The sequence below is a fragment of the Ambystoma mexicanum genome, unplaced genomic scaffold, assembly GCF_040938575.1.
Source record: "Ambystoma mexicanum isolate Mex_15411 unplaced genomic scaffold, UKY_AmexF1_1 Mex_scaf4, whole genome shotgun sequence".
Taxonomy (NCBI): Eukaryota; Metazoa; Chordata; class Amphibia; order Caudata; family Ambystomatidae; genus Ambystoma; species Ambystoma mexicanum.
The window spans coordinates 8,341,601-8,413,689 of NW_027182455.1; positions in this window are offsets into that span (position 1 = coordinate 8,341,601).

Consider the following 72,089-nt stretch of genomic DNA (forward strand, 5'->3'; position numbering starts at 1 on the left):
GGTGCAAGTCATTCAGGGACTGGAATGGTGGCAGCGATCGTTTTGTTTATTTTGAGCTCCTTTTGGCGTTCTGAGCACGTTTTTCGCACTGAACCCAAAATGGTGGCCTGGCTCCCAAAATGGCCAGACCACGAGGCTCCTTTGTCCTGTCCACTGACCGTCTTGCTCCCTTCACCTTCCCCAGGTCGGGCGACCCGGGGCCTTCCTTATTTGGGCATGTACTTTCCCGCGAAACGTGGTTGCTTTCGCGGGCTTCTACATGTCGTTTGTGTGCCTCCAGGGTGTGGGCTGGGATGTCTGGTCCCAATACACATCCTGGGTGCCAGAGAGTCTGGGGTGGTGTGAATGCCTGGGACCACCGTGGTCCGTGATTGGTCCACGTATGGTATGTGTGTTGATGAGCGGATCTCCCATTGGCTCCCCTCCGTTTTGGCGCGAAGGGAACCGTGGATAAGAGGGAGCTGGAAACACCACTACCATGTCGATCTCCTGAGTTCTCACGAACGAAGGAATACAGGAGCCAAGTATCCTGCAACCACGAGGCTGGACCGAGGAATCGCTGGTGACCCGCTGAAGGAATCCTCCTTTGCACTGCTGTCGTCCTGTGAAACCCTTTCCTCCTTTGATCGAACCAGAAGGCCTGTACTGGTGCTTCGACCTTTGGAATAGCAGGAACAGCTATTCCCGGCGACTTCATCATCTCCTGCCAAGTAAGCCTTCGGAAGCGTCTCTGGGCATCCAGTTGACTGACCAGCTTACAAGGGAGTCCTGCTCTGTAACTGCCGCCAGGTTGTGTTGTATGTCGAGTCCTTGTCACTCTCCCACGCTTCGTACACTTGGCGTTCCCAAGTCTGAAGGGAGGAGTGTACATTTGGCTTGAATACACACGCCCGCTCCGTTGTCCTGCTGCGGCAACAAACTGTGCTGGTTTCGTCGATTGGGACGTCTTTTTGCTCTACACGACTACGAGGCGTTCCCTGCTCTTCTGAACCTGCCAGCTGCTGAAACTAACGTGGAGAAGCCTGGGTCTGCTTGCTTCGGGGACCGGTGAGTAGTTTAGCTAGGATCTGGTCGCCCTCCTGCAGTATCCCATTGCTTTTCCCTGCTGTGTAAAAACAGCACCCTTTTGGCCGTACTCGCGCTCTGCTTCTGCCCGCTGTGGAGGCTGCGCTTGAGTTGCGGAACCTGTTCTCCTTCTGCTGTGCACTAACCCGAACTGCCTGACTTCCTACGAAGAGCTTCCCCTTTTGCCCGTTGGCACCGGCGTGGCAGGTACTTTGAGCACAAGGCTCCACTCTTCGCAGGGCTCGGACTTCCATCTAGTTAGGTGCCTCTGAAGGCGAACTGAGTCTAAAGTGTTTTCGCACTGCCTGTTTTCCTTTCCTTTCAGGTGGACTACATATTTCGTGCTTTAAACGCTTGCGACTGTGTATTTGTATATATATTGTGTTGATATGGTATGTGTTGGTTTAATATTGTGATATTGTGATTTTCTCGCTACGGTCATTGTTTTAAAGGCCTTAAAATAAATGTGTATCTATTTTTGATATAACAACTGTTTGGAGTAGTTTGTAAGCGCTCTTGCTTTGTGTGCTCACTGCGGGCTTTCAGTCACCCTGACCCCTCTTGAGACCTAGTCTTGACCGCCGCGATCGCTACCTTGATTGGTCTGGCTTGTCCAGAGGTTACCCTGTTCCAAGTAATTAGGTTGGCCTTCTGAACTTCTGCGCCACCAGGACAGAGTTCAGAAATCCGTCTTAACAGAAGGGTCTCAGGTTTGGTATAAGCATTGAGATATCACATCACATGCTATAGGAATGGTCTCAGGATTGGAATGGGAAGGACTTGGATATCACATCTCATGCTATAGGCAGGGTCTCAGGTTTGGAAAGGGAAGGAGATGGATATCACATTTCATGTTAGAGGTAGGATCTCAGGTTTGGTATTAGAGGCATTGAGATATCACATCTCATGCTATCAGAAGGGTCTCAGGATTGGAATGGGAAGGAGTTGGATATCACATTTCATGCTAAAGGGAGGGTCTCAGGTTTGGAAGGGGAAGGATTTGGAAATCACATCTCATATTATAGGAAGGATCTCAGGTTTGGTATTAGAAGCATTGAGATATCACATCTCATGCTATCGGAAGGATCTCAGGTTTGGTGTAAGAGGCATTGAGATATCACATCTCATGCTATCATAAGGGTCTCAGGATTGGAATGGGAAGGAGTTGGATATCACATCTCATGTTATAGGAAGGATCTCAGGTTTGGTATTAGAAGCATTGAGACATCACATCTCATGCTATAGGAAGGGTCTCAGGATTGGAATGGGAAGGAGTTGGATATCACATCTCATGCTATAGGAAGGGTCTCAGGTTTGGTATAAGCATTGAGATATCACATCTCATGCTATAGGAAGGGTCTCAGGATTGGAATGGGAAGGATTTGGATATCACATCTTATGCTATAGGAAGGGTCTCAGGTTTGGTATAAGCATTGAGATATCATATCTCATGCTATAGGAAGGGTCTCAGGATTGGAATGGGAAGAAGTTGGATATCACATCTCATGCTATAGGAAGGGTCTCAGGTTTGGTATAAGCATTGAGATATCACATCTCATGCTATAGGAAGGGTCTCAGGGTTGGAATGGGAAGGAGTTGCGTATGACATCTCATGCCATAGGAAGGGTCTCAGGTTTGGTATAAGCATTGAGATATCACATCACATGCTATAGGAAGGGTCTCAGGATTGGAATGGGAAGGACTTGGATATCACATCTCATGCTATAGGCAGGGTCTCAGGTTTGGAAAGGGAAGGAGATGGATATCACATTTCATGTTAGAGGTAGGATCTCAGGTTTGGTATTAGAGGCATTGAGATATCACATCTCATGCTATCAGAAGGGTCTCAGGATTGGAATGGGAAGGAGTTGGATATCACATTTCATGCTAAAGGGAGGGTCTCAGGTTTGGAAGGGGAAGGATTTGGAAATCACATCTCATATTATAGGAAGGATCTCAGGTTTGGTATTAGAAGCATTGAGATATCACATCTCATGCTATCGGAAGGATCTCAGGTTTGGTATAAGAGGCATTGAGATATCACATCTCATGCTATCATAAGGGTCTCAGGATTGGAATGGGAAGGAGTTGGATATCACATCTCATGTTATAGGAAGGATCTCAGGTTTGGTATTAGAAGCATTGAGACATCACATCTCATGCTATAGGAAGGGTCTCAGGATTGGAATGGGAAGGAGTTGGATATCACATCTCATGCTATAGGAAGGGTCTCAGGTTTGGTATAAGCATTGAGATATCACATCTCATGCTATAGGAAGGGTCTCAGGATTGGAATAGGAAGGATTTGGATATCACATCTTATGCTATAGGAAGGGTCTCAGGTTTGGTATAAGCATGGAGATATCACTTCTCATGCTATAGGAAGTGTCTCAGGATTGGAATGGGAAGGAGTTGGATATCACATCTCATGCTATAGGAAGGGTCTCAGATTTGGTATAAGCATTGAGATATCACATCTCATGCTATAGGAAGGGTCTCAGGATTGGAATGGGAAGGAGTTGTATATGACATCTCAGGCCATAGGAAGGGTCTCAGATTTGGTATAAGCATTGAGATATCACATCTCATGATATCGGAAGGGTCTCAGGATTGGAATGGGAAGGAGTTGGATATCACATCTCATGATAATGGAAGGGTCTAAGGTTTGGAAGGGGAAGGATTTGGATATCACATCTCATGTTATAGGACGGGTCTCAGGTTTGGTATTAGAAGCATTGAGATATCAAGTCTCATGGTATAAGAAGGGTCTCAGGATTGGAATGGGAAGGAGTTTGATATCACATCTCATGCCATAGTATGGGTCTCAGGTTTGGTAGAAGCATTGGGATATCACATCTCGTGCTATCGGAAGGGTATCAGTATTGGATTTGGAAGGAGTTGGATATCCCATCTCATGCTATAGGAAGGGTCTCAGGTTGGAATGGGAAGGAGTTGGATATCACATTTCATGTTATAGGAAGGGTCTCAGGATTGGAATGGGAAGGACTTGGATATCATATCTCATGCTATAGGAAGGCTCTCAGGTTTGGAAGGGGAAGGAGTTGGATATCACATTTCATGTTAGAGGAAGGATCTCAGGTTTGGTATTAGAGGCCTTGAGATATCACATCTCATGCTATAGGAAGGGTCTCAGGATTGGAATGGGAAGGAGTTGGATATCACATCTCAAGCTATAGGAAGGGTCTCAGGTTTGGTATAAGCATTGAGATACCACATCTCATGCTATAGGAAGGGTCTCAGGATTGGAATGGGAAGAAGTTGGATATCACATCTCATGCTATAGGAAGGGTCTCAGGATTGGAATGGGAAGGAGTTGTATATGCCATCCCATGCCATAGGAAGGGTCTCAGGTTTGGTATAAGCATTGAGATATCACATCACATGCTATAGGAAGGGTCTCAGGATTGGAATGGGAAGGACTTGGATATCACATATCATGCTATAGGCAGGGTCTCAGGTTTGGAAAGGGAAGGAGATGGATATCACATTTCATGTTAGAGGTAGGATCTCAGGTTTGGTATTAGAGGCATTGAGATATCACATCTCATGCTATCAGAAGGGTCTCAGGATTGGAATGGGAAGGAGTTGGATATCACATTTCATGCTATAGGAAGGGTCTCAGGTTTGGTATAAGCATTGAGATATCACATCTCATGCTATAGGAAGGGTCTCAGGGTTGGAATGGGAAGGAGTTGTATATGACATCTCATGCCATAGGAAGGGTCTCAGGTTTGGTATAAGCATTGATATATCACATCACATGCTATAGGAAGGGTCTCAGGATTGGAATGGGAAGGACTTGGATATCACATCTCATGCTATAGGCAGGGTCTCAGGTTTGGAAAGGGAAGGAGATGGATATCACATTTCATGTTAGAGGTAGGATCTCAGGTTTGGTATTAGAAGCATTGAGATATCACATCTCATGCTATCGGAAGGATCTCAGGTTTGGTGTAAGAGGCATTGAGATATCACATCTCATGCTATCATAAGGGTCTCAGGATTGGAATGGGAAGGAGTTGGATATCACATCTCATGTTATAGGAAGGATCTCAGGTTTGGTATTAGAAGCATTGAGACATCACATCTCATGCTATAGGAAGGGTCTCAGGATTGGAATGGGAAGGAGTTGGATATCACATCTCATGCTATAGGAAGGGTCTCAGGTTTGGTATAAGCATTGAGATATCACATCTCATGCTATAGGAAGGGTCTCAGGATTGGAATGGGAAGGATTTGGATATCACATATTATGCTATAGGAAGGGTCTCAGGTTTGGTATAAGCATTGAGATATCATATCTCATGCTATAGGAAGGGTCTCAGGATTGGAATGGGAAGAAGTTGGATATCACATCTCATGCTATAGGAAGGGTCTCAGGTTTGGTATAAGCATTGAGATATCACATCTCATGCTATAGGAAGGGTCTCAGGGTTGGAATGGGAAGGAGTTGTGTATGACATCTCATGCCATTGGAAGAGTCTCAGGTTTGGTATAAGCAGTGAGATATCACATCACATGCTATAGGAAGGGTCTCAGGATTGGAATGGGAAGGACTTGGATATCACATCTCATGCTATAGGCAGGGTCTCAGGTTTGGAAAGGGAAGGAGATGGATATCACATTTCATGTTAGAGGTAGGATCTCAGGTTTGGTATTAGAGGCATTGAGATATCACATCTCATGCTATCAGAAGGGTCTCAGGATTGGAATGGGAAGGAGTTGGATATCACATTTCATGCTAAAGGGAGGGTCTCAGGTTTGGAAGGGGAAGGATTTGGAAATCACATCTCATATTATAGGAAGGATCTCAGGTTTGGTATTAGAAGCATTGAGATATCACATCTCATGCTATCGGAAGGATCTCAGGTTTGGTATAAGAGGCATTGAGATATCACATCTCATGCTATCATAAGGGTCTCAGGATTGGAATGGGAAGGAGTTGGATATCACATCTCATGTTATAGGAAGGATCTCAGGTTTGGTATTAGAAGCATTGAGACATCACATCTCATGCTATAGGAAGGGTCTCAGGATTGGAATGGGAAGGAGTTGGATATCACATCTCATGCTATAGGAAGGGTCTCAGGTTTGGTATAAGCATTGAGATATCACATCTCATGCTATAGGAAGGGTCTCCGGATTGGAATAGGAAGGATTTGGATATCACATCTTATGCTATAGGAAGGGTCTCAGGATTGGAATGGGAAGGTGTTGGATATCACATCTCATGCTATAGGAAGGGTCTCAGGATTGGAATGGGAAGAAGTTGGATATCACATCTCATGCTATAGGAAGGGTCTCAGGTTTGGTATAAGCATTGAGATATCACATCTCATGCTATAGGAAGGGTCTCAGGATTGGAATAGGAAGGATTTGGATATCACATCTTATGCTATAGGAAGGGTCTCAGGATTGGAATGGGAAGGTGTTGGATATCACATCTCATGCTATAGGAAGGGTTTCAGGATTGGAATGGGAAGGAGTTGGATATCACATCTCATGCTATAGGAAGGGTCTCAGATTTGGTATAAGCATTGAGATATCACATCTCATGCTATAGGAAGGGTCTCAGGATTGGAATGGGAAGGAGTTGTATATGACATCTCAGGCCATAGGAAGGGTCTCAGATTTGGTATAAGCATTGAGATATCACATCTCATGATATCGGAAGGGTCTCAGGATTGGAATGGGAAGGAGTTGGATATCACATCTCATGATAATGGAAGGGTCTAAGGTTTGGAAGGGGAAGGATTTGGATATCACATCTCATGTTATAGGACGGGTCTCAGGTTTGGTATTAGAAGCATTGAGATATCAAGTCTCATGGTATAAGAAGGGTCTCAGGATTGGAATGGGAAGGAGTTTGATATCACATCTCATGCCATAGTATGGGTCTCAGGTTTGGTAGAAGCAGTGGGATATCACATCTCATGCTATCGGAAGGGTATCAGTATTGGATTTGGAAGGAGTTGGATATCCCATCTCATGCTATAGGAAGGGTCTCAGGTTGGAATGGGAAGGAGTTGGATATCACATTTCATGTTATAGGAAGGGTCTCAGGATTGGAATGGGAAGGACTTGGATATCATATCTCATGCTATAGGAAGGCTCTCAGGTTTGGAAGGGGAAGGAGTTGGATATCACATTTCATGTTAGAGGAAGGATCTCAGGTTTGGTATTAGAGGCCTTGAGATATCACATCTCATGCTATAGGAAGGGTCTCAGGATTGGAATGGGAAGGAGTTGGATATCACATCTCAAGCTATAGGAAGGGTCTCAGGATTGGAATGGGAAGAAGTTGGATATCACATCTCATGCTATAGGAAGGGTCTCAGGATTGGAATGGGAAGGAGTTGTATATGCCATCCCATGCCATAGGAAGGGTCTCAGGTTTGGTATAAGCATTGAGATATCACATCACATGCTATAGGAAGGGTCTCAGGATTGGAATGGGAAGGACTTGGATATCACATATCATGCTATAGGCAGGGTCTCAGGTTTGGAAAGGGAAGGAGATGGATATCACATTTCATGTTAGAGGTAGGATCTCAGGTTTGGTATTAGAGGCCTTGAGATATCACATCTCATGCTATAGGAAGGGTCTCAGGATTGGAATGGGAAGAAGTTGGATATCACATCTCATGCTATAGGAAGGGTCTCAGGATTGGAATGGGAAGGAGTTGTATATGCCATCCCATGCCATAGGAAGGGTCTCAGGTTTGGTATAAGCATTGAGATATCACATCACATGCTATAGGAAGGGTCTCAGGATTGGAATGGGAAGGACTTGGATATCACATATCATGCTATAGGCAGGGTCTCAGGTTTGGAAAGGGAAGGAGATGGATATCACATTTCATGTTAGAGGTAGGATCTCAGGTTTGGTATTAGAGGCATTGAGATATCACATCTCATGCTATCAGAAGGGTCTCAGGATTGGAATGGGAAGGAGTTGGATATCACATTCCATGCTATAGGAAGGGTCTCAGGTTTGGTATAAGCATTGAGATATCACATCTCATGCTATAGGAAGGGTCTCAGGGTTGGAATGGGAAGGAGTTGTATATGACATCTCATGCCATAGGAAGGGTCTCAGGTTTGGTATAAGCATTGAGATATCACATCACATGCTATAGGAAGGGTCTCAGGATTGGAATGGGAAGGACTTGGATATCACATATCATGCTATAGGCAGGGTCTCAGGTTTGGAAAGGGAAGGAGATGGATATCACATTTCATGTTAGAGGTAGGATCTCAGGTTTGGTATTAGAGGCCTTGAGATATCACATCTCATGCTATAGGAAGGGTCTCAGGATTGGAATGGGAAGAAGTTGGATATCACATCTCATGCTATAGGAAGGGTCTCAGGATTGGAATGGGAAGGAGTTGTATATGCCATCCCATGCCATAGGAAGGGTCTCAGGTTTGGTATAAGCATTGAGATATCACATCACATGCTATAGGAAGGGTCTCAGGATTGGAATGGGAAGGACTTGGATATCACATATCATGCTATAGGCAGGGTCTCAGGTTTGGAAAGGGAAGGAGATGGATATCACATTTCATGTTAGAGGTAGGATCTCAGGTTTGGTATTAGAGGCATTGAGATATCACATCTCATGCTATCAGAAGGGTCTCAGGATTGGAATGGGAAGGAGTTGGATATCACATTCCATGCTATAGGAAGGGTCTCAGGTTTGGTATAAGCATTGAGATATCACATCTCATGCTATAGGAAGGGTCTCAGGGTTGGAATGGGAAGGAGTTGTATATGACATCTCATGCCATAGGAAGGGTCTCAGGTTTGGTATAAGCATTGAGATATCACATCACATGCTATAGGAAGGGTCTCAGGATTGGAATGGGAAGGACTTGGATATCACATCTCATGCTATAGGCAGGGTCTCAGGTTTGGAAAGGGAAGGAGATGGATATCACATTTCAAGTTAGAGGTAGGATCTCAGGTTTGGTATTAGAGGCATTGAGATATCACATCTCATGCTATCAGAAGGGTCTCAGGATTGGAATGGGAAGGAGTTGGATATCACATTTCATGCTAAAGGGAGGGTCTCAGGTTTGGAAGGGGAAGGATTTGGAAATCACATCTCATATTATAGGAAGGATCTCAGGTTTGGTATTAGAAGCATTGAGATATCACATCTCATGCTATCGGAAGGATCTCAGGTTTGGTGTAAGAGGCATTGAGATATCACATCTCATGCTATCATAAGGGTCTCAGGATTGGAATGGGAAGGAGTTGGATATCACATCTCATGTTATAGGAAGGATCTCAGGTTTGGTATTAGAAGCATTGAGACATCACATCTCATGCTATAGGAAGGGTCTCAGGATTGGAATGGGAAGGAGTTGGATATCACATCTCATGCTATAGGAAGGGTCTCAGGTTTGGTATAAGCATTGAGATATCACATCTCATGCTATAGGAAGGGTCTCAGGATTGGAATGGGAAGGATTTGGATATCACATCTTATGCTATAGGAAGGGTCTCAGGTTTGATATACGCATTGAGATATCATATCTCATGCTATAGGAAGGGTCTCAGGATTGGAATGGGAAGGAGTTGGATATCACATCTCATGCTATAGGAAGGGTCTCAGGTTTGGTATAAGCATTGAGATATCACATCTCATGCTATCGGAAGGGTCTCAGGATTGGAATAGGAAGGATTTGGATATCACATCTTATGCTATAGGAAGGGTCTCAGGATTGGAATGGGAAGGTGTTGGATATCACATCTCATGCTATAGGAAGGGTCTCAGATTTGGTATAAGCATTGAGATATCACATCTCATGCTATAGGAAGGGTCTCAGGTTTGGAATGGGAAGGAGTTGTATATGACATCTCAGGCCTTAGGAAGGGTCTCAGGTTTGGTATAAGCATTGAGATATCACATCTCTGCTATCGGAAGGGTCTCAGGATTGGAATGGGAAGGAGTTGGATATCCCATCTCATGTTATAGGAAGGGTCTCAGGTTTGGTATTAGAAGCATTGAGATATCACATCTCATGCTATAGGAAGGGTCTCAGGATTGGAATGGGAAGGACTTGGATGTCACATCTCATGCTATAGGGAGGGTCTCAAGTTTGATATTAGAAGCATTGAGATAACAAATCTCATGATATCGGAAGGGTCTCAGGATTGGAATGGGAAGGAGTTGGATATCACATCTCATGATAAAGGAAGGGTCTAAGGTTTGGAAAGGGAAGGATTTGGATATCACATCTCATGTTATAGGACGGGTCTCAGGTTTGGTATTAGAAGCATTGAGATATCAAGTCTCATGGTATAAGAAGGGTCTCAGAATTGGAATGGGAAGGAGTTGGATATCACATCTCAAGCTATAGGAAGCGTCTCAGGATTGGAATGGGAAGGAGTTTGATATCACATCTCATGCCATAGTATGGGTCTCAGGTTTGGTAGAAGCATTGGGATATCACATCTCATGCTATAGGAAGGGTATCAGTATTGGATTTGGAAGGAGTTGGATATCCCATCTCATGCTATAGGAAGGGTCTCAGGTTAGAATGGGAAGGAGTTGGATATCACATTTCATGTTATAGGAAGGGTCTCAGGATTGGAATGGGAAGGACTTGGATATCATATCTCATGCTATAGGAAGGCTCTCAGGTTTGGAAGGGGAAGGAGTTGGATATCACATTTCATGTTAGAGGAAGGATCTCAGGTTTGGTATTAGAGGCCTTGAGATATCACATCTCATGCTATAGGAAGGGTCTCAGGATTGGAATGGGAAGGAGTTGGATATCACATCTCAAGCTATAGGAAGGGTCTCAGGTTTGGTATAAGCATTGAGATATCACATCTCATGCTATAGGAAGGGTCTCAGGATTGGAATGGGAAGAAGTTGGATATCACATCTCATGCTATAGGAAGGGTCTCAGGTTTGGTATAAGCATTGAGATATCACATCTCATGCTATAGGAAGGGTCTCAGGGTTGGAATGGGAAGGAGTTGTATATGACATCTCATGCCATAGGAAGGGTCTCAGGTTTGGTATAAGCATTGAGATATCACATCACATGCTATAGGAAGGGTCTCAGGATTGGAATGGGAAGGACTTGGATATCACATCTCATGCTATAGGCAGGGTCTCAGGTTTGGAAAGGGAAGGAGATGGATATCACATTTCATGTTAGAGGTAGGATCTCAGGTTTGGTATTAGAGGCATTGAGATATCACATCTCATGCTATCAGAAGGGTCTCAGGATTGGAATGGGAAGGAGTTGGATATCACATTTCATGCTAAAGGGAGGGTCTCAGGTTTGGAAGGGGAAGGATTTGGAAATCACATCTCATATTATAGGAAGGATCTCAGGTTTGGTATTAGAAGCATTGAGATATCACATCTCATGCTATCGGAAGGATCTCAGGTTTGGTGTAAGAGGCATTGAGATATCACATCTCATGCTATCATAAGGGTCTCAGGATTGGAATGGGAAGGAGTTTGATATCACATTTCATGTTAGAGGTAGGATCTCAGGTTTGGTATTAGAGGCATTGAGATATCACATCTCATGCTATCAGAAGGGTCTCAGGATTGGAATGGGAAGGAGTTGGATATCACATTTCATGCTAAAGGGAGGGTCTCAGGTTTGGAAGGGGAAGGATTTGGAAATCACATCTCATATTATAGGAAGGATCTCAGGTTTGGTATTAGAAGCATTGAGATATCACATCTCATGCTATCGGGAGGATCTCAGGTTTGGTATAAGAGGCATTGAGATATCACATCTCATGCTATCATAAGGGTCTCAGGATTGGAATGGGAAGGAGTTGGATATCACATCTCATGTTATAGGAAGGATCTCAGGTTTGGTATTAGAAGCATTGAGACATCACATCTCATGCTATAGGAAGGGTCTCAGGATTGGAATGGGAAGGATTTGGATATCACATCTCATGCTATAGGAAGGGTCTCAGGTTTGGTATAAGCATTGAGATATCACATCTCATGCTATAGGAAGGGTCTCAGGATTGGAATAGGAAGGATTTGGATATCACATCTTATGCTATAGGAAGGGTCTCAGGTTTGGTATAAGCATGGAGATATCACTTCTCATGCTATAGGAAGTGTCTCAGGATTGGAATGGGAAGGAGTTGGATATCACATCTCATGCTATAGGAAGGGTCTCAGATTTGGTATAAGCATCGAGATATCACATCTCATGCTATAGGAAGGGTCTCAGGATTGGAATGGGAAGGAGTTGTATATGACATCTCAGGCCATAGGAACGGTCTCAGATTTGGTATAAGCATTGAGATATCACATCTCATGATATCGGAAGGGTCTCAGGATTGGAATGGGAAGGAGTTGGATATCACATCTCATGATAATAGAAGGGTCTAAGGTTTGGAAGGGGAAGGATTTGGATATCACATCTCATGTTATAGGACGGGTCTCAGGTTTGGTATTAGAAGCATTGAGATATCAAGTCTCATGGTATAAGAAGGGTCTCAGGATTGGAATGGGAAGGAGTTTGATATCACATCTCATGCCATAGTATGGGTCTCAGGTTTGGTAGAAGCATTGGGATATCACATCTCATGCTATCGGAAGGGTATCAGTATTGGATTTGGAAGGAGTTGGATATCCCATCTCATGCTATAGGAAGGGTCTCAGGTTGGAATGGGAAGGAGTTGGATATCACATTTCATGTTATAGGAAGGGTCTCAGGATTGGAATGGGAAGGACTTGGATATCATATCTCATGCTATAGGAAGGCTCTCATGTTTGGAAGGGGAAGGAGTTGGATATCACATTTCATGTTAGAGGAAGGATCTCAGGTTTGGTATTAGAGGCATTGAGATATCACATCTCATGCTATCAGAAGGGTCTCAGGATTGGAATGGGAAGGAGTTGGATATCACATCTCAAGCTATAGGAAGGGTCTCAGGTTTGGTATAAGCATTGAGATATCACATCTCATGCTATAGGAAGGGTCTCAGGATTGGAATGGGAAGGAGTTGGATATCACATCTCATGCTATAGGAAGGGTCTCAGGTTTGGAACGGGAAGGAGTTGGATATCATATCTCATGTTATAGGAAGAGTCTCAGGTTTGGTATAAGCATTGAGATATCACATCTCTGCTATCGGAGGTGTCTCAGGATTGGGATGGGAAGGAGTTGGATATCACATCTCATGCTATAGGAAGGGTATCAGGTTTGGAACGGGAAGGAGTTGGATATCACATATGCTATAGGAAGGGTCTCAGGTTTGGAACGGGAAGGAGTTGGATATCACATCGCATGCTATAGGTAGGCTCTCAGGTTTGGTATAAGCATTGAGATATCACATCTCATGCTATAGGAAGGGTCTCAGGATTGGAATGGGAAGGATTTGGATATCACATCTCATGCTATAGGAAGGGTCTCAGGTTTGGTATAAGCATGGAGATATCACTTCTCATGCTATAGGAAGTGTCTCAGGATTGGAATGGGAAGGAGTTGGATATCACATCTCATGTTATAGGAAGGATCTCAGGTTTGGTATTAGAAGCATTGAGACATCACATCTCATGATATAGGAAGGGTCTCAGGATTGGAATGGGAAGTAGTTGGATATCACATCTCATGCTAAAGGGAGGGTCTCAGGTTTGGAAGGGGAAGGATTTGGATATTACATCTCGTGTTATAGGAATGATCTCAGGTTTGGTATTAGAAGCATTCAGATATCACATCTCATGCTATCGGAAGGATCTCAGGTTTGGTATTAGAAGCATTGAGATATCAAATCTCATGCTATAGGAAGGGTCGCAGGATTGGAATGGGAAGGAGTTCGATATCACATCTCATGCTATGGGAAGGGTCTCAGGATTGGAATGGGAAGGAGTTTTATATGACATCTCATGCCATAGGAAGGATCTCAGGTTTGGTATTAGAAGCATTGAGACATAACATCTCATGTTATAGGAAGGGTCTCAGGATTGGAATGGGAAGGAGTTGGATATCACATCTCATGCTATAGGAAGGGTCTCAGGTTTGGTATAAGTATTGAGATATCACATCTCATGCTATAGGAAGGGTCTCAGGATTGGAATGGGAAGGAGTTGTATATGACATCTCATGCCACAGGAAGGGTCTCAGGTTTGGTATAAGCATTGAGATATCACATCTCTGCTATCGGAAGGGTCTCAGGATTGGAATGGGAAGGAGTTGGATATCCCATCTTACGTTATAGGAAGGGTCTCAGGTTTGGTATTAGAAGCATTGAGATATCACATCTCATGCTATAGGAAGGGTCTCAGGATTGGAATGGGAAGGACTTGGATATCACATCTCATTCTATAGGGAGGGTCTCACGTTTGGAAAGGGAAGGAGTTGGATATCACATTTCATGTTAGATGTAGGATCTCAGGTTTGGTATTAGAGGCATTGAGATATCACATCTCATGCTATCAGAAGGGTCTCAGGATTGGAATGGGAAGGAGTTGGATATCACATCTCATGCTAAAGGGAGGGTCTCAGGAATGGAAGGGGAAGGATTTGGATATCACATCTCATGTTATAGGAAGGATCTCAGGTTTGGTATTAGAAGCATTGAGATATCACATCTCATGCTATCGGAAGGATCTCAGGTTTGGTATTAGAGGCATTGAGATATCACATCTCATGCTAAAGGGAGGGTCTCAGATTTGGAAGGGGAAGGATTTGGATATCACATCTCTTGTTATAGGAAGGATCACAGGTTTGGTATTAGAAGCATTGAGATATCACATCTCATGCTATGGGAAGGGTCTCAGGATTGGAATGGGAAGGAGTTGGATATCGCATCTCATGCTATAGGAAGGGTCTCAGGTTTGGAACGGGAAGGAGTTAGATATCACATCTCATGTTATAGTAAGAGTCTCAGGTTTGGTATAAGCATTGAGATTTCACATCTCTGCTATCGGAGGTGTCTCAGGATTGGGATGGGAAGGAATTGGATATCACATCTCATGCTATAGGACGGGTCTCAGTTTTGATATTAGAAGCATTGAGATATCACATCACATGCTGTAGGAAGGGTCTCAGGTTTGGAATGAGAAGGATTTAGATATCACATCTCATGTCATAGGAAGGATCTCACGTTTGGTATAAGCATTGAGATATCACATCTCTGCTATTGGAAAGGTCTCAAGATTGGAATGGGAAGGACTTGGATATCACAATTCATGTTATAGGAAGGGTCTCAGGTTTGGTATTAGAAGCATTGAGATATGACATCTCATGCTATAGGAAGGGTCTCAGGATTGGAATGGGAAGGACTTGGATATCACATCTCATGTTATAGGAAGGGTCTCAGGTTTGGTATTAGAAGCATTGAGATATCACATCTCATGCTATAGGAAGGGTCTCAGGAGTGGAATTGGAAGGAGTTGGATATCACATCTCATGATAAAGGAACGGTCTAAGGTTTGGAAGGGGAAGGATTTGGATATCACATCTCATGTTATTGGACTGGTCTCAGGTTTGGTATTAGAAGCATTGAGATATCAAGTCTCATGGTATAGGACGGGAGTTTGATATCACATCTCATGCCATGGTATGGGTCTCAGGTTTTGTAGAAGCATTGGGATATCACATCTCATGCTATCGGAAGGATATCAGGATTAGATTTGGAAGGAGTTGGATATCCCATCTCATGCTATAGGAAGGGTCTCAGGTTGGAATGGGAAGGAGTTGGATATCACATCTCATGTTATAGGAAGGGTCTCAGGATTTGAATGGGAAGGACTTGGATATCACATCTCATGCTGTAGGAAGGCTCTCAGGTTTGGAAAGGGAAGGAGTTGGATATCACATTTCATGTTAGAGGTAGGATCTCAGGTTTGGTATTAGAGGCATTGAGATATCACATCTCATCCTATCAGAAGGGTATCAGGATTGGAATGGGAAGGAATTGGATATCACATCTCATGCTAAAGGGAGGGTCTCAGGTTTGGTATTAGAAGCATTGAGATATCACATCTCATGCTATCGGAAGGATCTCAGGTTTGGTATTAGAAGCATTGAGATATCACATCTCATGCTATAGGAAGGGTCTCAGGATTGGAATGGGAAGGAGTTGGATATCACATCTCATGTTATAGGAAGGATCTCAGGTTTGGTATTAGAAGCATTGAGATATCACATTTCATGCTATAGGAAGGGTCTCAGGATTGGAATGGGAAGGAGTTGGATATCACATCTCATGCTAAAGGAAGGGTCTCAGTTTTGGTAGAAGCATTGAGATATCACATCTCATGCTATAGGAAGGGTCTCAGGATTGGAATGGGAAGGAGTTGGATATCACATCTCGTGCTATAGGAAGGGTCTCAGGTTTGGTATAAGCATTGAGATATCACATCTCTGCTATCGGAAGGGTCTCAGGATTGGAATGGGAAGGACTTAGATATCACATCTCATGCTATAGGGAGGGTCTCTGTATTGATATTAGAAGCATTGAGATATCACATCTCATGCTATCGGAAGGGTCTCAGGATTGGAATGGAAGGAGCTGGATATCACATCTCATGCTAAGACCTGATATACCCTTCCTATAAAATGAGATGGGAATATCCAACTCCTTCATATTCCAATCCTGAGACCCTTCCGATAGCAGAGATGTGATATCTCAATGCTTATACCAAACCTGAGATCCTTCCTATAACATGAGGTGTGATATCCAACTCCTTCCCATTCCAATCCTGAGACACTTCCTATAGCATGAGATGTGATATCGCACTGCTTATACCAAACCTGATACCCTTCCTATAGCATGAGATGTGATATCCAACTCCTTCCCATTCCAATCCTGAGTCCCTTCCTATAGCATGAGATGTGATATCTCAATGCTTCTAATATCAAACTTGAGACCCTCCCTATAGCATGAGATGTGATATCCAAGTCCTTCACATTCCAATCCTGAGACACTTCCTATAGCATGAGATGTGATATCTCAATGCTTCTAATACCAAACCTGAGACTCTTCCTATAACATGAGATGGGATATCCAACTCCTTCCCATTCCAATCCTGAGACCCTTCCAAAAGCAGAGATGTGATATCTCAATGCTTATACCAAACCTGAGACCCTTCCTATGGCATGAGATGTCATATACATATCCTTCCCATTCCAATCCTGAGACCCTTCCTATAGCATGAGATGTGATATCTCAATGCTTATACCAAACCTGAGACCCTTCCTATAGCATGAGATGTGATATCCAACTCCTTCCCATTCCAATCCTGAGACCCTTCCTATAGCATGAGATGTGATATCTCAATGCCTCTAATACCAAACCTGAGATCCTTCCTCTAACATGAAATGTGATATCCAACTCCTTCCCTTTCCAAACCTGAGAGCCTACCTATAGCTTGAGATGTGATATCCAAGTCCTTCCCATTCCAATCCTTAGACCCTTCCTACAGCATGCAATATGATATCTCAATGATTCTAATAACAAACCTGAGACCCGTCCTATAACATGAGATGGGATATCCAACTCCTTCCCATTCCAATCCTGAGACACTTCCGATAGCAGAGATGTGATATCTCAATGCTTATACCAAACCTGAGACCCTTACTATAACATGAGATGTGATATCCAACTCCTTCCAAATCCAATCCTGATACCGTTCCGATAGCATGAGATGTGATATCCCAATGCTTCTACCAAACCTGAGACCCATACTATGGCATGAGATGTGATATCAAACTCCTTCCCATTCCAATCCTGAGACCCTTCCTATAGCTTAAGATGTGATATCCAACTCCTTCCCATTCCAATTCTGAGACCCTTCCTATACCATGAGACTTGATATCTCAATGCTTCTAATACCAAACCTGAGACCCGTCCTATAACATGAGATGTGATATCCAAATCCTTCCCCTTCCAAACCTTAGACCCTTCCTTTATCATGAGATGTGATATCCAACTCCTTCCCATTCCAATCCTGAGACCCTTCCTATAGCATGAGATGTGATATCTCAATGCCTCTAATACCAAACCTGAGATCCTTCCTCTAACATGAAATGTGATATCCAACTCCTTCCCTTTCCAAACCTGAGAGCCTACCTATAGCATGAGATGTGATATCCAAGTCCTTCCCATTCCAATCCTTAGACCCTTCCTATAGCATGCAATATGATATCTCAATGATTCTAATAACAAACCTGAGACCCGTCCTATAACATGAGATGGGATATCCAACTCCTTCCCATTCCAATCCTGAGACACTTCCGATAGCAGAGATGTGATATCTCAATGCTTATACCAAACCTGAGACCCTTCTTATAACATGAGATGTAATATCCAACTCCTTCCCATTCCAAACCTGAGACCCTTCCTATAGCATATGTGATATCCAACTCCTTCCAATTCCAAACAGGAGACCCTTCCCATAGCAAGAATGTAATATCCAACTCCTTCCCATTCCAATCCTGAGACCATTCCTATAGCATGAGATGTGATATCTCAATGCTTCTAATACCAAACCTGAGATCCTTCCTATGACATGAGATGTGATATCCAATTCCTTCCCATTCCAAACCTGAGACCCTTCCTACAGCATGCGATGTGATATCTCAATGCTTCTAATACCAAACCTGAGACCAGTCCTATAACATGAGATGGGATATCCAACTCCTTCCCGTTCCAATCCTGAGACACTTCCGATTGCAGAGATGTGATATCTCAATGCTTATACCAAACCTGAGACTCTTCCTATAACATGAGATGTGATATCCAACTCCTTCCCGTTCCAAACCTGAGACCCTTCCTATAGCATGAGATGTGATATCCAACTCCTTCCCATTCCAATCCTGAGACCCTTCCGATAGCATGAGATGTGATATCTCAATGCCTCTAATACCAAACCTGAGATCCTTCCTATAACATGTGATGTGATATTCAATTCCTTCCCCTTCCAAACCTGAGACCCTCCCTTTAGCATGAGATGTGATATCCAACTCCTTCCCATTCCAATCCTGAGACCCTTATGATAGCATGAGATGTGATATCTCAATGCCTCTAATACCAAACCTGAGATACTTCCGATAGCATGAGATGTGATATCTCAATGCTTCTAATACCAAACCTGAGATCCTTCCTATAACATGAGATGTGATATCCAACTCCTTCCCATTCCAATCCTGAGACCCTTCTGATAGCATGAGATGTGATATCTCAATGCCTCTAATACCAAACCTGAGATCCTACCTCTAGCATGAGATGTGATATCCAAGTCCTTCCCATTCCAATCCTTAGACCCTTCCTATAGCATGCAATATGATATCTCAATGATTCTAATAACAAACCTGAGACCCGTCCTATAACATGAGATGGGATATCCAACTCCTTCCCATTCCAATCCTGAGACACTTCCGATAGCAGAGATGTGATATCTCAATGCTTATACCAAACCTGAGACCCTTCCTATAACATGAGATGTGATATCCAACTCCTTCCAATTCCAAACATGAGACCCTTCCCATAGCAAGAATGTAATATCCAACTCCTTCCCATTCCAATCCTGAGACCATTCCTATAGCATGAGATGTGATATCTCAATGCTTCTAATACCAAACCTGAGATCCTTCCTATGACATGAGATGTGATATCCAATTCCTTCCCATTCCAAACCTGAGACCCTTCCTACAGCATGCGATGTGATATCTCAATGCTTCTAATACCAAACCTGAGACCAGTCCTATAACATGAGATGGGATATCCAACTCCTTCCCGTTCCAATCCTGAGACACTTCCGATTGCAGAGATGTGATATCTCAATGCTTATACCAAACCTGAGACTCTTCCTATAACATGAGATGTGATATACAACTCCTTCCCGTTCCAAACCTGAGACCCTTCCTATAGCATGAGATGTGATATCCAACTCCTTCCCATTCCAATCCTGAGACCCTTCCGATAGCATGAGATGTGATATCTCAATGCCTCTAATACCAAACCTGAGATCCTTCCTATAACATGTGATGTGATATTCAATTCCTTCCCCTTCCAAACCTGAGACCCTCCCTTTAGCATGAGATGTGATATCCAACTCCTTCCCATTTCAATCCTGAGACCCTTCCGATATCATGAGATTTGTTATCTCAATGCTTCTAATATCAAACTTGAGACCTTCCCTATAGCATGAGATGTGATATCTCAATGCTTCTAATACCAAACCTGAGAACCTTCCTATAACATGAGATGGGATATCCAACTCCTTCTCATTCCAATCCTGAGACACTTCCGATAGCAGAGATGTGATATCTCAATGCTTCTAATACCAAACCTGAGAACCTTCCTATAACATGAGATGGGATATCCAAATCCTTCCCCTTCCAAACCTGAGACCCTCCCTTTAGCATGAGATGTGATATCCAACTCCTTCCTATTCCAATCCTGAGACTCTTCTGATAGCATGAGATGTGATATCTAAATGCTTCTAATACCAAACCTGAGATCCTTCCGATAGCATGAGATGTGATATCTCAATGCTTCTAATACCAAACCTGAGATCCTTCCTATAACATGAGATGTGATATCCAAATCCTTCCCCTTCCAAACCTGGGACCCTCCCTTTAGCATGAGATGTGATATCCAACTCCTTCCCATTCCATTCCTGAGACCCTTCTGATAGCATGAGATGTGATATCTCAATGCCTCTAATACCAAACCTGAGATCCTACCTCTAACATGAAATGTGATATCCAACTCTTTCCCCTTCCAAACCTGAGAGCCTTCCTATAGCATGAGATGTGATATCCAAGTCCTTCCCATTCCAATCCTGAGACCCTTCCTATAGCTTGAGATGTGATATCCAACTCCTTCCCATTCCAATTCTGAGACCCTTCCTATACTATGAGACTTGATATCTCAATGCTTCTAATACCAAACGTGAGACCCGTAATATAACATGAGATGTGATATCCAAATCCTTCCCCTTCCAAACCTTAGACCCTTCCTTTATCATGAGATGTGATATCCAACTCCTTCCCATTCCAATCCTGAGACCCTTCCGATATCATGAGATGTGATATCTCAAAGCTTCTAATATCAAACTTGAGACCCTCCCTATAGCATGAGATGTGATATCCAAGTCCTTCCCATTCCAATCCTGAGACCCTTCCTATAGCATGAGATGTGATATCTCAATGCTTCTAATACCAAACCTGAGACCCTTCCTATAACATGAGATGGGAATATCCAACTCCTTCCCATTCCAATCCTGAGACCCTTCCGATATCATGAGATGTGATATCTCAAAGCTTCTAATATCAAACTTGAGACCCTCCCTATAGCATGAGATGTGATATCCAAGTCCTTCCCATTCCAATCCTGAGACACTTCCTATAGCATGAGATGTGATATCCAAGTCCTTCCCATTCCAATCCTGAGACCCTTCCGATAGCAGAGATGTGATATCTCAATGCTTATACCAAACCTGAGATCCTTCCTATAACATGAGATGTGATATCCAACTCCTTCCCATTCCAATCCTGAGACACTTCCTATAGCATGAGATGTGATATCTCACTGCTTATACCAAACCTGAGACCCTTCCCATAGCATGAGATGTGATATCCAACTCCTTCCCATTCCAATCCTCAGACCCTTCCTATAGCATGAGATGTGATATCTCAATGCTTATACCAAACTTAAGACCCTACCTATAGCATGAGATGTGATATCCAAGTCCTTCCCATTCCAATCCTGAGACACTTCCTATAGCATGAGATGTGATATCCAACTCCTTCCCATTCCAATCCTGAGACCCTTCCTATAGCATGAGATATGATATCTCAATACTTCTAATACCAAACGTGAGATCCTTCCTATAACATGAGATGTGATATCCAAATCCTTATCTTCCAAACCTGAGACCCTCCCTTTAGCATGAGATGTGATATCCAACTCCTTCCCATTCCAATCCTGAGACACTTCTGATAGCATAAGATATGATATCTCAATGCTTCTATACCAAACCTGAGATCCTTCTGATAGCATGAAATGTGATATCCAACTCTTTCCCCTTGCAAACCTGAGAGCCTTCCTATAGCATGAGATGTGATATCCAAGTCCTTCCCATTCCAATCCTGAGACCCTTCCTATAACATGAGATGTGATATCCAACTCCTTCCCATTCCAACCTGAGACCCTTCCTATAGCATGAGATGGGATATCCAACTCCTTCCAAATCCAATCCCGATACCCTTCCGATAACATGAGATGTGATATCCCAATGCTTCTATCAAACCTGAGACCCATACTATGGCATGAGATGTGATATCAAACTCCTTCCCATTCTAATCCTGAGACCCTTCCTATAGCTTGAGATGTGATATCCAACTCCTTCCCATTCCAATCCTGAGACCCTTCCTATAGCATGAGATGTGATATCTCAATGCGTATACCAAACCTGAGACCCTTCCTATAGCTTGAGATGTGATATCCAACTCCTTCCCATTCCAATCCTGAGACCCTTCCTATAGCATGAGATGTGATATCTCAAGGCCTCTAATACCAAACCTGAGATCCTTCCTCTAACATGAAATGTGATATCCAACTCCTTCCCCTTCCAAACCTGAGAGCCTTCCTATAGCATGAGATATGATATCCACGTCCTTCCCATTCCAATCCTGAGACCCTTCCTATAACATGAAATGTGATATCCAACTCCTTCCCATTCCAACCTGAGACCCTTCCAATAGCATGAGATGGGATATCCAACTCCTTCCAAATCCAATACTGATACCCTTCCAATAGCATGAGATGTGATATCCCAATGCTTCTACCAAACCTGAGACCCATACTATGGCATAAGATGTGATATCAAACTCCTTCCCATTCCAATCCTGAGACCCTTCATATAGCTTCAGATGTGATATCCAACTCCTTCCCATTCCAATTCTGTGACCCTTCCTATACCATGAGACTTGATATCTCATGCTTCTAATCCCAAACCTGAGACCCGTCCTATAACATGAGATGTGATATCCAAATCCTTCCCCTTCCAAACCTTAGACCCTTCCTTTATCATGAGATGTGATATCCAACTCCTTCCCATTTCAATCCTGAGACCCTTCCGATATCATGAGATTTGTTATCTCAATGCTTCTAATATCAAACTTGAGACCTTCCCTATAGCATGAGATGTGATATCTCAATGCTTCTAATACCAAACCTGAGAACCTTCCTATAACATGAGATGGGATATCCAACTCCTTCTCATTCCAATCCTGAGACACTTCCGATAGCAGAGATGTGATATCTCAATGCTTCTAATACCAAACCTGAGAACCTTCCTATAACATGAGATGGGATATCCAAATCCTTCCCCTTCCAAACCTGAGACCCTCCCTTTAGCATGAGATGTGATATCCAACTCCTTCCTATTCCAATCCTGAGACTCTTCTGATAGCATGAGATGTGATATCTAAATGCTTCTAATACCAAACCTGAGATCCTTCCGATAGCATGAGATGTGATATCTCAATGCTTCTAATACCAAACCTGAGATCCTTCCTATAACATGAGATGTGATATCCAAATCCTTCCCCTTCCAAACCTGGGACCCTCCCTTTAGCATGAGATGTGATATCCAACTCCTTCCCATTCCATTCCTGAGACCCTTCTGATAGCATGAGATGTGATATCTCAATGCCTCTAATACCAAACCTGAGATCCTACCTCTAACATGAAATGTGATATCCAACTCTTTCCCCTTCCAAACCTGAGAGCCTTCCTATAGCATGAGATGTGATATCCAAGTCCTTCCCATTCCAATCCTGAGACCCTTCCTATAGCTTGAGATGTGATATCCAACTCCTTCCCATTCCAATTCTGAGACCCTTCCTATACTATGAGACTTGATATCTCAATGCTTCTAATACCAAACGTGAGACCCGTAATATAACATGAGATGTGATATCCAAATCCTTCCCCTTCCAAACCTTAGACCCTTCCTTTATCATGAGATGTGATATCCAACTCCTTCCCATTCCAATCCTGAGACCCTTCCGATATCATGAGATGTGATATCTCAAAGCTTCTAATATCAAACTTGAGACCCTCCCTATAGCATGAGATGTGATATCCAAGTCCTTCCCATTCCAATCCTGAGACCCTTCCTATAGCATGAGATGTGATATCTCAATGCTTCTAATACCAAACCTGAGACCCTTCCTATAACATGAGATGGGAATATCCAACTCCTTCCCATTCCAATCCTGAGACCCTTCCGATATCATGAGATATGATATCTCAAAGCTTCTAATATCAAACTTGAGACCCTCCCTATAGCATGAGATGTGATATCCAAGTCCTTCCCATTCCAATCCTGAGACACTTCCTATAGCATGAGATGTGATATCCAAGTCCTTCCCATTCCAATCCTGAGACCCTTCCGATAGCAGAGATGTGATATCTCAATGCTTATACCAAACCTGAGATCCTTCCTATAACATGAGATGTGATATCCAACTCCTTCCCATTCCAATCCTGAGACACTTCCTATAGCATGAGATGTGATATCTCACTGCTTATACCAAACCTGAGACCCTTCCCATAGCATGAGATGTGATATCCAACTCCTTCCCATTCCAATCCTCAGACCCTTCCTATAGCATGAGATGTGATATCTCAATGCTTCTAATATCAAACTTAAGACCCTACCTATAGCATGAGATGTGATATCCAAGTCCTTCCCATTCCAATCCTGAGACACTTCCTATAGCATGAGATGTGATATCCAACTCCTTCCCATTCCAATCCTGAGACCCTTCCTATAGCATGAGATATGATATCTCAATACTTCTAATACCAAACGTGAGATCCTTCCTATAACATGAGATGTGATATCCAAATCCTTATCTTCCAAACCTGAGACCCTCCCTTTAGCATGAGATGTGATATCCAACTCCTTCCCATTCCAATCCTGAGACACTTCTGATAGCATAAGATATGATATCTCAATGCTTCTATACCAAACCTGAGATCCTTCTGATAGCATGAAATGTGATATCCAACTCTTTCCCCTTGCAAACCTGAGAGCCTTCCTATAGCATGAGATGTGATATCCAAGTCCTTCCCATTCCAATCCTGAGACCCTTCCTATAGCATGAGATGGGATATCCAACTCCTTCCAAATCCAATCCCGATACCCTTCCGATAACATGAGATGTGATATCCCAATGCTTCTATCAAACCTGAGACCCATACTATGGCATGAGATGTGATATCAAACTCCTTCCCATTCTAATCCTGAGACCCTTCCTATAGCTTGAGATGTGATATCCAACTCCTTCCCATTCCAATTCTGAGACCCTTCCTATACCATGAGACTTGATATCTCAATGCTTCTAATACCAAACCTGAGACCAGTCCTATAACATGAGATGTGATATCCAAATCCTTCCCCTTCCAAACCTTAGACCCTTCCTTTATCATGAGATGTGATATCCAACTCCTTCCCATTCCAATCTTGAGACCCTTCCGTTATCATGAAATGTGATACCGCAATGCTTCTAATATCAAACTTGAGACCCTCCCTATAGCATGAGATGTGATATCCAAGTCCTTCCCATTCCAATCCTGAGACCCTTCCTATAGCATGAGATGTGATATCTCAATGCTTCTAATACCAAACCTGAGACCCTTCCTATAACATGAGATGGGAATATCCAACTCCTTCCCATTCCAATCCTGAGACACTTCTGATAGCAGAGATGTGATATCTCAATGCTTATAACAAACCTGAGATCCTTCCTATAACATGAGATGTGATATCCAACTCCTTCCCATTCCAATCCTGAGACACTTCCTATAGCATGAGATGTGATATCTCACTGCTTATACCAAACCTGAGACCCTTCCTATAGCATGAGATGTGATATCTCAATGCTTCTAATATCAAACTTGAGACCCTCCCTATAGCATGAGATGTGATACCCAAGTCCTTCCCATTCCAATCCTGAGACACTTCCTATAGCATGAGATGTGATATCTCAATGCTTCTAATACCAAACCTGAGACTCTTCCTATAACATGAGATGGGATATCCAACTCCTTCCCATTCCAATCCTGATTCCCTTTCGATAGCAGAGATGTGATATCTCAATGTTTATACCAAACCTGAGACCCTCCCTACGGCATGAGATGTCATATACAACTCCTTCCCATTCCAATCCTGAGACCCTTCCTATAGCATGAGATGTGATATCCAACTCCTTCCCATTCCAATCCTGAGACCCTTCCTATAGCATGAGATGTGATGTCTCAATGCTTCTAATACCAAACCTGAGATCCTTCCTATAACATGAGATGTGATATCCAACTCCTTCCATTCCAATCCTGAGACCTTTCCTATAGCATGAGATGTGATATCTCAATGCTTATAACAAAACCTGAGACCCTTCCTATAGCATGAGATGTGATATCCAAGTCCTTCCCATTCCAATCCTTAGACCCTTCCTACAATATGCAATATGATATCTCAATGATTTTAATAAAAAACCTGAGACCCGTCCTATAACATGAGATGGAATATCCAACTCCTTCCCATTCCAATCCTGAGACACTTCCGATAGCAGAGATGTGATATCTCAATGTTTATACCAAACCTGAGACCCTTCCTATAACGAGATGTGATATCCAACTCCTTCCCGTTCCAAACCTGAGACCCTTCCTTTAGCATGAGATGTGATATCCAGCTCCTTCCCATTCCAATCCTGAGACACTTCCGATAGCATGAGATGTGATATCTCAATGCTTCTAATATCAAAACTGAGACCCTCCCTATAGCATATGTGATATCTAAGTCCTTCCCATTCCAATCCTGAGACCCTTCCTATAGCATGAGATGTGATATCTCAATGCTTATCCTTGATTCCTGTAGTAAATTGATTTCCTTTGCAGGCCGACTCCTGTCACGAATGCCTTGTCTGCATGCATTCTCTCCTGGCCATTCTCTCACCGTGGCTATTTGCCTACCCCCTTCCTCTCTTAGTGGATGGACTTCTCCATCCTAGCCTCCTACCACTCAACTCCGCCTACTTGGAGAATTCAACATGAACCTGTATGCTTCCTGACCTGGACTTTTACGAGATCTGCAACTCTTCATGTCGCTGGCCCTACACACTGCAAGGAATACTCAGGATTTTCTGATCTCAGACCTCCCCTCTGTAACCCTCTCAACAATCCTCTCCCGTGGTGATCAAGTTCTCATCTCCAAAGAAGGCTAACTGCCAGCTGTTCCTCCTCAGAGGAGTTCTCCCTTTCTGTCCCTGCTCCCTGCACCGTTTCGCGTTGCAAACACTCGCTTCCCTGCTCTCTGGTTTAGACGCTTTTCCTTCTCAGAGGCCTTCTTCCTTTCTGCCCTTTTCGCGTTGCAAGTACTCGCTTCCCAGCTCTCTGGTTTAGACGCGTGTTCCCTGCCTTCTCTCCTCTTCCCGCTGCCTTCAAATCAAAAAATGAGCTCCAAAAGATACACAGTGCTCAGAATGCTCTATAACACCCATTATTCAACATATAGCCGTAACCCGCTAGACGTATTGAAACGTGCTGTAAACTAGCAAAAACAGCTAGAAAATGTACTTTCCTCGCGTTTTTGTAAATGCTAATTCTGATGGGTTCCCATGTATGTACTGTCCGTGCGTTTGTTGTCGAATCCTTTAGTTTTTAACCACTGTTCTCCCATACAAGGGGGGGGTCAACGTCTACTGCTGTTCACAGGCTGAATGTATACGGCTGAAATCTTCAAGGCATTATCAGCTTTCCTGACTGTTTTGGAACGTGTATTTGCCATCTGTTAATGCAGTCGCCCTGTGTTCATCGTCCCTTCTACTTTACAGGCTGCACTCCCCTGGTGATCACATTCTCCTCTCCAGAGCAGGCTGACTACCAGCTGCTCCTCCTCATAGGCGTTCATCCTTTCTGTCCCTGCTCCCTGCACCATTTCGCGTTGCATGTACTCGCTTTCCAGCTCTCTGGTTTAGATGCGTGTTCCCTGCCTTCTCTCCTCTTCCTACAGCCTTCCAATGAGCTCCACAAGATACAGTGTTCAGAATGCTTTATAACTCCCATTATTCAACATATAGCTGTAACCCGCTAGACGTATTGAAACGTGCTAAAAACGAGCAGAAACAGCTAGAAAATGTACTTTCCTCGCGTTTTGGTAAATGCGAATTCTGGTGGATTCCCATTTTGTACTCTGTTTGTGCGTTTGTTCAGTCGAATCCTGGTCTTTTGAACCACTCTTCTCCCATACAAGGGAGGGTCAAAATGTGTTGTTCACAGGCTGAATTTATACTGCTGAAATGCTCGCTTCCCTGCTCTCTGGTTTAGACGCGTGTACCCTGCATTTACCAAAACGCGAGGGAAGTACATTTTCTAGCTGTTTTTGCTAGTTTTTAGCACGTTTCAATACGTCTAGCGGGTTACAGCTATATGTTGAATAATGGGGTTATAAAGCATTCTGAACACTGTATCTTGTGGAGCAAATTGGAAGGCTGTAGCAAGAGGAGAGAAGGCAGGGAACACGCATCTCAACCAGAGAGCTGGGAAGCGAGTACATGCAACGCGAAACGGTGCAGGGAGCAGGGACAGAAAGGATGAACACCTATGAGGAGGAGCAGCTGGTAGTTAGCCTGCATAGGAGAGAAGAATGTGATCACTAGGGGAGTGCAGCCTGTAAACTAGAAGGAACGATGAACAAAGGGCGACTGCATTAACAGATGGCAAATACACGTTCCAAAACAGGAAAGCTGATAATGCCTTGAAGATTTCAGCCGTATACATTCAGCCTGTGAACAGCAGTAGATGTTGACCCCCCCTCCCTAGTATGGGAGAACAGTGGTTAAAAACTTCAGGATTCGACACAAACGCACGAACACAGTACATACAACATGGGAACCCACCACAATTCGCATTTACAAAAACGCGAGGGAAGTACATTTTCTAGCTATTTTTGCTAGTTTTTAGCACGTTTCAATACGTCTAGCGGGTTACAGCTATATGTTGAATAATGGGGTTATAAAGCATTCTGAACACTATCTTGTGGAGCTCATTGGAAGGCTGTAGGAAGAGGAGAGAAGGCAGGGAACACGCATCTAAACCAGAGACCTGGGAAGCGAGTACATGCAACGCGAAACGGTGCAGGGAGCAGGGACAGAAAGGTGGAACGCCTCTGAGGAGGAGCAGCTGGTAGTTAGCCTGCTCTGGAGAGGAGAATGTGATCACCACGGGAGTGCAGCCTTGAAACAAGAAGGGACGATGAAAACATGCTGACTGGAATAACAGATGGCAAATACACTTTCCAGAACAGTCAGTTTACCCGATAATGCATTGACGATTTCAGCAGTATACATTGTTAAGACGGATTTCTGAACTCTGTCCTGGTGGCGCAGAAGTTCAGAAGGCCAACCTAATTACTTGGAACAGGGTAACCTCTGGACGAGCCAGACCAATCAAGGTAGCGATCGTGGCGGTCAAGACTAGGGGCCTCATTACGACCCTGGCGGTAAGGGGTTTACGCCAGCGTTAGCTGCGCCGACCCCTTACCGCCAATTACGAGGTCCCCTAGCGCCATGGAGCTTTTAACACCTGCTTTTAGCAGGTGTTAAAATCCATGGCGCTAAGGGACCATGGAGTTAATTACGCCACCGTAATTTACGGTGGCGTAATTAACGCCTTCCCCACTCCCATTATGCCCTATGGGGCAAAAATTGGAATGGGGAAGGGTAAATGGGGATTGGGGACTTACCGCCCCGCCAAGGTCGGAATGGGGCGGTAAGTCCGCCAACCACCATGGCTTAAACGTAGTTTACGCCATGGTGGTAAAGTCACGGCCCAGGCGGTAACTTACCGCCTGGGTCGTAATGAGGCCCTAGGTCTCAAGAGGGGTGAGGGTGACTGAAAGCCCGCAATGAGCACACAAAGCAAGAGCGCTTACAAACTACTCCAAACAGTTGTTATATCAAAAATATATACACATTTATTTTAAGGCCTTTAAAACAATGACCGTAGCGAGAAAATCACAATATCACACTATTAAGCCAACACATACCATATCAACACAATATATATACAAATACGACAGTCTTAAGCATTAGAGGCACGAAATGTGTAGTCCACCTGCAAGGGAAGGAAAACAGGCAGTGCGATAACGCTTTAGGCTCAGTTTGCCTTCAGAGGCACCTAACTAGATGGAAGTCCGAGCCCTGCGAAGAGTGGAGCCTTGTGCTCAAAGTACCTGCCACGCCGGTGCCAACGGGCAAAAGGAGAAGCTCTTCGGAGGAAGTCAGGCAGTTCGGGTTAGTGCACAGCAGAAGGAGAACAGGTTCCGCAACTCAAGCGCAGCCTCCACAGCGGGCAGAAGCAGAGCGCGAGTACGGCAAAAAGGGTGCTGTTTTTACACAGCAGGGAAAAGCAATGGGATACTGCAGGAGGGCGACCAGATCCTAGCTATACTACTCACCGGTCCCCGAAGCAAGCAGACCCAGGCTTCTCCACGTTAGTTTCAGCAGCTGGCAGGTTCAGAAGAGCAGGGAACCCCTCGTAGTCGTGTAGAGCAAAAAGACGTCCCAATCGACGAAACCGGCACAGTTTGTTGCCGCAGCAGGACAACGGAGCGGCCGTGTGTATTCGAGCCAAATGTACACTCCTCCCTTCAGACTTGGGAACGCCAAGTGTACGAAGCGTGGGAGAGTGACAAGGACTCAAAATACAACACAACCTGGCGGCGGTTACAGAGCAGGACTCCCTTGTAAGCTGGTCAGTCAACTGGATGGCCCAGAGACACTTCCGAAGGCTTACTTGGCAGGAGATGATGAAGTCGCCGGGAATAGCTGTTCCTGCTATTCCAAAGGTCGAAGCACCAGTACAGGCCTTCTGGTTCGATCAAAGGAGGAAAGGGTTTCACAGGACGACAGCAGTGCAAAGGAGGATTCCTTCAGCGGGTCACCAGCGATTCCTCGGTCCAGCCTCGTGGTTGCAGGATACTTGGCTCCTGTATTCCTTCGTTCGTGAGAACTCAGGAGATCGACATGGTAGTGGTGTTTCCAGCCCCCTCTTATCCACGGTTCCCTTCGCGCCAAAACGGAGGGGAGCCAATGGGAGATCCGCTCATCAACACACATACCATACGTGGACCAATCACGGACCACGGTGGTCCCAGGCATTCACACCACCCTAGACTCTCTGGCACCCAGGATGTGTATTGGGACCAGACATCCCAGCCCACACCCTGGAGGCACACAAACGACATGTAGAAGCCCGCGAAAGCAACCACGTTTCGCGGGAAAGTACATGCCCAAATAAGGAAGGCCCCGGGTCGCTCGACCTGGGGAAGGTGAACGGAGCAAGACGGTCAGTGGACAGGACAAAGGAGCCTCGTGGTCTGGCCATTTTGGGAGCCAGGCCACCATTTTGGGTTCAGTGCGAAAAACGCGCTCAGAACGCCAAAAGGAGCTCAAAATAAACAAAAGGATCGCTGCCACCATTCCAGTCCCTGAATGACTTGCACCGATCAAAATACCATCCTAAAAGAGTATCTAGGGCCTGTAGAAGGCTAGAGACCGAAGAGAGCTGTAACTTAGCTTACAGTGCCCTCTTGTGTCATGTTGCACTAAAGCCGCAACATGATAAAAGAAACTACGGGAAACAGCGTTCCCCGGTACTGACTGTTTTAAGGGCATGTCAGTTTCCCCGTAAGAAAAGGAGCGAAAGCCCAGAGAAGTGCGGCAGAAGGCTGCACTTCTCTGGCAAAGTCAAGAACAAGGTGAAAAACAACAGCAAAAAGTTTAGGGGTTGCCACATGGAAGGAAAAGGTCTCAGGAATGGAATGGGAAGGAGTTGGATATCACATCTCATGATAAAGGAAGGGTCTAAGGTTTGGAAGGGGAAGGATTTGGATATCACATCTCATGTTATATTACGGGTCTCACGTTTGGTATTAGAAGCATTGAGATATCAAGTCTCATAGTATAGGAAGGGTCTCAGAATTGGAATGGGAAGGAGTTGGATATCACATCTCAAGCTATAGGAAGGGTCTCAGGATTGGAATGGGAAGGATTTGGATATCACATCTCATGCTAAAGGGAGGGTCTCAGGTTTGGAAGGGGAAGGATTTGGATATCACATCTCATGTTATAGGAAGGATCTCAGGTTTGGTATTAGAAGCATTGAGATATCACATCTCATGCTATCGGAAGGATCTCAGGTTTGGTATTAGAAGCATTGAGATATCACATCTCATGCTATCAGAAGGGTCTCAGGATTGGAATGGGAAGGAGTTGGATATCACATCTCATGCTAAAGGGAGGGTCTCAGGTTTGGAAGGGGAAGGATTTGGATATCACATCTCATGTTATCGGAAGGATCTCACGTTTGGTATTAGAAGTATTGAGATATCATATCTCATGCTATAGGAAGGGTCTCAGGATTGGAATGGGAAGGAGTTGGATATCACATCTCATGCTATAGGAAGTGTCTCAGGATTGGAATGCGAAGGACTTGGATATCACATCTCATGCTATAGGTAGGGTCTTAAGTTTGATATTAGAAGCATTGAGATATCACATCTCATGCTATAGGAAGGGTCTGAGGATTGGAATGGGAAGGAGTTGGATATCACATCTCTGCTATCGGAAGGGTCTCAGGATTGGAATGGGAAGGAGTTGGATATTCCCATCTCATGTTATAGGAAGGGTCTCAGGTTTGGTATTAGAAGCATTGAGATATCACATCTCATGCTATAGGAAGGGTCTCAGGATTGGAATGGGAAGGACTTGGATATCACATCTCCTGCTATAGGGAGGGTCTCAAGTTTGATATTAGAAGCTTTGAGATATCACATCTCATGATATCGGAAGGGTCTCAGGATTGGAATGGGAAGGAGTTGGATATCACATCTCATGATAAAGGAAGGGTCTAAGGTTTGGAAGGGGAAGGATTTGGATATCACATCTCATGTTATATTACGGGTCTCACGTTTGGTATTAGAAGCATTGAGATATCATGTCTCATAGTATAGGAAGGGTCTCAGAATTGGAATGGGAAGGAGTTGGATATCACATCTCAAGCTATAGGAAGGGTCTCAGGATTGGAATGGGAAGGACTTGGATATCACATCTCATGCTATAGGAAGGCTCTCAGGTTTGGAAGGGGAAAGAGTTGGATATCACATTTCATGTTAGAGGTAGGATCTCAGGTTTGGTATTAGAGGCATTGAGATATCACATCTCATGCTATCAGAAGGGTCTCAGGAATGGAATGGGAAGGAGTTGGATATCACATCTCATGCTAAAGGGAGGGTCCCAGGTTTGGAAGGGGAAGGATTTGGATATCACATCTCATGTTATAGGAAGGATCTCAGGTTTGGTATTAGAAGCATTGAGATATCACATCTCATGCTATCGGAAGGATCTCAGGTTTGGTATTAGAAGCATTTAGATATCACATCTCATGCTATCAGAAGAGTCTCAGGATTGGAATAGGAAGGAGTTGGATATCACATCTCATGCTAAAGGGAGGGTCTCAGGTTTGGAAGGGGAAGGATTTGGATATCACATCTCATGTTATCGGAAGGATCTCACGTTTGGTATTAGAAGTATTGAGATATCATATCTCATGCTATAGGAAGGGTCTCAGGATTGGAATGGGAAGGAGTTGGATATCACATCTCATGCTATAGGGAGGGTCTCAGGATTGGAATGGGAAGGACTTAGATATCACATATCATGCTATAGGGAGGGTCTCAGTTTTGATATTAGAAGCATTGAGATATCACATCTCATGCTATCGGAAGTGTCTCAGGATTGGAATGGGAAGGTGCTGGATATCACATCTCATGCTAAAGGAAGGGTCTCAGGTTTGGAACGGGAAGGATTTGGATATCACATCTCATGTTATAGGAAGGGTCTCAGGTTTGGTATAAGCATTGAGATATCACATCTCTGCTATCGGAAGTGTCTCAGGATTGGAATGGGAAGGAGTTGGATATCCCATCTCATGTTATAGGAAGGTTCTCAGGTTTGGTATTAGAAGCATTGAGATATCACATCTCATGCTATAGGGAAGGTCTCAAGTTTGATATTAGAAGCATTGAGATAACAAATCTCATGATATCGGAAGGGTCTCAGGATTGGAATGGGAAGGAGTTCGATATCACATCTCATGATAAAGGAAGGGTCTAAGGTTTGGAAGGGGAAGGATTTGGATATCACATCTCATGTTATAGGACGGGTCTCAGGTTTGGGATTAGAAGCATTGAGATATCAAGTCTCATGGTATAGGAAGGGTCTCAGAATTGGAATGGGAAGGAGTTGGATATCACATCTGAAGCTATAGGAAGGGTCTCAGGATTGGAATGGGAAGGAGTTTGATATCACATCTTATGCCATAGTATGGGTCTCAGGTTTGGTAGAAGCATTGGGATATCACATCTCATGCTATTGGAAGGGTATCAGTATTGGATTTGGAAGGAGTTGGATATCCCATCTCATGCTATTGGAAGGGTCTCAGGTTGGAATGGGAAGGAGTTGGATATCACATTTCATGTTATAGGAAGGGTCTCAGGATTGGAATGGGAAGGACGTGGATATCATATCTCATGCTATAGGAAGGCTCTCAGGTTTGGAAGGGGAAGGAGTTGGATATCACATTTCATGTTAGAGGAAGGATCTCAGGTTTGGTATTAGAGGCCTTGAGATATCACATCTCATGCTATAGGAAGGGTCTCAGGATTGGAATGGGAAGGAGTTGGATATCACATCTCAAGCTATAGGAAGGGTCTCAGGTTTGGTATACGCATTGAGATATCACATCTCATGCTATAGGAAGGGTCTCAGGATTGGAATGGGAAGGAGTTGGATATCACATCTCATGTTATAGGAAAGATCTCAGGTTTGGTATTAGAAGCATTGAGACATCACATCTCATGTTATAGGAAGGGTCTTAGGATTGGAATGGGAAGAAGTTGGATATCACATCTCATGCTATAGGAATTGTCTCAGGTTTGGTATAAGCATTGAGATATCACATCTCATGCTATAGGAAGGGTCTCAGGATTGGAATGGGAAGGAGTTGTATATGACATCTCATGCCATAGGAAGGGTCTCAGGTTTGGTATAAGCATTGAGATATCACATCACATGCTATAGGAAGGGTCTCAGGATTGGAATGAGAAGGACTTGGATATCACATCTCATGCTATAGGCAGGGTCTCAGGTTTGGAAAGGGAAGGAGATGGATATTACATTTCATGTTAGAGGTAGGATCTCAGGTTTGGTATTAGAGGCATGGAGATATCACATCTCATGCTATCAGAAGGGTCTCAGGATTGGAATGGGAAGGAGTTGTATATCACATCTCATGCTAAAGGGAGGGTCTCAGGTTTGGAAGGGGAAGGATTTGGAAATCACATCTCATGTTATAGGAAGGATCTCAGGTTTGGTATTAGAAGCATTGAGATATCACATCTCATGCTATCATAAGGGTCTCAGGTTTGGTATTAGAGGCATTGAGATATCACATCTCATGCTATCATAAGGGTCTCAGGATTGGAATGGGAAGGAGTTGGATATCACATCTCATGTTATAGGAAGGATCTCAGGTTTGGTATTAGAAGCATTAAGATATCACATCTCATGCTATAGGAAGGGTCTCAGGATTGGAATGGGAAGGAGTTGGATATCACATCTCATGCTATAGGAAGGGTCTCAGATTTGGTATAAGCATTGAGATATCACATCTCATGCTATAGGAAGGGTCTCAGGATTGGATTGGGAAGGAGCTGTATATGACATCTCAGGCCATAGGAAGGGTCTCAGGTTTGCTATACGCATTGAGATATCACATCTCTGCTATCGGAAGGGTCTCAGGATTGGAATGGGAAGGAGTTGGATATCCCATCTCATGTTATAGGAAGGGTCTCAGGTTTGGTATTAGAAGCATTGAGATATCACATCTCATGCTATAGGAAGGGTCTCAGGATTGGAATGGGGAGGACTTGGATGTCACATCTCATGCTATAGGGAGGGTCTCAAGTTTGATATTAGAAGCATTGAGATAACAGATCTCATGATATCGGAAGGGTCTCAGGATTGGAATGGGAAGGAGTTGGATATCACATCTCATGATAAAGGAAGGGTCTAAGGTTTGGAAGGGGAAGGATTTGGATATCACATCTCATGTTATAGGACGGGTCTCAGGTTTGGTATTAGAAGCATTGAGATATCAAGTCTCATGGTATAGGAAGGGTCTCCGAATTGGAATGGGAAGGAGTTGGATATCACATCTCAAGCTATAGGAAGGGTCTCAGGATTGGAATGGGAAGGAGTTTGATATCACATCTTATGCCATAGTATGGGTCTCAGGTTTGGTAGAAGCATTGGGATATCACATCTCATGCTATTGGAAGGGTATCAGTATTGGATTTGGAAGGAGTTGGATATCCCATCTCATGCTATAAGAAGGGTCTCAGGTTGGAATGGGAAGGAGTTGGATATCACATTTCATGTTATAGGAAGGGTCTCAGGATTGGAATGGGAAGGACTTGGATATCATATCTCATGCTATAGGAAGGCTCTCAGGTTTGGAAGGGGAAGGAGTTGGATATCACATTTCATGTTAGAGGAAGGATCTCAGGTTTGGTATTAGAGGCCTTGAGATATCACATCTCATGCTATAGGAAGGGTCTCAGGATTGGAATGGGAAGGAGTTGGATATCACATCTCAAGCTTTAGGAAGGGTCTCAGGTTTGGTATAAGCATTGAGATAGCACATCTCATGCTATAGGAAGGGTCTAAGGATTGGAATGGGAAGGAGTTGGATATCACATCTCATGTTATAGGAATGATCTCAGGTTTGGTATTAGAAGCATTGAGACATCACATCTCATGTTATAGGAAGGGTCTCAGGTTTGGAACGGGAAGGAGTTAGATATCACATCTCATGTTATAGGAAGAGTCTCAGGTTTGGTATAAGCATTGAGATATCACATCTCTGCTATCGGAGAAGTCTCAGGATTGGGATGGGAAGGAGTTGGATATCCCTTCTCATGCTATAGGAAGGGTCTCAGGATTTGAATGGCAAGGAGTTGGATATCACATATCATGCCATAGGAAGGGTCTCAGGTTTCGTATAAGCATTGAAATATCACATCTCTGCTATCGGAAGGGTCTCCGGATTGGATTGGGAAGGAGTTGGATATCCCTTCTCATGCTATAGGAAGTGTCTCAGGTTGGAATGGGAAGGAGTTGGATATCACATCTCATGTTATAGGAAGGGTCTCAGGATTGGAATGGGAACGATTTGGATATCACATCTCTTGCTATAGGAAGGGTCTCAGGATTGGAATGGGTAGGAGTTGGATATTACATTCTTGCTATAGGAAGGGCCTCATGTTTGGAATGGGAAGGAGTTGGATATCACATATGCTATAGGAAGTGTCTCAGGTTTGGAACGGGAAGGAGATGGATATCACATCTCATGTTAGAGGAAGGATCTCAGGTTTGGTATTAGAGGCCTTGAGATATCACATCTCATGCTATAGGAAGGGTCTCAGGTTTGGTATAAGCATTGAGATATCACATCTCATGCTATAGGAAGGGTCTCAGGATTGGAATGGGAAGAAGTTGGATATCACATCTCATGCTATAGGAAGGGCCTCAGGTTTGGTATAAGCATTGAGATATCACATCTCATGCTATAGGAAGGGTCTCAGGTTGGAATGGGAAGGACTTGGATATCACATCTCATGCTATAAGAAGGCTATCAGGTTTGGAAGGGGAAGGAGTTGCATATCAAATTTCATTTTAGAGGTAGGATCTCAGGTTTGGTATTAGAGGCATTGAGATACCACATCTCATGCTATAGGAAGGGTCTCACGATTGGAATGGGAAGGATTTGGATATCACATCTCATGCTATAGGAAGGGTCTCAGGTTTGGTATAAGCACTGAGATATCACATCTCATGCTATAGAAACGGTCTCAAGATTGCAATGGGAAGGAGTTGGATATCACATCTCATGTTATAGGAAGGATCTCAGATTTGGTATTAGAAGCATTGAGACATCACATCTCATGCTATAGGAAGGGTCTCAGGATTGGAATGGGAAGGAGTTGGATATCACGTCTCATGTTATAGGAAGGGTCTCAGGATTGGAATGGGAAGCACTTCGATATCACATCTCATGTTATAGGAAGGCTCCCAGGTTTAGAAGGGGAAGGAGTTGGATATCACATTTCATGTTAGAGGTAGGATCTCAGGTTTGGTATAAGAGACATTGAGATATAACATCTCATGCCATCAGAAGGGTCTCAGGATTGGAATGGGAAGGAGTTGGATATCACATCTCATGCTAAAGGGAGGGTCTCAAGTTTGGAAGGGGAAGGATTTGGATATCACATCTCATGCTATAGGAAGGGTCTCAGGATTGGAATGGGAAGGATTTGGATATCACATCTCATGCTATAGGAAGGGTCTCAGGTTTGGTATAAGCATTGAGATATCACATCTCATGCTATAGGAAGGGTCTCAGGATTGGAATGGGAAGGAGTTGGATATCACATCTCATGCTATAGGAAGGGTCTCAGGAATGGAATGGGAAGGAGTTTTATATGACATCTCATGCCATAGGAAGGATCTCAGGTTTGGTATTAGAAGCATTGAGACATCACATCTCATGTTATAGGAAGGGTCTCAGGATTGGAATGGGAAGGAGTTGGATATCACATCTCATGCTATAGGAAGGGTCTCAGGTTTGGTATAAGCATTGAGATATCACATCTCATGCTATAGGAAGGGTCTCAGGATTGGAATGGGAAGGAGTCGTATATGACATCTCATGCCATAGGAAGGGTCTCAGGTTTGGTATCAGCATTGAGATATCACATCTCTGCTATCGGAAGGGTCTCAGGATTGGAATGGGAAGGAGTTGGATATCCCATCTTATGTTACAGGAAGGGTCTCAGGTTTGGTATTAGAAGCATTGAGATATCACATCTCATGCTATAGGAAGGGTCTCAGGATTGGAATGGGAAGGACTTGAATATCCCATCTCATGCTATAGGGAGGCTCTCACGTTTGGAAAGGGAAGGAGTTGGATATCACATTTCATGTTAGAGGTAGGATCTCAGGTTTGGTATTAGAGGCATTGAATATCCTATAGCATGAGATGTGATATCTCAATGCTTCTAATATCAAACTTGAGACCCTCCCTATAGCATGAGATGTGATATCCAAGTCCTTCCCATTCCAATCCTGAGACACTTCCTATAGCATGAGATGTGATATCTCAATGCTTCTAATACCAAAACTGAGACTCTTCCTATAACATGAGATGGGATATCCAACTCCTTCCCATTCCAATCCTGAGACCCTTCCAAAAGCAGAGATGTGATATCTCAATGCTTATACCAAACCTGAGACCCTTCCTATGGCATGAGATGTCATATACATATCCTTCCCATTCCAATCCTGAGACCCTTCCTATAGCATGAGATGTGATATCTCAATGCTTATACCAAACCTGAGACCCTTCAAATAGCATGAGATGTGATATCCAAGTCCTTCCCATTCCAATCCTTAGACCCTTCCTATAGCATGCAATATGATATCTCAATGAATCTAATACCAAACCTGAGACTCTTCCTATAACATGAGATGGGATATCCAACTCCTTCCCATTCCAATCCTGAGACCCTTCCAAAAGCAGAGATGTGATATCTCAATGCTTATACCAAACCTGAGACCCTTCCTATGGCATGAGATGTCATATACATATCCTTCCCATTCCAATCCTGAGACCCTTCCTATAGCATGAGATGTGATATCTCAATGCTTATACCAGACCTGAGACCCTTCCTATAGCATGAGATGTGATATCCAAGTCCTTCCCATTCTAATCCTTAGACCCTTCCTATAGCATGCAATATGATATCTCAATGATTCTAATAACAAACCTGAGACCCGTCCTATAACATGAGATGGGATATCCAACTCCTTCCCATTCCAATCCTGAGACCCTTCCAATAGCAGAGATGTGACATCTCAATGCTTATACCAAACCTGAGACCCTTCCTACGGCATGAGATGTCATATACAACTCCTTCCCATTCCAATCCTGAGACCCTTCCCATAGCATGAGATGTGATATCTCAATGCTTATACCAAACCTGAGACCCTTCATATAGCATGAGATGTGATATCCAACTCCTTCCCATTACAATCCTGAGTCCCTTCCTATAGCATGAGATGTGATGTCTCAATGCTTCTAATACCAAACCTGAGATCCTTCCTATAACATGAGATGTGATATCCAACTCCTTCCATTCCAATCCTGAGACCCTTCCTATAGCATGAGATGTGATATCTCAATGCTTCTAATATCAAACTTGAGACCCTCCCTATAGCATGAGATGTGATATCAAATTCCTTCCCATTCCAATCCTGAGACACTTCCTATAGCATGAGATGTGATATCTCAATGCTTCTAATACCAAACCTGAGACTCTTCCTATAACATGAGATGGGATATCCAACTCCTTCCCATTCCAATCCTGAGACCCTTCCTATAGCATGAGATGTGATATCTCAATGTCTCTAATACCAAACCAGAGATCCTTCCTCTAACATGAAATGTGATATCCAACTCCTTCCCTTTCCAAACCTGAGAGCCTACCTATAGCATGAGATGTGATATCCAAGTCCTTCCCATTCCAATCCTTAGACCCTTCCTATAGCATGCAATATGATATCTCAATGATTCTAATAACAAACCTGAGACCCGTCCTATAACATGAGATGGGATATCCAACTCCTTCCCATTCCAATCCTGAGACACTTCCGATAGCAGAGATGTGATATCTCAATGCTTATATCAAACCTGAGACCCTTCCTATAACATGAGATGTGATATCCAACTCCTTCCCATTCCAAACCTGAGACCCTTCCTATAGCATATGTGATATCCAACTCCTTCCAATTCCAAACATGAGACCCTTCCCATAGCAAGAATGTAATATCCAACTCCTTCCCATTCCAATCCTGAGACCAGTCCTATAACATGAGATGGGATATCCAACTCCTTCCCGTTCCAATCCTGAGACACTTCCGATTGCAGAGATGTGATATCTCAATGCTTATACCAAACCTGAGACTCTTCCTATAACATGAGATGTGATATCCAACTCCTTCCCGTTCCAAACCTGAGACCCTTCATATAGCATGAGATGTGATATCCAACTCCTTCCCATTCCAATCCTGAGACCCTTCCGATAGCATGAGATGTGATATCTCAATGCCTCTAATACCAAACCTGAGATCCTTCCTATAACATGTGATGTGATATTCAATTCCTTCCCCTTCCAAACCTGAGACCCTCCCTTTAGCATGAGATGTGATATCCAACTCCTTCCCATTCCAATCCTGAGACCCTTATGATAGCATGAGATGTGATATCTCAATGCCTCTAATACCAAACCTGAGATACTTCCTATAGCATGAGATGTGATATCTTAATGCTTCTAATACCAAACCTGAGATCCTTCCTATAACATGAGATGTGATATCCAACTCCTTCCCATTCCAATCCTGAGACCCTTCTGATAGCATGAGATGTGATATCTCAATGCCTCTAATACCAAACCTGAGATCCTACCTCTAGCATGAAATGTGATATCCAACTCCTTCCCTTTCCAAACCTGAGAGCCTACCTATAGCATGAGATGTGATATCCAAGTCCTTCCCATTCCAATCCTTAGACCCTTCCTATAGCATGCAATATGATATCTCAATGATTCTAATAACAATCCTGAGACCCGTCCTATAACATGAGATGGGATATCCAACTCCTTCCCATTCCAATCCTGAGACACTTCCGATAGCAGAGATGTGATATCTCAATGCTTATACCAAACCTGAGACCCTTCCTATAACATGAGATGTGATATCCAACTCCTTCCAATTCCAAACATGAGACCCTTCCCATAGCAAGAATGTAATATCCAACTCCTTCCCATTCCAATCCTGAGTTCATTCCTATAGCATGAGATGTGGTATCTCAATGCTTCTAATACCAAACCTGAGATCCTTCCTATGACATGAGATGTGATATCCAATTCCTTCCCATTCCAAACCTGAGACCCTTCCTACAGCATGCGATGTGATATCTCAATGCTTCTAATACCAAACCTGAGACCAGTCCTATAACATGAGATGGGATATCCAACTCCTTCCCGTTCCAATCCTGAAACACTTCCGATTGTAGAGATGTGATATCTCAATGCTTATACCAAACCTGAGACTCTTCCTATACCATGAGATGTGATATACAACTCCTTCCCGTTCCAAACCTGAGACCCTTCCTATAGCATGAGATGTGATATCCAACTCCTTCCCATTCCAATCCTGAGACCCTTCCGATAGCATGAGATGTGATATCTCAATGCCTCTAATACCAAACCTGAGATCCTTCCTATAACATGTGATGTGATATTCAATTCCTTCCCCTTCCAAACCTGAGACCCTCCCTTTAGCATGAGATGTGATATCCAACTCCTTCCCATTCCAATCCTGAGACCCTTATGATAGCATGAGATGTGATATCTCAATGCCTCTAATACCAAACCTGAGATACTTCCGATAGCATGAGATGTGATATCTCAATGCTTCTAATACCAAACCTGAGATCCTTCCTATAACATGAGATGTGATATCCAACTCCTTCCCATTCCAATCCTGAGACCCTTCTGATAGCATGAGATGTGATATCTCAATGCCTCTAATACCAAATCTGAGATCCTACCTCTAAAATGAAATGTGATATCCAACTCCTTCCCTTTCCAAACCTGAGACCCTGCCTATAGCATGAGATGTGATATCCAATTCCTTCCCATTCCAATCCTGAGACCCTTCCTATAGCATGAGATGTGATATCTCAATGTCTCGTCGTCGTGTTGAGTCTGCAGCAGCAGAGTTGAGTAAAAGACGTCCCAAACGAAGGAACCCGCACAGTTTGTTACCACAGCAGGGCAACGGAGCGGCGGTGTGTTTCTGAGCCAAATGTACACTACTCACTTCAGACCTGGGAACGCCAAGTGTACGAATCATGTGAGAGTGACAAGGAGTCGATATACTACACAACCTGGCGGCGGTTACAGAGCAAGACTCCTGTGTAGGCTGGTCAGTCTGCTGGATGGCCCAGAGACGCTTCCGAAGGCTTACTAGCAGGAGATGGTGAAGATGCCGAGAATAGTTGTCCCCGCTATTCCAACGGTCGAAGTACCAGTACAGGCCTTCTGGTTCAATCAAAGGTGAAAAGGGTTTCACAAGGCGACAGCAGTGCAGAGGAGCAGTCCTTCAGCGGGTCACCAGCGATTCCTCGGTTCAGCCTCTTGGTTGCAGGATACTTGGCTCCTGTATTCCTTCGTTCGTGAGAACTCAGGAGATCGACATGGTAGTGGTGTTTCCAGCCCCCTCTTATCCACGGTTCCCTTCGCGCCAAAACGGAGGGGACCCAATGGGAGATCCGCTCATCAACACTCACACCATTCGTGGACCTATCACGGACCACGGTGGTCCCAGGCATTCACACCACCCTAGACTCTCTGGCACCCAGGATGTGTATTGGGACCAGACATCCCAGCCCACATCCTGGAGGCACACACAAGACATGTAGAAGCCCGCGAAAGCATCTGTGTTTCGCGGGAAAGTACATGCCCAAATAAGGAAGGCCCCAGGTCGGCTCGACCTGGGGAAGGTGAAGGGAGCAAGATGGTCAGCGGACAGGACAAAGGAGCCTCGTGGTCTGGCCATTTTGGGCTCTAGGCCACCATTTTGGGTTAAGCGCGAGAAACGCGCTTAGAACGCCAAAAGGAGCTCAAAACACAATAAACGATCGCTGCCACCATTCCCATCCGTGAATCACTTGCACTGATCAGTTACAATCCTGGAAGAGTATCTAGGGCCTGTAGAAGGCTAGAGACCCAAGAGAGCAGTAACTTATCTTACAGTGCCCTCTTGTGTCATGTTGCACGAAAGCCGCAACATGATAAAAGAAACTACGGAAACGAGCGTTTCCTGGTACTGACTGTCTTAAGGGCATGACAGTTTCCCCGTAAGAAAGGAGCGAAAGCCCAGAGGAGTGCGGCAGAAGGCTGCACTTCTCTGGCAAAGTCGAGAACAAGGTGAAAAACAACAGCAAAAAGTTTAGGGGTTGCCACATGGAAGGAAAATTACCTACAATTACGAAATCTTTCCTAACACTCGCCCCTCACAGACTATGGACAGGGGGAACTAATCCACCCCTGGATGAGTCTCTTGTTCAGGTCGGTTAAACATTCTGCACAACCCATCAGCATTGCTATGTTGGACACCTGGCCTATGCTCACTAGTGAAGTCGAAGCCTTGTAGACTTATGGACCACCTAAGCAACTTTGGATTCTCCCCCTTCATGTTTATTAGCCACTTTAAGGGCTTATGGTCAGTTTGCACAGTGAAGTGGGTCCCATAGAGGTAGGGCCTCAGCTTCCTTAGGGCCCACACAACAGAGAAACATTCTTTCTCTACCGTGGACCATCTGAGCTCTCTGTCCTTAAACTGGCGACTAATAAAACCAATAGGGTGTTCCTTACCCTTCTCATCTACTTGCGATAGTACAGCTCCTATCCCAGTGTCAGAGGCGTCCGTCTGCACGATAAAAGGTCTTTGATAATCAGGGGCCCTGAGGACAGGGGCCTGGCACAAGGAGTCTTTTAAGCCATTGAAGGCCTTCTCACACTCGTCGGTCCAAGTTACCTTCTTGGGTTTCTTCAGAGTTGTGAGGGCAGTCAGAGGGGCAGCTATGGTGCCATAGTCTGCCACAAAATTGCGGTAATACCCCGTGAGTCCTAAGAAGGCTCTCACTTGGGTTTGTGTAGTGGGGGTAGGCCAGTCTTGTACTGCTTGTACTTTACTGGGTACAGGCTGTATCCTCCCTCCACCTACTTCATGTCCAAGGTAAAACACTGAGCCTTGTCCAATCTGGCATTTACTAGCCTTTATGGTAAGTGTGCTTTCTGAAGAGCCTGGAGCACAATCCCGAGGTGTTTCACATGGTCTTCCCAGGTGGCACTGAAAACTGCTATATCGTCCAGATATGCAAGACAGAATTCGTCCAACCCATTCAAAACATGATGCACAAGCCTCTGGAAAGTGGCAGGTGCATTCTTCAACCCGAACGGCATTACCCGGAATTGGTAAAGGCCGTCTGGAGTAGAAAACGCTGTCTTCTCCTTGGCATGTTGTGCTAAAGCTATTTGCCAATAGCCAGCAGTGAGGTCAAACGTGCTGAGGTACTTGGAGGCACCCAAAGTATCCACCAGCTCATCTGTTCGAGGCAAGGGGTGTGCATCTGTCTTGGTGACAGCATTCAGAGCCCTGTAATCCACGCAGAACCTCAATTCAGAAGTGCCTGCCTTTGGAACGAAAACCACAGGGCTGGACCAAGGACTACTAGAGGGTTCAATCACCCCAAGGTCTAACATCTTGTTGACCTCGGTCTTAATATAAGACCGTACTTTGTCTGACATCCTGTATCCCCTACTTTTGGTAGGTACACTGTCTCCTGTGTCTATGTTATGTTTGCACCAAGGTGTCAAACCAGGCGACTGTGAAAACAGGGGGGAAAACTGCCTAAGCAAACTTTTCACCTCAGCCTGCTGATCAGAAGTCAGGTGAGGGGCCCCTCGGACACCCTCAAAGGAGCTATCTGAAGGACCGCTTTGGAACAGGTCGGGGAGAGGTTCAGACTCCTCTTCCTCAACATCTGAAGCCAGTAACAGTGCTGCGATTTCGACTCTTGGGACGAAAGCCTTCAGCCTATTCACGTGAAACACTTTTGGAGCCTGTCCAGGCCTTCCAAGGTCCACTAAATAGTTAACCTCACCCAGGGGCTCCACCACTGTGTAAGGGCCTGACCATTTGTCCTGTAAAACTCAAGGCCTTATGGGATTCATGATCAGGACTTGCTGACCAGGTGTAAAGTTGATGAGGGAAGCTTTCTGGTCGTACCAATGTTTCACCAGTGCTTGTCCTGCCTTCAATTTATCACTAGCCAAGCCCATCAGAAGTACCATCCGTTTTCTGAGCCCTAGCACATAATCAACTACGTTGGTAGTAACAGGGGGAATGGGCATCTCCCATCCCTCTTTGACTATGGCTAAGGGTCCCCGCACAGGATGACCAAACAGAAGTTTGAAGGGGCTGAAGCCAACACCCTCCTGTGGTACCTCTCGGTAGGCAAACAGTAAGCATGGTAAAAGAAGATCCCATTGTCTTCTCTGAAGCTTCTCCAGAGCCCCAATCATGCTTTTTAACGTTCTGTTGAAACGTTCCACCAGACCATTGGTCTGGGGGTGGTATGCAGAAGAGAACTTGTAGGTGACCCCACATTCTTTCCACATAGCCTGCATATACTTCGACATAAAGTTGCTGCCACGATCTGACACAACTTCTTTAGGGAAGCCAACCCTAGTAGATATGCCAAGTAAAGCTTTTGCAACTGACATGGCAGGTACAGTTTTCAATGGGATGGCCTCAGGATATCTGGTTGCATGGTCGACCAGCACCAGGATAAACCTATTGCCCGAGGATGTTTGCGGGTCAAGGGGACCAACGATGTCGATCCCTACCCTTTCAAATGGTACCCCCACAACTGGGAGCGGTACCAACGGAGCTTGGATTGTCGAGCCAACCTTACCAGATAACTGGCAGGAGGCACAACTTCTGCAGTGACTTTCTACTTGCAGCCCCATCTTGGGCCAGTAGAAGTGCATGGATAACCTTTGCTTGCTCCTCTTAATACCAAGGTGACCAGCAAGGAGCACTTCATGCGCCAACTGCAGGAGGAAGGGCCTAACAGCAAGGGGAACCACCAACCTCCTATGGTCTCCTTCTGTAGACTCTGTGGGTTCACTATACAGGAGTCCACCTTCCCAATACATCCTATGCGTCCCAGGAGGTTCACCCTCAAGCTGGGAGCAGGCCTGTCTCCTTAGGCCTTCCAGAGATGGGCACTCACGTTGGCCTTTACTGAATTGGTCCCTGTCAGGACCTCCTTCAACTTACAAGTCTTTTAGTTCAGGATGGTCGTTGGGGTCAAATACTTCAGGCATCGCCACCTCCTCGTCAGGCCCGGGCGATTGACCAACTTCCTCCACCGCAGTGGTAGGCGAGCTCGGGGGAATATTCTCTTTCCCTCGTCTTGACTTGTTGACTCCTTTCGCCTTGGGTTTCCCCTTCGGCTGGGGCGGCGTATTGGTCTTGGCCAATGCTGCCCGTGCTTGAGACCGTGTGTAGGGTCTTTCGGCAGTGTCTCCTACGAGCCCTAAAGCTCTGAGATCATTACCTAACAAGACCTTTCCCGGGACGTTTCTCTGAATGCTCACTGGAATCCTGACTGCTGTACCATTTAAAGTAAGATTTACAGGTATTACTGGGAACATACGGAGTGGGCCGTCAGCCAACTTAGTGGGCATCAGAGTAGCTCTGGCAACTTCCTCTGAGTCTACCAAGGTAGAATCCACTACAGTTCGACTGCACCCACTATCCCTAAGAGCTGGAGTATCTACTCCATTGATCAGCACACTGTCTTTAAAGTAGTGCTTGGTATTATCTGTAATCCTAGCATAAGCCTCTGCGACTTTAGGCTCCCAGGAACCCAGGGAAACTAAAACTACCTCAGCCTCTATCCCGCTGGGAAATGAGTCTGAGGAGAAGGATGCTCCTGTAATCTCTTCTTCCTCGTAGGAGGAGAAGGCCAGATTAGCGGAGTGGACCCCCAAAGGTCAAACCTTACACCGGGGATCCCCCTTCACGTGGTCAGTTGCTCCACAAGCAAAACAAGATCCATTGGGTCTGTTTACATAGGGAGGCTTATTGTAACCAGAGTTCTGTTTCGGAGGCTGACCTCCACTACCCTGTGAGTTCTCTTGTGTCTTACCCTTATTTTTCTTTTTGTGGCCCTTTTGAGAAGAAGATTTATCAGATTCTCCACCCTCCTTATCTTTGGACTTTTTCCCTTCCTCCTGCTTACCAGGATGAGTTTTGTCCTTATGGGACACTCGATGTGACACCCATAAGTCTGCTGCAATGGCCAGCTTCTTAGGATCTATCTCCTTCGAATCGGCCAAATGCTGCTTAAGCTCCGGGGAAGAAGATGCAAAAATGTGTTCCAGCATGACAAGATTTATCATGCCTTCGAAGGTAGAAACCTTATAACCTTCGACCCAGCCAGTTAAGTTTTTCAAGGATTCGGTGACATAAGATACCCAAGTACCACCTTCCTTTTTCTTATACTCTATGAATCGTTTCAAATATTGGGCCGGAGTCTTCCCAAACTTTAAAATGAGAGTTTGCTTTAACATTGCGAAATCAGCTTGCTCAGCCTTCGACATTTCCATAATGGCACTACAGCCAGAATGGGGCAGTCTGCTGAGTAACCAGGCAATCTTATCAGCATTGTCAACTTGTTGAACTTCGCATGCATACTCAAACGCATTCATCCAGTCCATAATGTCATTCCTTTCCTCATACACAATGACCAGATCTTTCGGAAACCGTGGATGAGAGGAGGCCCCAGACCCATGTCCAGGACCCTTGGACCCATTTGCAACCTGAAGCTTGGCCAGTTCCAACTGGTGATCCCTGTCTTTCTGTTTTTCTGACTGTTCGATTTTTAGTTTGGCTATGCTGAATTCAAGCTCCTTCTGCCTAAACCGCAGCTCTTGCTTCTTGAATTCAAGCATAGCCTCCCCATCAACACTGGCAGAGGAAACATTAGACATCTCATCCTCCCTGTCCTCGTGGTCGCGGTGGATCAGTGCAGCGGCAGAACCGTCGGTTCTACCAGTGAGAGCAGCCCCACCTCCTTCCGCACTGTCCTCAGAAGTTATAGCGTCAAGCTGCGCTTCTTGCCACGCCACGATTCTTTGGATCATATCCAATTTCGTGCCTTGAGAGGAAACACCTCTCTCCGCACACATTTTTTTCAATGTTTCTGATTTGGAAGCATTTAAAGTTAACAAGGTATTTGTTTCCATACTGTTAGATAGGACTATGGCCTTTTTAAAGTTATACTACAACAATTCACTACGTGTCCTGGTAGGAATAACTTGAAATGCCTTAGTTCGTGCGCAACACTGGATACCTTCAGTCGTATCCCACCGCTGTACACCAATTTGTTAAGACGGATTTCTGAACTCTGTCCTGGTTGCGCAGAAGTTCAGAAGGCCAACCTAATTACTTGGAACAGGGTAACCTCTGGACAAGCCAGACCAATCAAGGTAGCGATCGCGGCGGTCAAGACTAGGTCTCAAGAGGGGTGAGGGTGACTGAAAGCCTGCAATGAGCACACAAAGCAAGGACACTTACAAACTACTCCAAACAGGTGCTATATTAAAAATATATACACATTTATTCCAAGGCCTTTAAAACAATGACTGTAGCGAGAAATCACAATACAACTCTAGTAAACCAACACATACCATACCAATACAATATATATACAAATACAAACAAGTCTCAAGCGTTAGATGCACGAAATGTGTAGTCCACCTAAAAGGGAAGGAAAACAGGCAGTGCGAAATAATGCTTAGACCCAGTCCGCCTTCAGAGGCACCTAACTAAAAGGAAGTCCGAGCCCTACGAAGAGTGGAGCCTTGTGCTCAAAAGTACCTGCACACGCTGGTGCCAACGGGCAAAAGGGGAGTCTCTTCGAGGGAGATCAGGCAGTTCAGTTTAGTGCACAAACGAAGAACAACAGTGTTCCGCGACTCAAGCGCAGCCTCCACTGTGGGCAAAAGCAGAGCGCGAGTACGGAAAGGCGTGCTGTTTTGACACAGCGGGGAAAAGCTATGGGCTCCTGCAGGAGGGCGACCAGTTCCTAGCTATGCTACTCACCGGACCCCGATGCAAGCAGACCCAGGCTTCTCCGCGTCAGTTTCAGTCGCTGGCAGGTTCAGAAGAGCAGGGGACGTCTCGTCGTCGTGTTGAGTCTGCAGCAGCAGAGTTGAGTAAAAGACGTCCCAAACGAAGGAACCCGCACAGTTTGTTACCACAGCAGGGCAACGGAGCGGCCGTGTGTATCTGAGCCAAATGTACACTACTCACTTCAGACCTGGGAACGCCAAGTGTACGAATCGTGTGAGAGTGACAAGGACTCGATATACTACACAACCTGGTGGCGGTTACAGAGCAAGACTCCTGTGTAGGCTGGTCAGTCTGCTGGATGGCCCAGAGACGCTTCCGAAGGCTTACTAGCAGGAGATGGTGAAGATGCCGAGAATAGCTGTCCCCGCTATTCCAAGGGTCGAAGTACTAGTACAGGCCTTCTGGTTCGATCAAAGGTGAAAAGGGTTTCACAAGGCGACAGCAGTGCAGAGGAGCAGTCCTTCAGCGGGTCACCAGCGATTCCTCGGTTCAGCCTCTTGGTTGCAGGATACTTGGCTCCTGTATTCCTTCGTTCGTGAGAACTCAGGAGATCGACATGGTAGTGGTGTTTCCAGCCCCCTCTTATCCACGGTTCCCTTCGCGCCAAAACGGTGGGGACCCAATGGGAGATCCGCTCATCAACACTCACACCATTCGTGGACCTATCACGGACCACAGTGGTCCCAGGCATTCACACGGGACCAGACATCCCAGCCCACATACTGGAGGCACACACAAGACATGTAGAAGCCCGCGAAAGCATCCGTGTTTCGCGGGAAAGTACATGCCCAAATAAGGAAGGCCCCGGGTCGGCTCGACCTGGGGAAGGTGAAGGGAGCAAGACGGTCAGCGGACAGGACAAAGGAGCCTCGTGGTCTGGCCATTTTGGGAGCCAGGCCACCATTTTGGGTTAAGTGCGATAAACGTGCTTAGAACGCCAAAAGGAGCTCAAAACACAAGAAACGATCGCTGCCACCATTCCCGTCCGTGAATCATTTGCACCGATCAGTTACAATCCTGAAAGAGTATCTAGGGCCTGTAGAAGGCTAGAATCCCAAGAGAGCAGCAATTTAGCTTACAGTGCCCTCTTGTGTCATGTTGCACGAAAGCCGCAACATGATAAAAGAAACTACGGAAAACAGCGTTTCCCGGTACTGACTGTCTTAAGGGCATGTCAGTTTCCCCGTAAGAAAGGAGCGAAAGCCCAGAGGAGTGCGGCAGAAGGCTGCACTTCTCTGGCAAAGTCGAGAACAAGGTGAAAAACAACAGCAAAAAGTTTAGGGGTTGCCACATGGAAGGAAAATTACCTACAATTATTAAATCTTTCCTAACAGATATCACATCTCATGTTATAGGAAGAGTCTCAGGTTTGGTATAAGCATTGAGATATCACATCTCTGCAATCGGAAGTGTCTCAGGATTGGGATGGGAAGGAGTTGGATATCCCATCTCATGTTATAGGACGGGTCTCAGGATTGTTATTAGAATCATTGAGATATCATATTGCATGCTGTAGGAAGGGTCTAAGGATTGGAATGGGAAGGACTTGGATATCACATCTCATGCTATGGATAGGCTCATATCATATCCCAATGCTTCTACCAAACCTGAGACCCATACTATGGCATGAGATGTGATATCAAACTCATTCCCATTCCAATCCTGAGACTCTTCCTATAGCTTGAGATGTGATATCCAACTCCTTCCCATTCCAATTCTGAGACCCTTCCTATGCCATGAGACTTGATATCTCAATGCTTCTAATACCAAACCTGAGACCCGTCCTATAACATGAGATGTGATATCCAAATCTTTCCCCTTCCAAACCTTAGACCCTTCCTTTATCATGAGATGTGATATCCAAGTCCTTCCCATTCCAATCCTTAGACCCTTCCTACAGCATGCAATATGATATCTCAATGATTCTAATAACAATCCTGAGACCCGTCCTATAACATGAGATGGGATATCCAACTCCTTCCCATCCCAATCCTGAGACACTTCCGATTGCAGAGATGTGATATCTCAATGCTTATACCAAACCTGAGACTCTTCCTATAACATGAGATGTGATATCTGTTAGGAAAGATTTAATAATTGTAGGTAATTTTCCTTCCATGTGGCAACCCCTAAACTTTTTGCTGTTGTTTTTCACCTTGTTCTCGACTTTGCCAGAGAAGTGCAGCCTTCTGCCGCACTCCTCTGGGCTTTCGCTCCTTTCTTACGGGGAAACTGACATGCCCTTAAGACAGTCAGTACCGGGAAACGCTGTTTTCCGTAGTTTCTTTTATCATGTTGCGGCTTTCGTGCAACATGACACAAGAGGGCACTGTAAGCTAAGTTGCTGCTCTCTTGGGATTCTAGCCTTCTACAGGCCCTAGATACTCTTTCAGGATTGTAACTGATCGGTGCAAGTGATTCACGGACGGGAATGGTGGCAGCGATCGTTTCTTGTGTTTTGAGCTCCTTTTGGCGTTCTAAGCACGTTTCTCGCACTTAACCCAAAATGGTGGCCTGGCTCCCAAAATGGCCAGACCACGAGGCTCCTTTGTCCTGTCCGCTGACCGTCTTGCTCCCTTCACCTTCCCCAGGTCGAGCCGACCCGGGGCCTTCCTTATTTGGGCATGTACTTTCCCGCGAAACACGGATGCTTTCGCGGGCTTCTACATGTCTTGTGTGTGCCTCCAGTATGTGGGCTGGGATGTCTGGTCCCGTGTGAATGCCTGGGACCACCGTGGTCCGTGATAGGTCCACGAATGGTGTGAGTGTTGATGAGCGGATCTCCCATTGGGTCCCCACCGTTTTGGCGCGAAGGGAACCGTGGATAAGAGGGGGCTGGAAACACCACTACCATGTCGATCTCCTGAGTTCTCACGAACGAAGGAATACAGGAGCCAAGTATCCTGCAACCAAGAGGCTGAACCGAGGAATCTCTGGTGACCCGCTGAAGGACTGCTCCTCTGCACTGCTGTCGCCTTGTGAAACCCTTTTCACCTTTGATCGAACCAGAAGGCCTGTACTAGTACTTCGACCCTTGGAATAGCGGGGACAGCTATTCTCGGCATCTTCACCATCTCCTGCTAGTAAGCCTTCGGAAGCGTCTCTGGGCCATCCAGCAGACTGACCAGCCTACACAGGAGTCTTGCTCTGTAACCGCCACCAGGTTGTGTAGTATATCGAGTCCTTGTCACTCTCACACGATTCGTACACTTGGCGTTCCCAGGTCTGAAGTGAGTAGTGTACATTTGGCTCAGATACACACGGCCGCTCCGTTGCCCTGCTGTGGTAACAAACTGTGCGGGTTCCTTCGTTTGGGACGTCTTTTACTCAACTCTGCTGCTGCAGACTCAACACGACGACGAGACGTCCCCTGCTCTTCTGAACCTGCCAGCGACTGAAACTGACGCGGAGAAGCCTGGGTCTGCTTGCATCGGGGTCCGGTGAGTAGCATAGCTAGGAACTGGTCGCCCTCCTGCAGGAGCCCATAGCTTTTCCCCGCTGTGTCAAAACAGCACGCCTTTCCGTACTCGCGCTCTGCTTCTGCCCACAGTGGAGGCTGCGCTTGAGTCGCGGAACACTGTTGTTCTTCGTTTGTGCACTAAACTGAACTGCCTGATCTCCCTCGAAGAGACTCCCCTTTTGCCCGTTGGCACCAGCGTGTGCAGGTACTTTTGAGCACAAGGCTCCACTCTTCGTAGGGCTCGGACTTCCTTTTAGTTAGGTGCCTCTGAAGGCGGACTGGGTCTAAGCATTATTTCGCACTGCCTGTTTTCCTTCCCTTTTAGGTGGACTACACATTTCGTGCATCTAACGCTTGAGACTTGTTTGTATTTGTATATATATTGTATTGGTATGGTATGTGTTGGTTTACTAGAGTTGTATTGTGATTTCTCGCTACGGTCATTGTTTTAAAGGCCTTGGAATAAATGTGTATATATTTTTAATATAGCACCTGTTTGGAGTAGTTTGTAAGTGTCCTTGCTTTGTGTGCTCATTGCAGGCTTTCAGTCACCCTCACCCCTCTTGAGACCTAGTCTTGACCGCCGCGATCGCTACCTTGATTGGTCTGGCTTGTCCAGAGGTTACCCTGTTCCAAGTAATTAGGTTGGCCTTCTGAACTTCTGCGCCACCAGGACAGAGTTCAGAAATCCGTCTTAACAAATTGGTGTACAGCGGTGGGATACGACTGAAGGTATCCAGTGTTGCGCACGAACTAAGGCATTTCAAGTTATTCCTACCAGGACACGTAGTGAATTGTTGTAGTATAACTTTAAAAAGGCCATAGTCCTATCTAACAGTATGGAAACAAATACCTTGTTAACTTTAAATGCTTCCAAATCAGAAACATTGAAAAAAATGTGTGCGGAGAGAGGTGTTTCCTCTCAAGGCACGAAATTGGATATGATCCAAAGAATCGTGGCGTGGCAAGAAGCGCAGCTTGACGCTATAACTTCTGAGGACAGTGCAGAAGGAGGTGGGGCTGCTCTCACTGGTAGAACCGACGTTTCTGCCGCTGCACTGATCCACCGCGACCACGAGGACAGGGAGGATGAGATGTCTAATGTTTCCTCTGCCAGTGTTGATGGGGAGGCTATGCTTGAATTCAAGAAGCAAGAGCTGCGGTTTAGGCAGAAGGAGCTTGAATTCAGCATAGCCAAACTAAAAATCGAACAGTCAGAAAAACAGAAAGACAGGGATCACCAGTTGGAACTGGCCAAGCTTCAGGTTGCAAATGGGTCCAAGGGTCCTGGACATGGGTCTGGGGCCTCCTCTCATCCACGGTTTCCGAAAGATCTGGTCATTGTGTATGAGGAAAGGAATGACATTATGCACTGGATGAATGCGTTTGAGTATGCATGCGAAGTTCAACAAGTTGACAATGCTGATAAGATTGCCTGGTTACTCAGCAGACTGCCCCATTCTGGCTGTAGTGCCATTATGGAAATGTCGAAGGCTGAGCAAGCTGATTTCGCAATGTTAAAGCAAACTCTCATTTTAAAGTTTGGGAAGACTCCGGCCCAATATTTGAAACGATTCATAGAGTATAAGAAAAAGGAAGGTGGTACTTGGGTATCTTATGTCACTGAATCCTTGAAAAACTTAACTGGCTGGGTCGAAGGTTATAAGGTTTCTACCTTCGAAGGCATGATAAATCTTGTCATGCTGGAACACATTTTTGCATCTTCTTCCCCGGAGCTTAAGCAGCATTTGGCCGATTCGAAGGAGATAGATCCTAAGAAGCTGGCCATTGCAGCAGACTTATGGGTGTCACATCGAGTGTCCCATAAGGACAAAACTCATCCTGGTAAGCAGGAGGAAGGGAAAAAGTCCAAAGATAAGGAGGGTGGAGAATCTGATAAATCTTCTTCTCAAAAGGGCCACAAAAAGAAAAATAAGGGTAAGACACAAGAGAACTCACAGGGTAGTGGAGGTCAGCCTCCGAAACAGAACTCTGGTTACAATAAGCCTCCCTATGTAAACAGACCCAATGGATCTTGTTTTGCTTGTGGAGCAACTGACCACGTGAAGGGGGATCCCCGGTGTAAGGTTTGACCTTTGGGGGTCCACTCCGCTAATCTGGCCTTCTCCTCCTACGAGGAAGAAGAGATTACAGGAGCATCCTTCTCCTCAGACTCATTTCCCAGCGGGATAGAGGCTGAGGTAGTTTTAGTTTCCCTGGGTTCCTGGGAGCCTAAAGTCGCAGAGGCTTATGCTAGGATTACAGATAATACCAAGCACTACTTTAAAGACAGTGTGCTGATCAATGGAGTAGATACTCCAGCTCTTAGGGATAGTGGGTGCAGTCGAACTGTAGTGGATTCTACCTTGGTAGACTCAGATGAAGTTGCCAGAGCTACTCTGATGCCCACTAAGTTGGCTGACGGCCCACTCTGTATGTTCCCAGTAATACCTGTAAATCTTACTTTAAATGGTACAGCAGTCAGGATTCCAGTGAGCATTCAGAGAAACGTCCCGGGAAAGGTCTTGTTAGGTAATGATCTCAGAGCTTTAGGGCTCGTAGGAGACACTGCCGAAAGACCCTACACACGGTCTCAAGCACGGGCAGCATTGGCCAAGACCAATACGCCGCCCCAGCCGAAGGGGAAACCCAAGGCAAAAGGAGTCAACAAGTCAAGACGAGGGAAAGAGAATATTCCCCCGAGCTCGCCTACCACTGTGGTGGAGGAAGTTGGTCAATCGCCCGGGCCTGACGAGGAGTTGGCGATGCCTGAAGTATTTGACCCCAACGACCATCCTGAACTAAAAGACTTGTAAGTTGAAGGAGGTCCTGACAGGGACCAATTCAGTAAAGGCCAACGTGAGTGCCCATCTCTGGAAGGCCTAAGGAGACAGGCCTGCTCCCAGCTTGAGGGTGAACCTCCTGGGACGCATAGGATGTATTGGGAAGGTGGACTCCTGTATAGTGAGCCCACAGAGTCTACAGAAGGAGACCATAGGAGGTTGGTGGTTCCCCTTGCTGTTAGGCCCTTCCTCCTGCAGTTGGCGCATGAAGTGCTCCTTGCTGGTCACCTTGGTATTAAGAGGAGCAAGCAAAGGTTATCCATGCACTTCTACTGGCCCAAGATGGGGGTGCAAGTAGAAAGTCACTGCAGGAGTTGTGCCTCCTGCCAGTTATCTGGTAAGGTTGGCTCGACAATCCAAGCTCCGTTGGTACCGCTCCCAGTTGTGGGGGTACCATTTGAAAGGGTAGGGATCGACATCGTTGGTCCCCTTGACCCGCAAACATCCTCGGGCAATAGGTTTATCCTGGTGCTGGTCGACCATGCAACCAGATATCCTGAGGCCATCCCATTGAAAACTGTAACTGCCAAGTCAGTTGCAAAAGCTTTACTTGGCATATTTACTATGGTTGGCTTCCCTAAAGAAGTTGTGTCAGATCGTGGCAGCAACTTTATGTCGAAGTATATGCAGGCTATGTGGAAAGAATGTGGGGTCACCTACAAGTTCTCTTCTGCATACCACCCCCAGACCAATGGTCTGGTGGAACGTTTCAACAGAACGTTAAAAAGCATGATTGGGGCTCTGGAGAAGCTTCAGAGAAGACAATGGGATCTTCTTTTACCATGCTTACTGTTTGCCTACCGAGAGGTACCACAGGAGGGTGTTGGCTTCAGCCCCTTCAAACTTCTGTTTGGTCATCCTGTACGGGGACCCTTAGCCATAGTCAAAGAGGGATGGGAGATGCCCACTCCCCCTGTTACTACCAACGTAGTTGATTATGTGCTAGGGCTCAGAAAACGGATGGTACTTCTGATGGGCTTGGCTAGTGATAAATTGAAGGCAGGACAAGCACTGGTGAAACATTGGTACGACCAGAAAGCTTCCCTCATCAACTTTACACCTGGTCAGCAAGTCCTGATCATGAATCCCATAAGGCCTTGAGCTTTACAGGACAAATGGTCAGGCCCTTACACAGTGGTGGAGCCCCTGGGTGAGGTTAACTATTTAGTGGACCTTGGAAGGCCTGGACAGGCTCCAAAAGTGTTTCACGTGAATAGGCTGAAGGCTTTCGTCCCAAGAGTCGAAATCGCAGCACTGTTACTGGCTTCAGATGTTGAGGAAGAGGAGTCTGAACCTCTCCCCGACCTGTTCCAAAGCGGTCCTTCAGATAGCTCCTTTGAGGGTGTCCGAGGGGCCCCTCACCTGACTTCTGATCAGCAGGCTGAGGTGAAAAGTTTGCTTAGGCAGTTTTCCCCCCTGTTTTCACAGTCGCCTGGTTTGACACCTTGGTGCAAACATAACATAGACACAGGAGACAGTGTACCTACCAAAAGTAGGGGATACAGGATGTCAGACAAAGTACGGTCTTATATTAAGACCGAGGTCAACAAGATGTTAGACCTTGGGGTGATTGAACCCTCTAGTAGTCCTTGGTCCAGCCCTGTGGTTTTCGTTCCAAAGGCAGGCACTTCTGAATTGAGGTTCTGCGTGGATTACAGGGCTCTGAATGCTGTCACCAAGACAGATGCACACCCCTTGCCTCGAACAGATGAGCTGATGGATACTTAGGGTGCCTCCAAGTACCTCAGCACGTTTGACCTCACTGCTGGCTATTGGCAAATAGCTTTAGCAGAACATGCCAAGGAGAAGACAGCGTTTTCTACTCCAGACGGCCTTTACCAATTCCGGGGAATGCCGTTCGGGTTGAAGAATGCACCTGCCACTTTCCAGAGGCTTGTGCATCATGTTTTGAATGGGTTGGACGATATAGCAGTTTTCAGTGCCACCTGGGAAGACCATGTGAAACACCTCGGGATTGTGCTCCAGGCTCTTCAGAAAGCACACTTGACCATAAAGGCTAGTAAATGCCAGATTGGACAAGGCTCAGTGTTTTACCTTGGACATGAAGTAGGTGGCGGGAGGATACAGCCTGTACCCAGTAAAGTACAAGCAGTACAAGACTGGCCTACCCCCACTACACAAACCCAAGTGAGATCCTTCTTAGGACTCACGGGGTATTACCGCAATTTTGTGGCAGACTATGGCACCATAGCTGCCCCTCTGACTGCCCTCACAACTCTGAAGAAACCCAAGAAGGTAACTTGGACCGACGAGTGTGAGAAGGCCTTCAATGGCTTAAAAGACTCCTTGTGCCAGGCCCCTGTCCTCAGGGCCCCTGATTATCAAAGACCTTTTATCGTGCAGACGGACGCCTCTGACACTGGGATAGGAGCTGTACTATCGCAAGTAGATGAGAAGGGTAAGGAACACCCTATTGGTTTTATTAGTCGCCAGTTTAAGGACAGAGAGCTCAGATGGTCCACGGTAGAGAAAGAATGTTTCTCTGTTGTGTGGGCCCTAAGGAAGCTGAGGCCCTACCTCTATGGGACCCACTTCACTGTGCAAACTGACCATAAGCCCTTAAAGTGGCTAATAAACATGAAGGGGGAGAATCCAAAGTTGCTTAGGTGGTCCATAAGTCTACAAGGCTTCGACTTCACTATTGAGCATAGGCCAGGTGTCCAACATAGCAATGCTGATGGGTTGTGCAGAATGTTTAACCGACCTGAACAAGAGACTCATCCAGGGGTGGATTAGTTCCCCCTGTCCATAGTCTGGGAGGGGCGAGTGTTAGGAAAGATTTCGTAATTGTAGGTAATTTTCCTTCCATGTGGCAACCCCTAAACTTTTTGTTGTTGTTTTTCACCTTGTTCTCGACTTTGCCAGAGAAGTGCAGCCTTCTGCCTCACTCCTCTGGGCTTTCGCTCCTTTCTTACGGGGAAACTGTCATGCCCTTAAGACAGTCAGTACCAGGAAACGCTCGTTTCCGTAGTTTCTTTTATCATGTTGCGGCTTTCGTGCAACATGACACAAGAGGGCACTGTAAGATAAGTTACTGCTCTCTTGGGTCTCTAGCCTTCTACAGGCCCTAGATACTCTTCCAGGATTGTAACTGATCAGTGCAAGTGATTCACGGATGGGAATGGTGGCAGCGATCGTTTATTGTGTTTTGAGCTCCTTTTGGCGTTCTAAGCGCGTTTCTCGCGCTTAACCCAAAAGGGTGGCCTAGAGCCCAAAATGGCCAGACCACGAGGCTCCTTTGTCCTGTCCGCTGACCATCTTGCTCCCTTCACCTTCCCCAGGTCGAGCCGACCTGGGGCCTTCCTTATTTGGGCATGTACTTTCCCGCGAAACACAGATGCTTTTGCGGGCTTCTACATGTCTTGTGTGTGCCTCCAGGATGTGGGCTGGGATGTCTGGTCCCAATACACATCCTGGGTGCCAGAGAGTCTAGGGTGGTGTGAATGCCTGGGACCACCGTGGTCCGTGATAGGTCCACGAATGGTGTGAGTGTTGATGAGCGGATCTCCCATTGGGTCCGCTCCGTTTTGGCGCGAAGGGAACCGTGGATAAGAGGTGGCTGGAAACACCACTACCATGTCGATCTCCTGAGTTCTCACAAACGAAGGAATACAGGAGCCAAGTATCCTGCAACCAAGAGGCTGAACCGAGCAATCGCTGGTGACCCGCTGAAGGACTGCTCCTCTGCACTGCTGTCGCCTTGTGAAACCCTTTTCACCTTTGATCGAACCAGAAGGCCTGTACTGATACTTCGACCCTTGGAATAGCGGGGACAGCTATTCTCGGCATCTTCACCATCTCCTGCTAGTAAGCCTTCGGAAGCGTCTCTGGGCCATCCAGCAGACTGACCAGCCTACACAGGAGTCTTGCTCTGTAACCGCTGCCAGGTTGTGTAGTATATCGAGTCCTTGTCACTCTCACATGATTCGTACACTTGGCGTTCCCAGGTCTGAAGTGAGTAGTGTACATTTGGCTCAGATACACACCGCCGCTCCGTTGCCCTGCTGTGGTAACAAACTGTGCGGGTTCCTTCGTTTGGGACGTCTTTTACTCAACTCTGCTGCTGCAGACTCAACACGACGACGAGACATTGAGATATCACATCTCATGCTATAGGAAGGGTCTCAGGATTGGAATGGGAAGGACTTGGATATCACATCTCATGCTATAGGCAGGGTCTCAGGTTTGGAAAGGGAAGGAGTTGGATATCACATTTCATTTTAGAGGTAGGATCTCAGGTTTGGTATTAGAGGCATTGAGATATCACATCTCATGCTATCAGAAGGGTCTCAGGATTGGAATGGGAAGGAGTTGGATATCACATCTCATGTTATAGGAAGGATCTCAGGTTTGGTATTAGAAGCATTGAGATATCACATCTCATGCTTTCGGAAGTATCTCAGGTTTGGTATTAGAGGCATTGAGATATCACATCTCATGCTATCATAAGGGTCTCAGGATTGGAATGGGAAGGAGTTGGATATCACATCTCATGCTAAAGGGAGGGTCTCAGGTTTGGAAGGGGAAGGAATTGAATATCACATCACATGTTATAGGAAGGATCTCAGGTTTGGTATTAGAGGCATTGAGATATCACATCTCATGCTATCGGAAGGGTCTCAGGATTGGAATGGGAAGGAGTTGGATATCACATCTCATGCTATAGGAAGGGTCTCAGGTTTGGAACGGGAAGGAGTTGTATATCACATCTCATGTTATAGGAAGAGTCTCAGGTTTGGTATAAGCATTGAGATATCAGATCTCTGCAATCGGAAGTGTCTCAGGATTGGAACGGGAAGGAGTTGGATATCCCATCTCATGTTATAGGACTGGTCTCAGGTTTGGTATTAGAAGCATTGAGATATCACATCGCATGCTGTAGGAAGGGTCTCAGGTTTGGAATGGGAAGGAATTGGATATCACATCTCATGTCATAGGAAGGATCTCAGGTTTGGTATTAGAAGCATTGAGATATCACATCTCATGCTATAGGAATGGTCTCAGGATTGGAATGGGAAGGAGTTGGATATTACATTCTTGCTATGGGAAGGGTCTCATGTTTGGAATTGGAAGGAGTTGGATATCACATCTCATGTTATAGGAAGGGTCTCAGGTTTGGTATAAGCATTGAGATATCACATCTCTGCTATCGGAAGTGTCTCAGGATTGGAATGGGAAGGAGTTGGATATCCCATCTCATGTTATAGGACGGGTCTCAGGTTTGTTATTAGAATCATTGAGATATCATATTGCATGCTATAGGAAGGGTCTAAGGATTGGAATGGGAAGGACTTGGATATCACATCTCATGCTATAGGTAGGCTCTCAGGTTTGGAAAGGGAAGGAGTTGGATATCACATTTCATGCTAGAGGTAGGATCTCAGGTTTGGTATTAGAGGCATTGAGATATCACATCTCATGCTATCAGAAGGGTCTCAGGATTGGAATGGGAAGGAGTTGGATATCACATCTCATGTTATAGGAAGGATCTCAGGTTTGGTATTAGAAGCATTGAGATATCACATCTCATGCTATCGGAAGTATCTCAGGTTTGGTATTAGAGGCAATGAGATATCACATCTCATGCTATCATAAGGGTCTCAGGATTGGAATGGGAAGGAGTTGGATATCACATCTCATGCTAAAGGGAGGGTCTCAGGTTTGTAAGGGGAAGGAATTGAATATCACATCACATGTTATAGGAAGGATCTCAGGTTTGGTATTAGAGGCATTGAGATATCACATCTCATGCTATCGAAAGGGTCTCAGGATTGGAATGGGAAGGAGTTGGATATCACATCTCATGCTATAGGAAGGGTCTCAGGTTTGGAACGGGAAGGAGTTGGATATCACATCTCATGTTATAGGAAGAGTCTCAGGTTTGGTATAAGCATTGAGATATCACATCTCTGCAATCGGAAGTGTCTCAGGATTGGAACGGGAAGGAGTTGGATATCCCATCTCATGTTATAGGACTGGTCTCAGGTTTGCTATTAGAAGCATTGAGATATCACATCGCATGCTGTAGGAAGGGTCTCAGGTTTGGAATGGGAAGGAATTGGATATCACATCTCATGTCATAGGAAGGATCTCAGGTTTGGTATTAGAAGCATTGAGATATCACATCTCATGCTATAGGAATGGTCTCAGGATTGGAATGGGAAGGAGTTGGATATTACATTCTTGCTATGGGAAGGGTCTCATGTTTGGAATTGGAAGGAGTTGGATATCACATATGCTATAGGAAGGGTCTCAGGTTTGGAATGGGAAGGAGTTGGATATTACATCTCATGTTATAAGAAGGGTCTCAGGTTTGGTATAAGCATTGAGATATCACATCTCTGCTATCGGAAGTGTCTCAGGATTGGAATGGGAAGGAGTTGGATATCCCATCTCATGTTATAGGACGGGTCTCAGGTTTGTTATTAGAATCATTGAGATATCATATTGCATGCTATAGGAAGGGTCTAAGGATTGGAATGGGAAGGACTTGGATATCACATCTCATGCTATAGGTAGGCTCTCAGGTTTGGAAAGGGAAGGAGTTGGATATCACATTTCATGTTAGAGGAAGGATCTCAGGTTTGGTATTAGAGGCATTGAGATATCACATCTCATGCTATAGGAAGGGTCTCAGGATTGGAATGGGAAGGAGTTGGATATCACATCTCATGATAAAGGAAGGGTCTAAGGTTTGGAAGGGGAAGGATTTGGATATCACATCTCATGTTATAGGACGGGTCTCAGGTTTGGTATTAGAAGCATTGAGATATCAAGTCTCATGGTATAGGAAGGGTCTCAGAATTGGAATGGGAAGGAGTTGGATATCACATCTCAAGCTATAGGAAGGGTCTCAGGATTGGAATGGGAAGGAGTTTGATATCACATCTCATGCCATAGTATGGGTCTCAGGTTTCGTAGAAGCATTGGGATATCACATCTCATGCTATCGGAACGGTATCAGGATTGGATTTGGAAGGAGTTGGATATCACATCTCATGTTATAGTAAGGGTCTCAGGTTTGGTATAAGCATTGAGATATCACATCTCTGCTATCGGAAGTGTCTCAGGATTGGAATGGGAAGGAGTTGGATATCCCATCTCATGTTATAGGACGGGTCTCAGGTTTGTTATTAGAATCATTGAGATATCATATTGCATGCTGTAGGAAGGGTCTAAGGATTGGAATGGGAAGGACTTGGATATCACATCTCAAGCTATAGGTAGGCTCTCAGGTTTGGAAAGGGAAGGTGTTGGATATCACATTTCATGTTAGAGGAAGGATCTCAGGTTTGGTATTAGAGGCATTGAGATATCACATCTCATGCTATAGGAAGGGTCTCAGGATTGGAATGGGAAGGAGTTGGATATCACATCTCATGCTATAGGAAGGGTCTCAGATTTGGTATAAGCATTGAGATATCACATCTCATGCTATAGGAAGGGTCTCAGGATTGGAATGGGAAGGATATGTATATGACATCTCATGCCATAGGAAGGGTCTCAGGTTTGGTATAAGCATTGAGATATCACATCTCTGCTTTTGGAAGGGTCTCAGGATTGGAATGGGAAGGAGTTGGATATCCCATCTCATGTTATAGGAAGAGTCTCAGGTTTGGTATTAGAAGCATTGAGATATCACATCTCATGCTATAGGAAGTGTCTCAGGATTGGAATGTGAAGGACTTGGATATCGCATCTCATGCTATAGGGAGGGTCTCAAGTTTGATATTAGAAGCATTGAGATATCACATCTCATGCTATAGGAAGGGACTCAGGATTGGAATGGGAAGGAGTTGGATATCACATCTCATGCTATAGGAAGGGTATCAGGTTTGGTATAAGCAGTGAGATATCACATCTCATGCTATAGGAAGTGTCTCAGGATTGGAATGGGAAGGAGTTGGATATCACACCTCATGTTATAGGAAGGATCTCAGGTTTGGTATAAGCATTGAGATATCACATCTCTGCTATCGGAAGGGTCTCAGGATTGGAATGGGAAGGAGTTGGATATTCCCATCTCATTTTATAGGAAGGGTATATCAGGTCTTAGCATGAGATGTGATATCCAGCTCCTTCCATTCCAATCCTGAGACCCTTCCGATAGCATGAGATGTGATATCTCAATGCTTCTAATATCAATACTGAGACCCTCCCTATAGCATGAGATGTGATATCTAAGTCCTTCCCATTCCAATCCTGAGACCCTTCCGATAGCAGAGATGTGATATCTCAATGCTTATACCAAACCTGAGACCCTTCCTATAGCACGAGATGTGATATCCAACTCCTTCCCATTCCAATCCTGAGACCCTTCCTATAGCATGAGATGTGATATCTCAATGCTTCTACCAAAACTGAGACCCTTCCTTTAGCATGAGATGTGATATCCAACTCCTTCCCATTCCAATCCTGAGACCCTTCCTATAGCATGAAATGTGATATCTCAATGCTTCTAATACCACACCTGAGATCCTTCCTATAACATGAGATGTGATATCCAACTCCTTCCCATTCCAATCCTGAGACCCTTCCTATAGCATGAGATGTGATATCTCAATGCTTCTAATACCAAACCTGAGACCCTCCCTTTAGCATGAGATGTGATATCCAATTCCTTCCCATTCCAATCCTGATACCCTTCTGATAGGATGAGATGTGATATCTCAATGCCTCTAATACCAAACCTGAGATCCTACCTCTAACATGAAATGTGATATCCAACTCCTTCCCTTTCCAAACCTGAGAGCCTTCCTACAGCATGAGATGTGATATCCAAGTCCTTCCCATTCAAATCCTGAGACCCTTCCTATAACATGAGATGTGATATCCAACTCCTTCCCATTCCAACCTGAGACCCTTCCTATAGCATGAGATGGGATATCCAACTCCTTCCAAATCTAATCCTGATATCCTTCCGATAGCATGAGATGTGATATCCCAATGCTTCTACAAAACCTGAGACCCATACCATGGCATGAGATGTGATATCAAACTCCCATCCTATACCATGAGACTTGATATCTCAATGCTTCTAATACCAAACCTGAGACCAGTCCAATAACATGAGATGTGATATCCAAATCCTTCCCCTTCCAAACCTTAGACCCTTCCTTTATCATGAGATGTGATATCCAACTCCTTCCCATTCCACTCCTGAGACCCTTCCTATAGCATGAGATGTGATATCTCAATGCTTCTAATACCAAACCTGAGACCCTTCCTATAACATGAGATGTGATATCCAAGTCCTTCCCATTCCAATCCTGAGACCCTTCCTATAGCATGAGATGTCATATCTCAATGCTTCTAATACCAAACCTGAGACCCTTCCTATAACATGAATTGTGATATCCAAGTCCTTCCCATTCCAATCTTGAGACCTTTCCAATAGCAGAGATGTGATATCTCAATGCTTATACCAAACGTGAGATCCTTCCCATGACATGAGATGTGATATCTAAATCCTTCTCATTCCAAACCTGAGACCCTTCCTACAGCATGTGATGTGATATCTCATTGCTTCTAATATCAAAACTGAGACCCGTCCTATAACATGAGATGGGATATCCAACTCCTTCCCGTTCCAAACCTGATACCCTTCCTATAGCATGAGATGTGATATCCAATTCCTTCCCATCCCAATCCTGAGACACCTCCGATAGCAGAGATGTGAAATCTCAATGCTTATACCAAACCTGAGACTCTTACTATAACATGAGATGTGATATCTAACTCCTTCCCGTTCCAAACCTGAGACCCTTCCTATAGCATGAGATGCGATATCCGGTTACCAGTCAAATGGTCGAAAACATTTGGTCGACAGACAATTTGGTCGACACCATTTGGTCGAATGCCAAATGGTCGAATTTTTTTTTTTTTTTTTTTTTTTACCCATTTTTTGGTTTTTTTTGGGGGGGTCCCCCCCAACCCCCTTTTTTTCTTTTTTATTTTTTTTCCCCACACGAAAACCCACAAAACACATATATATATAAAAAAAAAAAAATTCGACCATTTGGCATTCGACCAAATTGCAGTCGACCAAATTGCAGTCGACCAGTTGACTGGACACCGCGATATATCCAACTCCTTCCCATTCCAATCCTGAGACCCTTCCCATAGCATGAGATGTGATATCTCAATGCTTCTAATACCAAACCTGTGATCCTTCCTATAACAAGAGATGTGATATCCAAATCCTTCCCCTTCCAAATCTGAGACCCTCCCTTTAGCATGAGATGTGATATCTCAATGCCTCTAATACCAAACCTGAGATCCTTCCGATAGCATGAGATGTGATATCTCAATGCTTCTAATACCAAACCTGAGATCCTTCCTATAACATGAGATGTGATATCCAAATCCTTCCCCTTCCATTCCTGAGACCCTCCCTTTAGCATGAGATGTGATATCCAACTCCTTCCCATTCCAATCCTGAGACCCTTCTGATAGCATGGGATGTGATATCTCAATGCCTCTAATACCAAACCTGAGATCCTACATCTAACATGAAATGTGATATCCAACTCCTTCCCTTTCCAAACGTGAGACCCTCCCTATAGAATGAGATGTGATATCCAAGTCCTTCCCATTCCAATCCTGAGACCCTTCCTATAGCATGAGATGTGATATCTCAATGCTTCTAATACCAAACCTGAGACCCTTCCTATAACGTAAGATGGGATATCCAACTCCTTCCCATTCCAATCCTGAGACCCTTCCGATAGCAGAGATGTGATATCTCAATGCTTATACCAAAACTGAGACCCTTCCAGTGGCATGAGATGTCATATACAACTCCTTCCCATTCCAATCCTGAGACCCTTCCTATAGCATGAGATGTGATATCTCAATACTTATACCAAACCTGAGACCCTTCCTATAGCATGAGATGTGATATCCAACTCCTTCCCATTCCAATCCTGAGACCCTTCCTATAACATGAGATGTGATATCGAACTCCTTCCCATTCCAATCCTGCGACCCTTCCTATAGCATGAGATTTGATATCTCAATGCTTCTAATACCAAACCTGAGATCCTTCCGATAGCATGAGATGTGATATCTGAATGCTTCTAATACCAAACCTGAGATCATTCCTATAACACGAGATGTAATATCCAAATCCTTCCCCTTCCAAACCTGAGACCCTCCCTTTAGCATGAGATGTGATATCCAACTACTTCCCATTCCAATCCTGAGACCCTTCCTATAGCATGAGATGTGATGTCTCAATGCTTCTAATACCAAACCTGAGATCCTTCCTATAACATGAGATGTGATATCCAACTCCTTCCCATTCCAATCCTGAGACACTTCCTATAGCATGAGAAGTGATATCTCCATGCTTATACCAAACCTGAGACCCTTCCTATAGCATGAGATGTGATATCCAAATCCTTCCCATTCCAATCCTGAGACCCTTCCTATAGCATGAGATGTGATATCTCAATGCTTATACCAAACCTGAGAGCCTACCTATAGCATGAGATGTGATATCCAACTCCTTCCCGTTCCAAACCTGAGACCCTTCCTATAGCATATGTGATATCCAACTCCTTCCCGTTCCAAACCTGATACCCTTCCTATAGCATGAGATGTGGTATCCAACTCCTTCCCATCCCAATCCTGAGACACCTCCGATAGCAGAGATGTGATATCTCAATGCTTATACCAAACCTGAGACTCTTCCTATAACATGAGATATGATATCCAACTCCTTCCCGTTCCAAACCTGAGACCCTTCCTATAGCATGAGATGTGATATCCAACTCCTTCCCATTCCAATCCTGAGACCCTTCCAATAGCATGAGATGTGATATCTCACTGCTTATACCAAACCTGAGACCCTTCCTATAGCATGAGATGTGATATCCAACTCCTTCCCATTCCAATCCTGAGACCCTTCCTATAGCATGAGATGTGATATCTCAATGCTTCTAATATCAAACTTGAGACCCTCCCTATAGCATGAGATGTGATATCCAAGTCCTTCCCATTCCAATCCTGAGACACTTCCTATAGCATGATATGTGATATCCAATGCTTCTAATACCAAACCTGAGACTCTTCCTATAACATGAGATGGGATATCCAACTCCTTCCCATTCCAATCCTGAGACCCTTCCGATAGCAGAGATGTGATATCTCAATGCTTATACGAAACCTGAGACCCTTCCTACGGCATGAGATGTCATATACAACTCCTTCCCATTCCAATCATGAGACCCTTCCTATAGCATGAGATGTGATATCTCAATGCTTATACCAAACCTGAGACCCTTCCTATAGCATGAGATGTGATATCCAACTCCTTCCCATTCCAATCCTGAGACCCTTCCTATAGCATGAGATGTGATGTCTCAATGCTTCTAATACCAAACCTGAGATCCTTCCTATAACATGAGATGTGATATCCAACTCCTTCCATTCCAATCCTGAGACCCTTCCTATAGCATGAGATGTTATATCTCAATACTTATATCAATCCTGAAACCCTTCCTATAGCATGAGATTTGATATCCAACTCCTTCCCTTTCCAAATCTGAGAGCCTATCTATAGCATGAGATGTGATATCCAAGTCCTTCCCATTCCAATCCTTAGACCCTTCCTGCAGCGTGCAATATGATATCTCATTGATTCTAATAACAAACCTGAGACCCGTCCTATAACATGAGATGGGATATCCAACTCCTTCCCATTCCAATCCTGAGACACTTCTGATAGCAGAGATGTGATATCTCAATGCTTATACCAAACCTGAGACCCTTCCTATAACATGAGATCGGATATCCAACTCCTTCCCGTTCCAAACCTGAGACCCTTCCTATAGCATATGTGATATCCAACTCCTTCCCATTCCAAACATGAGACCCTTCCTATAGCATGAGATGTGATATCCAACTCCTTCCCATTCCAACCCTGAGACCATTCCTATAGCATGAGAAGTGATATCTCAATGCTTCTAATACCAAACCTGAGATCCTTCCTATGACATGAGATGTGATATCCAATTCCTCCCCATTCCAAACCTGAGAACCTTCCTACAGCATGCGATGTGATATCTCAATGCTTCTAATACCAAACCTGAGACCAGTCCTATAACATGAGATTGGATATCCAACTCCTTCCCCTTCCAAACCTGAGACCCTTCCTATAGCATGAGATGTGATATCCAACTTCTTCCCATTCCAATCCTGAGACCCTTCCTATAACATGAGATGTGATGTCTCAATGCTTCTAATACCAAACCTGAGATCTTTCCTATAACATGAGATGTGATATCCAACTCCTTCCCATTCCAATCCTGAGATGTGATATCTCAATGCTTATACCAAACCTGAGACCCTTCCTATAGCTTGAGATGTGATATCCAACTCCTTCCCATTCCAATCCTGAGACCCGTTCCTATAGCATGAGATGTGATATCTCAAGGCCTCTAATACCATACCTGAGATCCTTCCTCTAACATGAAATGTGATATCCAACTCCTTCCCCTTCCAAACCTGAGAGCCTTCCTATAGCATGAGATATGATATCCAAGTCCTTCCCATTCCAATCCTGAGACCCTTCCTATAACATGAAATGTGATATCCAACTCCATCCCATTCCAACCTGAGACCTTTCCTATAGCATGAGATGGGATATCCAACTCCTTCCAAATCCAATACTGATACCATTCCGATAGCATGAGATGTGATATCCCAATGCTTCTACCAAACCTGAGACCCATACTATGGCATGAGATGTGATATCAAACTCCTTCCCATTCCAATCCTGAGACCCTTCCTATAGCTTGAGATGTGATATCCAACTTCTTCCCATTCCAATTCTGAGACCCTTCCTATACCATGAGACTTGATATCTCAATGCTTCTAATACCAAACCTGAGACCCGTCCTATAACATGAGATGCGATATCCAAATCCTTCCCCTTCCAAACCTTAGACCCTTCCTTTATCATGAGATGTGATAGCCAACTCCTTCCCATTCCAATCTTGAGACCCTTCCGATATCATGAAATGTGATATCTCAATGCTTCTAATATCAAACTTGAGACCCTCCCTATAACATGAGATGGGAATATCCAACTCCTTCCCATTCCAATCCTGAGACCCTTCCGATAGCAGAGATGTGATATCTAGATGCTTATACCAAACCTGAGATCCTTCCTATAACATGAGATGTGATATCCAACTCCTTCCCATTCCAATCCTGAGACACTTCCTATAGCATGAGATGTGATATCTCACTGCTTATACCAAACCTGAGACCCTTCCTATAGCATGAGATGTGATATCCAACTCCTTCCCATTCCAATCCTGAGACCCTTCCTATAGCATGAGATGTGATATCTCAATGCTTCTAATATCAAACTTGAGACCCTCCCTATAGCATGAGATGTGATACCCAAGTCCTTCCCATTCCAATCCTGAGACACTTCCTATAGCATGAGATGTGATATCTCAATGCTTCTAATACCAAACCTGAGACTCTTCCTATAACATGAGATGGGATATCCAACTCCTTTCCATTCCAATCCTGAGACCCTTTCGATAGCAGAGATGTGATATCTCAATGTTTATACCAAACCTGAGACCCTCCCTACGGCATGAGATGTCATATACAACTCCTTCCCGTTTCAATCCTGAGACCCTTCCTATAGCATGAGATGTGATATCCAACTCCTTCCCATTCCAATCCTGAGACCCTTCCTATAGCATGAGATGTGATGTCTCAATGCTTCTAATACCAAACCTGAGATCCTTCCTATAACATGAGATGTGATATCCAACTCCTTCCATTCCAATCCTGAGACCCTTCCTATAGCATGAGATGTGATATCTCAAGACCCTTCCTATAGCATGAGATGTGATATCCAACTCCTTCCCATTCCAATCCTGAGACCCTTCCTATAGCCTGAGATGTGATATCTGAATACCTCTAATACCAAACCTGAGATCCTTCCTCTAACATGAAATGTGATATCCAACTCCTTCCCTTTCCAAACCTAAGAGCCTATCTATAGCATGAGATGTGATATCCAGGTCCTTCCCATTCCAATCCTTAGACCCTTCCTACAGCATGCAATATGATATCTCAATGATTGTAATAACAAACCTGAGACCCGTCCTATAGCATGAGATATGATATCCAAGTCCTTCCCATTCCAACCTGAGACCCTTCCTATAGCATGAGATGTGATATCTCAATGCTTATACCAAACCTGAGATCCTTCCTATAACATGAGATGTGATATCCAACTCCTTCCCATTCCAATCCTGAGACCCTCCCTTTAGCATGAGATGTGATATCTCAATGCCTCTAATACCAAACCTGAGATCCTTCCGATAGCATGAGATGTGATATCTCAATGCTTCTAATACCAAACCTGAGATCCTTCCTATAACATGAGATGTGATATCCAAATCCTTCCCCTTCCATTCCTGAGACCCTCCCTTTAGCATGAGATGTGATATCCACCTCCTTCCCATTCCAATCCTGAGACCCTTCTGATAGCATGGGATGTGATATCTCAATGCCTCTAATACCAAACCTGAGATCCTACATCTAACATGAAATGTGATATCCAACTCCTTCCCTTTCCAAACGTGAGACCCTCCCTATAGAATGAGATGTGATATCCAAGTCCTTCCCATTCCAATCCTGAGACCCTTCCTATAGCATGAGATGTGATA